At 39.8% G+C, this 72,089-nt stretch overlaps 3 protein-coding genes across 3 annotated transcripts in view; 1 reads left to right on the top strand and 2 right to left on the bottom strand.

Annotated features, from left to right (window-relative positions):
* Positions 1 to 22,512: 22,512 nt before the first annotated feature.
* Positions 22,513 to 24,020, top strand: LOC100673252 (putative olfactory receptor 1F12P). The gene has a single exon (XM_003422475.2). It carries the CDS (start codon positions 23,076 to 23,078, stop codon positions 24,018 to 24,020), a length of 945 nt encoding a protein of 314 aa, XP_003422523.1. The 5' UTR covers positions 22,513 to 23,075.
* A 7,299-nt stretch (positions 24,021 to 31,319) lies between these two features.
* ZSCAN25 (zinc finger and SCAN domain containing 25) lies at positions 31,320 to 55,433 on the bottom strand. The gene is made up of 6 exons (XM_010601821.3): positions 55,175 to 55,433; positions 52,072 to 52,487; positions 50,681 to 50,882; positions 49,966 to 50,057; positions 48,553 to 48,679; positions 31,320 to 43,001 (listed from the first exon to the last, which is right to left on the bottom strand). Exons 2-6 carry the CDS (start codon positions 52,456 to 52,458, stop codon positions 42,154 to 42,156), a joined length of 1,656 nt encoding a protein of 551 aa, XP_010600123.1. The 5' UTR covers positions 52,459 to 52,487; positions 55,175 to 55,433; the 3' UTR covers positions 31,320 to 42,153.
* Positions 55,434 to 63,144: 7,711 nt separating this feature from the next.
* TMEM225B (transmembrane protein 225B) overlaps positions 63,145 to 72,089 on the bottom strand; it is a 13,497-nt gene continuing 4,552 nt past the window's right edge. Inside the window, exon 4 of the mRNA XM_064294902.1 lies at positions 63,145 to 63,964. Within this exon, the coding sequence (XP_064150972.1) occupies positions 63,792 to 63,964 (173 nt within the window). The 3' untranslated portion in view covers positions 63,145 to 63,791. The remainder of the gene's footprint in view (positions 63,965 to 72,089) is intronic.

Raw genomic sequence — 72,089 nt, 5'->3', positions numbered from 1 at the left:
GGCCCCAGATAAATAAGGCATTACTGAAAAAGAAGAACAAAGTGGGAGGCCTTACTTTACCTGATTTTAGAACCTATTATACTGCCACAGTAGTCAAAACAGCCTGGTACTGGTACAACAACAGATACATGGACCAACTGAACAGAATTGAGAATCCAGACATAAATCCAACCACATATGAGCAGCTGATATTTGACAAAGGCCCCAAAACAGTTAAATAGGGAAAAGACAGTCTTTTTAACAAATGGTGCTGGCATAACTGGATATCCATCTGCAAAAAAATGAAACAAGCCCATACCTCACTCCATGCACAAAAACTAACTCAAAATGGACCAAAGATCTAAATATAAAATCTAAAACAATAAAGATCATGGAAGAAAAAATAGGGACAACGTTAGGAGCCCTAATACATGGCATAAACAGCATACAAAACACTATTAAGAACGCAGAAGAAAAACTAGATAACTGGGAGCTCCTAAAAATCAAACACTTATGCTCATCCAAAGACTTCACCAAAAGAGTAAAAAGACTACCTACAGACTGGGAAAAAGTTTTTAGCTATGACATTTCTGATCAGTGCCTGATCTCTAAAATCTACATGATACCGCAAAAACTCAACTGCAAAAAGACAAATAACCCAATTACAAAATGGGCAAAAGATATGAATAGACACAGCACTAAAGAAGACATTCAGTTAGCTAACAGATATATGAGGAAATGTTCACGATCATTAGCCATTAGAGAAATGCAGATCAAAACTACAATGAGATTTCATCTCACTCCAACAAGGCTGGCATTAATCCAAAAAACACAAAATAATAAATGTTGGAGAGGCTGTGGAGAAATTGGAACACTTCTACACTGCTGGTGGGAATGTCAAATGGTACAACCACTTTGGAAATCGATTTGGTGCTTCCTTAAACAGCTAGAAGTAGAACTACCATAAGATCCAGCAATCCCACTCCTTGGAATATATCCTAGAGAAATAAGAGCCTTTACACGAACAGATATATGCACACCCATGTTTATTGCAGCACTGTTTACAACAGCAAAAACGTGGAAGCAACCAAGGTGACCATCAATAGATGAAAGGATAAATGAATTATGGTATATTCACACAATGGAATACTACACATTGATAAAGAACAGCGAGGAATCTGTGAAACATTTCATAACATGGAGGAACTTGGAAGGCATTATGCTGAGTGAAATTAGTCAGTTGCAAAAGGACAAATATTGTATAAGGCCACTATTATAAGAACTTGAGAAACAGTTTAAACTGAGAAGAAAACATTCTTTTGTGGTTACGAGAGGAGGGAGGGAGGGAGGGTGGAAGAGGGGCATTCACTAATTAGATAGTAGATAAGAACTACTTTAGGTGAAGGGAAAGACAGCACACAATACAGGGGAGGTCAACACAGTTGGACTAAACCAAAAGCAAAGAAGTTTCCTGAATAAACTGAATGCTTCGAAGGCCAGCGTAGCAGGGGCAGGGTCTGGGGACCATGGTTTCAGGGGACATCTAAGTCAATTGGCATAATAAAATCTATTAAGAAAACATTCTGCATCCCACTTTGAAGAGTAGCGTCTGGGGTCTTAAACGCTAGCAAGCAGCCATCTACGATGCCTTAATTGGTCTCAACCCACCCAGATCAAAGGAGAATGAAGAACACCAAGGACACAGGTAATTACGAGCCCAAGAGACAGAAAGGGCCACATGAACCAGAGATTACATCATCCTGAGACCAGAAGAACTAGACGGTGCCCGGCTACAGCTGATGACTCCCCTGACAGGGAACACAACAGAGAACCCCTGAGGGAGCAGAAGAGCAGTGGGATGCAGACCCCAAATTCTCATAAAAAGACCAGACTTAATGGTCTGACTGAGACTGGAAGGACCCCAGTGATCATGGCCCCCAGACCTTCTGTTGCCCCAGGACAGGAACCATTCCCAAAGCCAACTCTTCAGACATGGTTTGGACTGGACAATGGGTTGGAGAGGGATGCTGGTGAGGAGTGAGCTTCTTGGATCAGGTGGACACTTGAGACTATGTTGGCATCTCCTGCCTGGAGGGGAGATGAGAGGGTGGAGGGGGTTAGAAGCTGGTGAAATGGACACAAAAAGAGAGAGTGGAGGGAGAGAGTAATTGGGAGTGTGTAGCAAGGTGTATATGGGTTTTTGTGTGAGAGACTGACTTGATTTGTAAACTTTCACTTGAAGCATAATAAAAATTATTTAAAAAAATAAGAAGAGAAATGCAAATGATACACTGAAATTATTTAACACAAAGGAGAAACAAAGAAACAAAAAAGACTGAAAAAGACAAGAGACATAAACAAATAGCAAAATTGCATGTCTAAATCCAGTCATATAATTACATTAAATGTAATCAATTAAAAGGTATACTTTGTCAGACTTCATATAAAAGCAAGGTCTGACTGTATAATGTCTATAAGAAACACAATTTAAACTAGAAGGCACAAATAGATTGAAAGCAAAAGGGTGAAATAGACGTACCATGCAAATTAACCATAAGAGAGCTGGAGTGGCTTTATTAATATAAGTCAAAACAGGCTTAAGATATATTACTAGAGACCAAGAGGGACATTTCATAATGACAAAAGGGTAAACATTTCAGGAAGTTGTAATAATTATAAATGCATATGCTTCTAACAATAAAATGCCAAGATAACAAAGCAAAAATGAACAGAATTGAAAGGAGAAATAAACAATTCAACAGTTATAAAAATCCATTGCCATCAAATTGGTTCCAACTCATAGAGACTCTATAGGACAAAGTAGAACTGCCTCATAGGGTTTCCAAGGAGCAGCTGGTGGATTTGAACTGCCAACCTTCTGGTTAACAGCCAAAGGCTTAACCACTGCACCACCGGGGCTCCATAGTAGGATAATATAATGCCTGGTCTCAGTAACTAATAGAACAAAAGGAAAGTCAGTAAGGATATAGAAAACTGGAACAATACTTTCAACCAACTTGACCTAAGTGACATTTACAGGACTTCCACACTATAGCAGAATACACGCTCTTTTCAAGCACACACAGAACATTCTCCAGGATAGACATATACTAGACCATAAAACAAGTCTGAACAAATATAAATGGATTGAAATAATTTAAAGTATGTGCTCTGACCAACCAGAATTAAATATGAAATCAACAACATGGGGGAATTTTGGGAATCTCCAACATCTGGAAATAAAACAGCACACTTTTATATAGCTCATAGGTCAAAGATGAAATTAAATGGAAAATTATAAAATATTTTGATCTGAATGAAAACAAAACAAAAATCAAAATTTATGACACTCAGCTAAAGCAGATCTTAGAGGGAGATTTATAGCTTTAAATTTCTACATTGGAAAAGAAGAAAGGTATCATATCAATACTCTAAGCTTCTACCTTAAGAAACTAGAAAAAGAAGAGTAAATTACATTCAAAGCAAGTAGAAGAAAGGAAATAATGAAGACCAGAGTACGAATCAATGAAATAAAAACAGAAAAGCAAAGGAGAAAATCAAAACCAAAAGCTGGTTCTTTAAAAAGCAAAATTAAGAATGAAATAGGTAAACATTTCATGTTCATGGATCAGAAAACTTAATATTGTTAAGACGGCGCACCAGTAAAAAACCAGTTGCTGTTTGAGTCAATTCCAACTCATGGCAGATACTGCCCAAACTGATTTATAGATTCAACTTAATCCCTACCGAAATCCCAGCGGACTTCTTTGCAGAAATGGGCAAATTGATCCTAAAATTCATATGGAATTGCAAGGGACCCCAAATAGCCAAAACAATACATATACCCCCCAAAATACATATACATACTATATATATACAAAACATATATATATACACACAATACATATGCATATATGTACTTCACTGGTTTTGCTTCTCTAGAGAACTCAGCCTAAGATAGTTACCATATGACCTAGCAATTCCACTCCTAGATTTATTTTATATAGAAATAAAAACATATGTCTGCACAACTTGTACATGAATATTCATAACAACATTATTCATAATAGACAAAAAGTAGAAACTACCTCAAGTCCATCAACTGATAAATGGGTAAATATAATGTGGTATATCCAAATAATGAAATATTATTTGACAATAAAATGAAATGACGTACTAATACATGCTACAACATGGATGAATCTTTTTTCTTCATATATGAAGTCCTTGATGTCATTCCACAACTCATCTGGCCTTCGTTCTTTAGTGTTCAATGAGTCAAATCTATTCTTGAGATGGTCTCTAAATTCATGTAGGATATACTCAAGGTCATACTTCGGCTCTCCTGGACTTGTTTTAATTTCCTTCAGCTTCAATTCGAACTTGCATAGGAGCAATTGATGGTCTGTTCTGCATTTGGCCCCTGGCCTTGTTCTGACTGATGATATTGAGCTTCTCCATCAACTCTTTCCACAGATGTAGTTGATTTGATTCCTGTGTATTTCATCTGGTGAGGCCCATGTGCATAGTCGCAGTTTATGTTGTTGAAAAAAGGTATTTGCGATGAAGAAGCCATTGGTCTTGCAAAATTCTATCACATGATCTCTGGACTGGTTTCTATCACCAAGGTTGTATTTTCCAACTAGGAATCCTTTTTTGTTTCCAACTTTTGCATTCCAAAAACACCAATAATTAACATTGCATCTTGATGGCATATTTGGTCAATTTCAGACTGCAGAAGTTGGTAAAAATCTTCAATGTCTTCATTTTTGGCCTTGGGGGTTAGTGTGTAAATTTGAATAATAGTCATATTATTGGTCTTCCTTGTAAGCATATGGGTATTATCCTATCACTGACAGCATTGTACTTCAGGATAAATCTTGTATTATTCTCTTCTGACGATGAATGTAACACCATTCCTCTTCAGTTTGTCATTCCTGGCATAGTAGATCATATGATTGTCTGATTCAACATGAACAATACCAATCCATTTCAGCTCACTAATGCCTAGGATTTCAATCTTTATGTGTTCCATTTCATTTTTGATGAACTCCAATGAGAACTTGGGAAAGGAGAAGAAAGAATGGAAGGAAGGGAGATGATGATGGAAGCATGACAGAATGATGAACGAATATAGAAAATGAATGGAAAGAGTGGACAATATCTACAAAATTACATTATGACCTGGTATTGTTTACAGTAGCTGGTAGTGCATATTAACATTGTCCTTAATTCATCTCTGTCTTTTTTTAAATTATGCTTTAGGTGAAAGTTTACAGCTCAAGTTAATTTCTCATACAAAAATTTATACACATATTGTTATGTGACATTAGTTGCAATCCCTACAATGTGAGAGCCCACTCCTTCTTTCCACCCCAGGTTTCTCGTGTCCATTCAACTAGTTCCTTTCCCTTCCTGCCTTCTCATCCTTTCTCCGGGCAGGAGCCACCCATTTGGTCTCATGTATCTGATTGAACTAGGAAGCACACTCTTCACATGTATTATTTTATGTTTTATAGTCCAGTCTAATCTTTGTCTGAAGAGTGGGCTTCAGAAATGGGGTTCCTCCAGTCTCAGTCAGACCATTAAGCCTGGTTGTTACGTGAATTTGAGTTCTGCTCTGCACTTTTCTCCGACTCCATCAGGGACTCTCAGTTGTGTTGCCTGTCAGGGCTGTCGTTGATGGTAGTGGGCACCATCTAGTTCTTCTGGCCTCAGCCTGATGGAGTCTCTGGTTTATGGGCCCTTTTGTCTCTTGGGCTAATGTTTTCCTTGTGTCTTTGGTGTTCTTCATTCTCCTTTGCTCCAAGTGGGTCAGGACCAATTGATGCATTTTAGAAGGCCACTAGTAAGCTTTTAAGACCCCAGACATCACTCACCAAAGTGGGATTCAGAATATTTTCTAAATAAACTTTGTTATGCCAAATGACCTAGACGTTGTCCAAAACCATGGTTCCCAGGCCCCAGCCCAACATGGATGAATCTTGAAAACATTTTTGTCACGTGAAAGAAGCCAGTCACAAAATATCACATACAGTATGATTCCATTTACATGAAGTGTCTAGAATAGGCAAATTTATAGAGACAGAAAGTGATTAGGGAAACATGGCTGAGAGACGCAGGGTGCCTTTATGGGGGGTGACGAGAATATTCTCAAATTGATTTTGGGAATGGATGCAAAACTCTGTGATACAGAATTAATATACAAACATCTATTGTATTTACATACACTAAAAATGAACAATCCAAAGATGAAATTAAGAATGCAATTTCTTCCATAATAAAATAAAAATGAATAAAATATTTAGGAATTAGCAAAGTTTAACAAAAGAAGTCCAAGACTGGTACACCAAAAACTACAAACTATTGCTGAAAAAAATTACAGATCTAAATAAATGGAGGGATATTTCATGTTCATAGTTTGGAAGAGTCAATATTGTTAAAATGCCAGTTTTCTCCAAATTGATTTATAGATTCAATACAATCCTTGTCAAGATTCCAGCAGGAATTTTCTAAAAATTAACAATCTGATTGTAAAATTAATATGGCAATGCAAAGGACCTAGAACAAATTGACTTGGTCTTACATCACCAATTTCAAAACTTAATATAAATCTACAGTAATCAAGACTGTGTGGTGCTGGCATAGGATAGACAAATAGATCAATGTATAGAATAGAATAAAAACAAAAACAAAAACAAAAAACCCACTGCCATTGAGTCGATTCTGACTCATAGCAACCCTATAGGACAGGGTAGAACTGTCCCGTAGTTTTCAAGAAGTGCCTGGCGGATTTGAACTGCTGACCTCTTGGTTAACAGCCGTAGCACTTAACCATTACGCCACCAGGGTTTCCTAGAATAGAAATTACAAAATAAACTCTTCAATTATGTTCAATTGATTTTCAACAAAGTTGCCAAGGTTAGACCCTCACCCCATAGCACACAAAAAAATGAACTCAAAATGAATCATGGAAGTAAATGTAAGAGCTAAAATTATAAAAATCTAGAAGAAAACAAGGGAAAATTTTCATGACCTTGGATTAGGCAAAGATGGTTTAGATAAGATACCAAAAGCACAATTGATTAAAGGAAAATTTGATAAATATGTTTCCTCAAAATTTAAAACTTTTGCTATCCATAAGACACCATTAATAAAATGAAAAGACAAGACACAAATTGTGAATAGTTATTGTAAATTGTATATCTGATGAAGGACTTGCTCCAGAAAATATAAAGATCACTTAAAACTCAATAATAGGACAAATAACCCTATTTTTTAAATGGGCACATACTTTGAAAAGATATTTCACTAAAGAATATGTGCAAACAGCTAATAGACACATGGAAAATTACAATATCATTAGTCATTGTTTGTTGTTGTTTTCTAGTTGGATCCGACTCATGAGGACCTTATGTATAACAGAGGGAAATGTTGAATCTTCATGACTATTGATATGCTTGAGTCCACAGTTATGGTTCTTGTGCCAATCTATTTCACTGAGAATTTCCTTCGTTTTCACCCATCCTCTTTGTTACTAAACATGACATCTTTTTCTAGTGATTGGTCTTTCCTAATAATGTACCCAAAGTTGCGTTTCTTCTAAGACTGATTTGTTCAGGGAGGTAAAAAAAAAAAAAAAAGGAAAAAAAGAGAGAAATAGAGGAAATTTTGTAACTTTAAATGCTAACAATAGAAAAGAAGACATGCTTTCAAGCTAAGCATTAGAATTATGAAATTTAAAAAATAGCAGCAGCATACCATTCCTATTCAATATCATACTGTAAGTCCTAGCCAGAGCAATAAGGCAAGAAAAGGAAATAGAAGGTATCCAAATTGGAAAGGACGAGGTAAAACTATTCTTGCTAGCAGATGACATGATCTTATACATACAAAATCTCAAAGAATCTACCAAAAAGCTTTTAGAACTAATAGAGGAATTTGGCAAATGTGCAGGATACAAGGTCAACACACAAAAATCAGTTGGATTTCTACATACCAGCAATGAGAAATCTGAAAAGGAGGTTATGAAAACAACTTCAGTTATGATAGCATCTACGAGAATAAAACATCTAGGAATAAATTTACCAAGGGATGTGGAAGACTTAAACAATGAAAATTATAGAACGCTGCTGAAAAAGACTAAAGAAGACCTAAATAGATGGAAAGACATTTCGTGCTCATAGATTGGAAGGTTTAATATAGTCAAGATGTCTATATTACTGAAAGTGATCTACAGAATCAATGCAATCCCAGTCAAAATTCCAACAGCATTCTTTACAGAAATGGAAATTCTCAAGAAACAAGAGAAAGACAAGAGACCCCGAATAGCCTAAGCAATTTTGAAGAAGAACATAGTAGGAGGACACACATTTCCTGAGTTCAAAACATATTACACGGCTACAGTAATCAAAACAGCCTGGTACAGTAATCAAAACAGACACATAGACCAATGCAATAGAACTGAGACTCCAGAAATAAATCCAAACATCTATGGTCAGTTAATTTTTGACAAGGGATCCAAACCCGTTCAATGAGGAAAGAACAGTCTCTTCAACAAATGATGCTGGCAAAGCTGAATTTTCACATGAAGAAAAATTAAACAAGATCCTTATTTCATGCCATCCACAAAAAAATAGTTGAAAATGGATCAAGGACCTAAATGTTAAATCTAAAACCAGAAAGTTCTTGGAAAAAACTATAGGAGCAAAACTACGGGATCTAATTTTTTTGATGATAGATTATCAAACACAACAACAAATGCACAGCAATAGAAAACTAAATAACTGGGACCTCGTACAAGTTAAATACTTACATTCATCAAAAAAATAAAGAGAGAAACTATTCTGGAAAAAAACTTTGGAAACAATATAACCAATAAAGGTCTAATATTTAAATATATAGAAAACTTCCACAATTTAACAACAAAAAGACAAATAGCCCAGTCAAAAACTGGGCAAAGGACATGAACAGACATTTCACCAAAGAGGATATTCAAATGGCCAACCCACAAATGGCCAACAGACACATGAAAAGATGCTTTATGTCATTAACCATCAGAGAAACACACTATGAGATACCATTAAAACCACAATGAGATACCATTACACTATAAAAGGCCAGAAAACACACCAGATGGTGATGTTTCCATGATAAGGACCATAGAACACACCACTTGCCAAAACAAGAGTGCATTGGCGAAAGAAGCACTACTGTCACTAAGAAGTCCTGTGTAGTGCTCCTCTGCAGATCAGGGCTGAAAATAGGAGACGCTGTTAAAGAATCAGGCTCACTGATAGCAACTGGGAATGATGGAATCTTAAAACAATAGAGACCAGGTAATGGTGTGTAACTCTAAAATACAAGGTGGGCACAATTCTTGTAATGAATAGCAATGGTGGATGGCAGTCAGGAGGCGCTAATCTGTAGACATTTACAAATTGTTGATAGAACATAGTGTCCATAGGGGCAAAATATATAGGCAACCAACAAGGGTGTTGCTTTATTCGTACCATGAGACATATCCTGGAAAATGACAGAAGACTAATGCAAAGTCTACAAAACAATAGTGTTAATCAAAGCCACCATGCCAGCTGTGGTATCTATACTAGGTATAGCCTCAGAAACTTAGTGGGCAGTTATTGACTTGGTGAGTGCATTATTTTCCATCCCATCAAAGAAGAAGATCAGATATAGTTTTCAATATACACTCATAGTTTTACCCCAGGGCTAGGCCATCTCTCCTGTCCTCAGGCATAATATAATTCAGAGAGACCTAGACCATCTAGACTTTCTGCAGAACATCTCATAATCCACTATATTTATAAAATAATGCTAAAATCAAACTAGATGAGCATAAATATATGAAAAAGTTGTTACCATGATTAGTCATCAGGGAAATGCAAATTTAAACTACAATGAGATATAGCCATTCACCACCATCTTCCCATCCCCTCCAGAATGGCTAAAATGAAACATAGAGACAATACCAGATATTGATGAGTATGTGGAACAACTGAAACAACTGGAATTTTCATACACTGCTGCTGGAAGAGTAAATCAGTACAACAATCACTTTGGAAAATTCTTTATTAGTATCTACTGAAGCTGAATATGTGCTCCTGTACATGTCAACAGGAATGCTAACACTGGCCACCAAAATACACACATAAGAATGTTCATAATAGCACTATTTTTAACTGGGCAAACTGGAAATTACGCAAATGTTCACCAATATATGTACAGACACGATAGTACCCTATACAACAATCTGAACACACTATTGCATGCAACAACATGAATGCATCTCATCAAAAAAATTGTTGAGCAAGAGAAGTTAAACACATATTTATAAATTTCAAAAACAGATCAACTTTATTTGTACTGTTAGAAGTTAAAATAGTGGTTACACTTGTGGGTAGTGACTGGAAGTAACATGAGGAGAGCCTAGGGGGACAGGGACAGGTGATGTTTCGTTTCTCATTCAGGGTGCTGGTTATATGAATGTGTTCACTTTGAGAAAATTTATCCTGCTGTACCCTTATGATTTGTTCTTTGAGTGTATGTCATACTGAAATAAAAAGGATTTTTAAGGCCCATATTATTTCTTAAAATATTGCAATTGAACAGGGGAGGGTCAGATGATAATGAAAAGTGTGACACTTCCTCTGTCTTTGACAAAATAAAAGACAAATAGGTCGAACTTTATAACCTGGAGAGTTTAATGTCTAATTCAGTAGCTCACCAAGAAAACAGACGTGAGGTCTAGTTTATTAGGTCATAAAGAAAGTTTCACTTAATACCACAAAATAAAGAAGAAAACAAATCTCTTGTAATCTAATAATCACTCTCGCCAATAAGTCTTGGGTCAGAGAGGAAACAAAGACAATAATCGGAAAGTTTTAGCAAAGAAGCCAGAAAAGAAAAAGAGAGAGATGGTAGGTAGGTAAGCAAACAGATTGAGTGGACCCAAACTTTCCTTAGCCTTCGCCCTAGTAGAAGATCAACAGTTAGCAGCTATAGCCAGACTCGGGGATTTGAATACATATAAACCAAGTACAATGATAAAATGTATTTGAACTACATTTTGGAAAATTACGAAGAGAAAAGTTTATGGAGGAATCCCAAAAAGTCAAATATTGGGAGAGACACTAGACAAATAACTAGGAAAAAATTAAAACACAGAGAAATGCAGAAGACATCTCACAGCAATCTGAAAAAGTAGTATCATTCTTAAGTGTATTCCCATCTTTCCCATGAGCAAAAACAAAATGTTCCATCATCATTACATTAATAATTAGACACAGGACTAGCACAGCTTGATTAAAAGAAGGAAAAAAAAAAAAAAAAAAACCAGGAAGCCCAAGTCCGCGTTGTTCCTGAAACCATTAGTGGAACAGAACTTAATTAGAGAGAAAAGAACTCACAGTCTGTTTATTCCTTGCTCCTGTCCATGCATCCAGGCGCAGAAGGCTTGGACTATTCCTAGTACAATATATGAAATCATAGGTATCTTACACATTGAACCTATAATTACATGAGTTCTATTTCTGCTAGTGGGAGAGAGATACCTACAGCTTCTCTGTGGGCATATTAGCAATGATCATCTTCAGGTTGGATACAGATGTATGACTCTGTAGGAGAACATTTTTTGCATAGCCTCTCAGCACTGTTCTCTTGCCAAAAACTGTATTCCTGAGGAACACCACTTGTCCTACATTGCTAGTAACAGCCATGGCAAGAAGGAGCGGGTCAAGAATAATAGTGTTTTATTGAGATCCCCCATCTCACTTATAACCTGACCATGCAGGAAGAGAAGAGCTGTGGAGACAGTTCTAATGTGAAGTTTTAATGTGAGGTGTGTGGGAGGAGTGGAGAGGAGAAGGGAAGTAGAATTGAAGAAAATATCACTCTCTCCAACTCTGAACAGAAATAAGCCAATGGGAAGAGACAGAATAAATGAGAGGGCCAAAGGAACAGTGTATGCAAGCAACACAGGAGCAAACTAATTCAGAGTGCATTGATTTAACCACCTGAAACATCCGTAGACATCTTTCATCATAATCATTGAAAGTAAAATAAATAGATTTTTTTAAGAAGAAAAGAAAAGGTGCTTACTGGGGAAAATACACATCTTTACTAGGACAGTACTGAAATTCTTTCCAAAAAATTCCGAATCTTGATGAAATGAATAAAGTGAGAAAAAATCACCAATAATCATGTCCCCATCTGTGTATACACTGGACTTCATTTCTGAAAAGCAAGAAGGACTACCTAAACCACACACCTAGAGTGGAAAGTGCAGGTCCAGAAAAAAGGAAAATCAAAGAGATCGTCACAGAAACGTCTCCACAAATTACAGCCAAAACCCTAAGTCTGTGGTAAGAGGAGGAACAGGCAGAACTGGGAGGAACTTAGCAGCCTCGGCGCTTTGCTGACAAATAATATTAGATGCCTAACTTTCCCTCTCCTGAGGAAACATGTGGAATGTATGTCTTGGGCCCATACCTAAGGCCAGGAAAACATGAATGCACAAAGAAAGTATACATACAAGACATTTAGAGTTCTCAGAGGGCACCCTCAGTGCCCTTGCTGTGGTTAGACAGGCATCATCAAATCCCCCCGAGCCAGTTAAGACTTGGAGACCATCTCTATGCTACAGCAGCACATCTGAGGCTCTGGGCTTAAGTGAAAAACACCAGAAGAAAAAATATGTTTGTGTATCACCCACTTTACCCCTAGGCCTTACAATCTCATCAGAGTCCCTAGTGAGCACCCCCAAGGACCATCCTAGGCTGAAGCAAAGGATCCTCCCAATTGTATCAATAAGCCAAGTCCACGCAATGATTGGCAGATGTGGCTTCATAGGATTTGAGTATAGCATGACAAACCCCCCAAAAATCTGTTGCCATCGAGTCGATTCCAACTCATAGCGACCCAATAGAACAGAGTAGAACTGCCTCATAGGGTTTCAAAGAAGCGGCTAGTGTATTCAAACTGGCAATCTTTTGGTTAGCAGCCGAGCTCTTCACCACTGTGCCACCAGGGCTCCATAACATGACAGTCATAAAACTTTAGTGTTTGGTGATCATGAATAATAGTCTCTCCAAAGACCGTATAGAAGGATCCCTGTTAGGGTGATGCAGTCCTCACATGCTCAGGACCAACCACAGTCATGGATTGTACCCTATAAGTTTCCCCCAAAAGGCCCCTAACCTTCTATGTCCTTTAGAATCGCCCACAGGACCATGTAAACTTGCTTGAAAAAACGGCATTCAGGCTCATTCCAGCAAATAGCCATTCATGTTCTTCTTGTAATTTAAGAGGTAAAGGTCAAAGCAGAGAGGAAAATAAAATTGTGTTTCTGTTTTGTACTAAATGATTCTTGCACTGAAAGTCCCATGTCTTGGGAAATCCTCAGACCCAGACAAATGAGGAAGGTTGGTCTCCCTAGTACTTACTCAACTTCAAGGCTTTGACATTATTTTACTTCTTTATGCTTTTTAAGGAAACATAGCCTGCACTCTGAGGCAAAAGAGGCCTTGGAATTTTAAGATGATAATGATTATGATAATGACCAAAGCTGTGTGATAGCAATGAGTGGAGACCATGGCTAGATGGTAAGGATGATGGTTATTTGGTGAGGATGGAAGGCTGAAGGGAGATGAGGAGGAAGAAGAAGAGGAAAATAGATGTATAGAGAATGAAGAGGAAGAAGAATGGAAGAAAAGGAAGAGGAAGATGAGGAAACGGAAAAGGAGGTAGAGTGAAAATGATGAGCTGTCTTTTATTGAGCCCTTTCCATGTAATAAAACTGAATTTGCATACTTGTATCATTTAAATTCTACTACTAACTCCACAAATACATGTTATTTTTCTCCTTGCTATAGAATAATAAACTAAGCTTCAATGAGGTTAAATAACTTGTCCATTACAAAATATTTGATACAATATTAAAACTCCATTAAACTTGGCAGTTGTTGTGTCCCATTGAGTGGACTTGTAGTGACCCTATAAGGACAAAATAGAACTGCCCAATACGGTTTCCTAGGCTGTAATCTTTATTGGAGCAGATTGCCGGATCTTTTCTCTCATGGAGCAGCTGATTGGTTCGAGCCGCCAGCCTTTCAGTTAGCAACCAAGCTGTTTAACCATTGTGCCACCAGTGCTCCTTCCAATTTGGTAGAACCCCATTAATCCAGAAGCAGCTTGGTTCCTGTAGAAGAAAGAACATGTTTAACTTGGCAGTAACCCATTAAACCCGTTGCCGTTGAGTTGATTTCAACTCATAGCGACCCTATAGGACACAGTAGAACTGCCCCATAGGGTTTCCAAGAAGCAGCTGGTGGATTTGAACTGCCAACCTTTTGGTTAATAGCCATAGCTCTTAACCACTTTACCACCAGGGCTCCTAACTTGGCAGTAGAACCCCATTAAACATATTCTTTCTTCTGCAGGAACCAAGCTTTTTCTGGATTTAAAGCTGAGTCCTGGATATTCTGGCCTGAATATTACTGTTTAGTGTCATGGTCCTCATTTTCTTGGTAGCAGTAATTGGGTTCTGTAGGAAATTCCTCTCATTTAGCATCCTAAGGCAGAAGATATTAGCTTGAAGCCCCCCATCTCTTCACTACCGCCCAAAATATCCTGTGAGAAGGTAACACCTAAGTACCTCCTAAGTCCTGGTGTGCGAAACAAAGGGCTTACATGGCTACAGATTGACTAAGACTAAATAGCACATGCCACTCCTAGATGCCCAGGTTACCAGGCCCTCTTCTCTTGCTAAGGACCTTCTAAAAAGGCAAAGCCACATGCAAATAAAATGAGGAGTTATTAGGGATGAGGCTACATATGGTCTTGTGAACGCCATCTTGGAAGAGAAAGGGGTTGGGTGGCGTTGGAAATTGTTCATGGACAGCATGATTATGGAGATCAGATGGTGAAGACGTGACTGGTAAATAAACACTTAAGTAATCTTGTGTGCCCAAAGTTATCACACCCATGGCACCAGCCTGCCTTTTCTTTCACTGATGTGGTCATTACCAACAAAAATAAATCAACTGTTTTTGAAACAAAATTGTTTCCCTTGTCTTGCTTGTCATTATGCCTACATAGTGAAGTAGAGGGAGCACAGATGGGGAGTCATTAGTTTCTTTAATGAAACGGTAGAGATAAAAAACAAGTCTTAGTTTGTGGGGGTTGCTTTTTTCTTTAATGTCCTTTTCTGTCACAATAGAATTTGACTCCCTATGTTAATCACCTCAAATTTGGGGTAAATTTTAACTGAAATATCAAAGTCTGGAAAGCATGAATCTAAAATATAGGACCAGAAAGTGGCTAAATGTCATTGAGATGCATGACACTGGAATTGAGATGAAAGAAAAACAGTGATGCTAATTCATTAAAACGGCCATGAACATGAACTCTGAAGTTGAGATACGATAGAATAAACAAAATGAATTCCCCAGACCAAAGATAAAAAGTAAGAAATTGTGAAAATTTCCCCTGAAGACAAAAATAACAAATTAAATCACTGAAGGCAATAACTTTCCAATGGAAACCCTAAGGAGATGATATGTCTGGAGCCCAGGAGAATTGGGCATAGCAGGCACATTTCTTTCTAACAATGCCAGTTGGAGATTGCGCCCTAGAGCCCAGGAGTAGCCCTGCAGATAATTCAAGTGTGAGCCCCACACATCTCTCCTTGGCCAGAGAACTGGGCCACCTCACTGACACTGCCTTCCCCCTAAAGATTTATTTCTAATCTGGTTTTCATGGGGCACATGGTTGTGTCTCTGGCTCTAGCCCGCTTGTGAGCTTGCTGCCCCTCCTTAAGTGAGGAGGAGCAACTCAGGAGGAGTCAGGTTCCCTGATTGGGGATAACAGAAATCAGATCAACTGGACAGGTCAGTGATGATGTAGGGGCAGGAGGAGGCACTGCTTCCTAAACCCCCAAAATGTATTAGCCCAGAGATACGTTCTCTTCCTCACTTCTCAGACAAAGACAAGCAGAACCTGAGACCTGTAAGGAACCTTAAAAACATTCCAGTGATCTAACCCCATCATTTTACACACTTGCCAAAATCACACAGGATTAGATTCTTGAACAACTTCTCTTAACTCCTGTCCTCATTCTATACTGTGGAGCCTTATCTAGAAATTCCAAAAATTCTAACTCCTATCCAGCAATTCTCCTCTTCAAAGGCTTATTCTGGGTAGAGGCATCTGAAATGTGTGTGCTGGTGTTGTGAAAGACTGAGAAGCACAGTAGGTAATTGCCTACAATGGTGTAATTTTCACATGTTGGTGAATGTAAGCAACGTACCAGGGGAAAAAAGAAAACTAAACCTCAGACTTTTCCTGTTAAACCTTAGTGGTGTAGTAGCTAAGAGCTACAGTTGCTAACCAAAAGGTCAGCAGTTTGAACCTACCAGATGCTCCTTGGAAACCCTATGGGGCAGTTCTACTCTGTCCTACAGGGTCATTATGAGTCAGAATCGACTCGACGGCAATGGGTTTGGGGTTTTGTTTTGCTTTGTTTTGTTTTCTCCAAATTAACATTTTCTTGGAGTTTATACAAACATTCTGCAATAGATGTCATCTCTATGTACATGCTATGTTGTGTTCTGGCTTTAAAATCTGTCTCAGAGAAAATATCCAGAAATTGACATATTCTTTCATCTTTAATATCTGTATAGTATTCCATTGCATAGGTACATCATGGTTTGCAATACTACTCTCCTACTGATTTAGACATTTGGCTGTTGCAAATTTTTTAAATTTAGGAATAATGTTGCAACAAACATTTGAACAAGTTGCCTTCTTTTTCCATCTGATTTGTTTCCTTCTGTATGGTTCCAAATGTAAAAATCCTACATTTATATATATCTATGTAATCTCTATAAGCCTCTATAGGTTATATAATAGTATCTAACTATAAATTTGGGGGTAGAATTAAAAAGCTAATATTTAAAGATTTTAAATACAATTCCTGGTAATATAGTGTATATTTAATAATTTATTATTAATGATAACATATTGATCTACTTACTCAGAAAGCAGGGTCATCAGAATATATTTAAATCTTTCAACTAGAATCTATTTGTGCCTTACAAACACTCTTTTATTTTATCCATCATAGTTTTCTTTGAACAAATATTTCATTTTCCAAGTTAAATTAAAATCCAAACATTTGATTTCATCAGCAGTGGGAATGAAATTACCTTTTTCATGGCTTTTCTTGTTGTTAGTTATTGTTGGTGTATCAAAAAGCCATTCAACAACTTTTGTGTGGTATTATACCCTGGAACTTTGCTCAGCTAGTTTTATTCTTAGCAATCACTCTATTTCTTTTAATAGTTTAGTTATAAAATAGATCTTTCACAAAAAGTTTTGTTTTCATTTCTTTTTTCTTGTCAGATAGCCATCACTAGTATTTCTAATTGAAGATTAAATAAGGAATGATAACAAAGAACAACCATCTTGTTTTTTTTCTCCCCCGGGAAAAACGAAAGTCTTTTCCAATAACTATAATACTGATTTGTCTCCATATAGTCATCTCTATTGAGGGGCGTTTGTCATATTTTTTAATACACCCCTATGAGTTGGAATCGACTCGATGGCACTGGGTTTCTAATGTTCTCAGAGTTTTAATCTATAAGGCGATGAGAAATTCATCTAGCCACCTTATCAAGATCCAATTACATTATTTTAATATTTTGCTTGGGTAAATTAGGTTAATGGATTTACTTGAGTTTAAGAGTTAATCCTTTTAAAATGTTGTTCTTAGTTTGCAGATATTTTATTTAGGGCATTTGCATCTACGTCTATAAATGAAATCAGTCTAAAATATTGTTTTCATTGTCTTTGTGAAATTTAGGATTCAAATCATCCTTGTCTCAAAAAAATGGATTAAGTAAGAATAATAGTAATAATAATAATCAATACTTATTGGGTGTTTACTGTGTGCAATGCACAGTTCTAAGCATGTTATTTGTTTCGTTTTGTTTCTTTAAAATCTAATCCTCACAACAACCCCTTTAAGTAAATATTATTATTATACCATTTTACAGATTATTAATATACCATCTTTTTCTATAGTTTAAAATCATTTATTACTGAATAAAATATTTTCTCTTAGAAAGTTAGAAAATTGTCTTTAATGGAGTAATATACCTTTTTAGAAGCTGTTAACTTTATATTTCTTCCTATTAATATTATATTCATGTTTTCTAATTCTTTTTGCATTTTTGGAGGGGATATTTTATGTATTCGTAAGTAGCCATCCATTTTTATTTGATGATAAAATATATTAGCATACAATTTAAAATAATACTCACATGCTAATCATTTTTAGTAGCTATTAGATGCATTTTCCAAATCCTGGCTTAATTTTTATTTTCTTTCTCAATGATTAGCTCAATTTTCTATCAACTTTTTTTTCCAAGAACAGACTGTCAAGTTTCTATTTAACCTAATTATTTTTCCTGTTTTGTTTGTTTATGTATTTAGTTTTATTACTGATATTTTGCCAACACCTTTTATTGTTATTTGTTTCCCTTTCTAAATCCTTTAAGCACAGATAATCATGGCTCAATGGTTGAAGAAAATGAAACATGAGTTTTCCAAAGTCAAAAACATAAATTTTTCTCTGTTCCTTGGGTTTTCACAGGATAGGTCCAGTGTTCAAGGTGACACAAACCCCAGAGGTGTAGAGATCACCAGAGAGAGGTTCGGAACCTCTGTTGAAGCAAGAAAACAAGGCCAGTCCACGTACTGGCTGCCTAAGGATCAGGAAGAGAAATTAGACGTAAACGAATAGGGGTGCGGAGTCCAGGTATGTGTGGGTTAGTGCAGTGTTTCCTATAGTGCGGAGCCTGTACCTCTGTTGGAGAGATGACATGAAGTGGTTTACAGACAGAAGATAAATACATCAAATCGCCTGGTGAGAAAGTTACTCCCTTCTAAGTTCTCTTTCGAGCCTTCTGATTACCTCTCAGAGAAATACCCAGACTGGTGCTCATATTCCCTAATTCCTCTCTAATACTTTTTAACCAGAAAAAATAGGTGTCAGACTCAAAATATTTTGTAAGGAACGGCTTCTAGCCAAAATTCAGTACGAAAAATACTGCTTTCTTATTTATCATGGTACTATAAATTTGCTTTTTAAATAAGTGAATTTCAACTAACAAAATAAGTTAGTAAAAGTACTAAGTAAATATGATGAAGTTTGGGAGATATTAGGTTGATAATGGGCTAAGGAGGACTAGCTCTAAAGTCTTGCTCAATTTCACAGACAGTCAGAAAAGGGAACATTAGGAGGTTATTCATTTGTTCAACAACAACACCGTTCTATAGTTCAGGTACAGTTCTATTGGGAATATAATTATACATAAAAACAAAGTTCCTGTTGTCATGAGTTTATATTCTAGAGAGACAGAACCATAAATAAGTGCTAAGAATAAAAATGGCGCAGGACCAGACAGTGTTTCTGTCTGTTGTACATGGGGCCACTATGAGTTGAAACTGACTCTACGGCACCTAACAACAACAAGAAGAATAAAAATAAAGATAATAAGATAAGGGAAAGACAGAAACACAGGTGCTACTTTAGATAGGTGGTTTGGGGGAATGCTGAACAGAGAAGACATCTGAGCAGAAATTTGAATGAAGCGAAGGACTGAGGGAAGAGAATTTGAGGCAAAGTGGATAACAGGTTTAAAAGTACCTCAGGGTGGGAATATGCTTGATGTGTCAAGGAACAGTGAGGAGGCCATTGTGGCTGGCCTACTGAAAGTGAGGGGGAAGTAGAAGATGAGATTATGGAGAGAGCAGAGCTCTGGATCATGCATGGCTTTTAGGATTTGGCAAGGACTTTGGGTTTTATTGTGAGTGATATGGGAAACCACTGGAGAATTTTGAACACAGAAGTAACATGGTCTGACTTACACTTCTTAATGCTAATTTGTCTGCTATGTGGAAAAAGATTGCTGGGGATTTAGGGGTAAAGATGTAAAACAGGAAGCCCAGTTGTTTTAAGAGACTATTGCATAGCCTGGATGGAATAATGGTTGTTTGTGCCCTGGAGGTAGCGATGGATATAGAGAGAAGTGATCTGATTGTGGATATATTTCACAGGTAGAGCTGACAGGGTTTGCTAATATAGTGGATATGGATAATAAGAGAAAGAGGAGTTGGATGATGCCAAGGTTTTGGCTTGAGAAATTGGAAGCATGAGACAGGGATAACTGAGGAAGCAGTAGGTTTGAGAAGGGAAAGATCAATAATGCAGTTTTGGGCAAGTTAAATTTGAGGTGTCTATTAGCCATCCTGTAGCCCTGGTGGCACAGTTGTTAAGAACTTTGCTGCTAACCAAAAGGTCAGCTCCTTGGAAAAACTTTGCTGCTAACCAAAAGGTCGGAGTAGAACTTGAGAAAGTTTTACTCTGTCCTATATGGTCTCTATGAGTCGGAATGGACTCCAAGGCAATGAGTTTGGGGGATTAGGCACCTGATGAGCCCTGGTGGCACAGTGGTTAAAGTGCTTGGCTGCTAACTGAAAGGCCAGCAGTTTGAACCCACCAGCCGCTCCATGGGAAAAAGATGTGGCAATCTGCTTCCGTAAAGAATTACAGCCTTGAATCAATTGATCTCAACCCATCTGGAGCAAAGGATAATGAAGAACACCAAAGACATACGTTAAAGATGAGCCCCAGGGACAGAAAGGGCCACATAAAGCAGAGACTGCATCAGCCTGAGACCGGAAGAACTAGATGGTGCCCAGCTACCACCAATGACTGCCTTGACAGGGAACATAACAGAGAATCCCTGATGGAGCAGGAGAACAATGGGATGCAGATCTCAAATTCTCGTAAAAAGATGAGACTTAATGGTCTTACTGAGGCTAGAGGGACCCTGGAGGTCAGGGTCCCCGGGGCGTTTATTAGCCCAAGACTGGAACCATTCCCAAAGCCAACTCTTTAGACAGGGATTGGACTGGACTATAAGACAATGATACTGGTGAGGAGTGAGCTTCTTGGCTCAAGTAGACACATGAGACTATGTGAGCAACTCCTGTCCGGAGATGAGTTGAGAAAGTAGAGGGGGCACAGGAGCTGGTTGAATGGACACAGGGAATACAGGGTGGAGAGGAGGAACGTGCTGTATCATTAGGGGGAGAGCAGCTATGAGTACATAGCAAGGTGTGTATAACTTTTTGTGTGAGAGACTGACTTGATTTGTAAACTTTCACCTAAGCACAATAAATGAAAAAAAAAAAAAGAAAGTCAAAGCAGTGAAATTGAAAGAACACTGCTGTGAAATCAGACTAACCTGGAATCAAATCCTGGTGTTTTTGGAAGAAATTATTTAACCTCTCTCAGTTTACATATCTGTAAAATAAGAGAAATTGTGCCTACCTTATATAGGTTGTTGTGGGCATTAAATTAAACGACATACAGTACGTGTTCCTAGTCTAAGAGATGTTTCTTTCCTATGTGAAGATTTTACATTCGACTAGAAGTTCTTGGGAATGAGAACGATGTCGGTTATTGTTTTCTTGCTCTCACATTACCCAGTAAAGAGCTCTTTTAATTAGGATTAATCAGATGAAGATCTCAACCATGATAAATATGTTTCTTTTCATTTGTACTTTTCAGTAAATATATTTCTATCTTTTTAGGCTCCTGCACAAAGATTCATACCTTTGGATCACAAGAATACTTGAATCTTCTAAAAATTTGATGAGTGAAAATTAACTTAAACAGAGCCATTTATCTTCTATACTAAATAATTGCTCTCAGCACAATCCAGGAACTCTTCTGGGAGTTGCTGCATAGCTGAAACCTCTATCCCTACTGTACCCTGCCCACCTGTGCTGGGAAGTTATTTCACTCTCAGCGGACCTTACCTCAACCAAATAAAGCCATGGCCAAAGTCAGCCTCCCAAGACTGTTCTCCGCTTTCCACCCTTGCCCAGTTCCCAGGCAGGCCCAGAACCTCACTCCCATAGCTTTCCTGGACTGATGGCCCATCCCCAATCAGCATGCTAACCCCAGTTCTTTCCCTCTCTACTTCCTCTTTATAAATTCACATTCTCATAGGACCCAAGCCCTAACTAATTAGGTCTTGTGAAGCAGTAAAAAAATAAATTACAGTGTATCTAATGAAAGTTCAGCTGAACTCTCACTGAACTATTCCGAGTTCCAATTTAGTGGGGTCTCTATGTTGCCCTGCTGCTGTCTCTGTTACTTTGGGTAGTGTGGCACCAGTTATTTCTCTTTGTTATCTCCAGGGGGCAACTCTTACCCTTCCCAGGTCACTCTCCAGAAACAAGTCCCTTCCTGGGTAAACCAAGACAGAAGAGCTGGCTGAGCTGTCCCAGTCAGCAGGCTCTTCTGTCCAGGCTTGCCCTGACCTACTCCATCCCACAGCATCATCACCAGGACCAAAGTGTCCCAGAGTCATCAACGAGTGGCAGCTAGAGCACTCTGAGCACTGGGCTCTCTGTGGGCAGGAAAACAAGAGAAGACAAGCTATCTGGAGGGGAAGAAGGTGTGTGGAGTACAAACAGTACCCAATGGTCCTACAATATATGCTGTTGTGATCCCAGAATTTTGTATAGAAATGGCCTGCAGCTGGCAGTATTATTGGAAGTGAAAGGAAGCTACATTTCTATAGCTCTTAATATTGAGACAATAACAGTAGCTGATATCAAAAACCTGGAGTATAATAGAAATTCAGGGGTCTAAAACATTCTAAGTAACTCCCTCTTGTTGGTACCAATGAGCACACGACCATTATATATCACAAGGTCTTTCCTTTGAGGGATAGAAGATGGGGCTTTGTGGGTTCAGAATTATTTAGGTGTTGAAATAGATAAAACCCTGATTTGGGGCTCTATTGTGGCCATAGGACTTACTGGATGAGGCTTTTCCTTTTATAGGCTGAGAGCCTTCTTTGGGATTTGTATAAAATGAACACAGAGATGTGACCAGATGTGAGTTCAGGGATTTTATGAGCAAAAGAGGGAGACATGTAAACCCCCACCCTCTCTATAGACTGTGACTGGTCTGGATCTCCCAGCAGGACAAATCAAACATGGAAAGAGGAAACCACACAAGTGTCTCTGAGTTTATCCTCTTAGGGCTGTCCAGCCAGCTGGAGAGGCAGGAGCTGATCTTTGGGCTCTTCTTTGTCATGTACCTGGTTGCAGCAGCAGGGAACTTGCTCATTATTCTGGCCGTTGGCTCAGACTCTCATCTCCACACGCCCATGTACTTCTTCCTCAGCAATCTCTCTCTGGTGGACTTCTGCTTCATCTCTGCCACAGTCCCCAAGATGCTTATGAACATCCAGATGCAGATTCAGTCCATTTCCTATGGTGGCTGCCTAGCCCAGATTTACTTTTGCATTTTACTTGCCAACATGGACAACTTCCTCCTGACAGCAATGGCTTATGACCGCTATGTGGCCATCTGCCACCCTCTGCACTACTCCATCATGATGAGCCTCCAAATCTGTGCCCTTATGCTGGGAAGCTCCTGGCTCATCGCCAACTTCCATTCCCTACTACACACCCTCCTCATGGCTCGGCTAGAGTTCTGTGCCAGCAATGTCACGCCTTACTTCTTTTGTGACCTCATTCCCTTGCTCCAGTTGTCCTGTTCCAACACCCAACTCAACCAGCTCATGATTCTGCTGGTGGGGGGCTTGATCATCCTCATTCCCTTCCTTGGAATTCTTGTCTCCTACATCCACATTGTGTCTGCTGTACTCAAGGTCCCATCTGCTCAGGGTAAACAAAAGGCCTTTTCTACCTGTGGCTCCCACCTCACTGTAGTCATTCTCTTCTATGGTACCATTACAGGGGTCTACCTCAGTCCCTCATCCTCTCACTCAGCTGAGAAGGATTCACCGGCTTCAGTGATGTACATGGTCGTGACACCCATGCTGAATCCTTTTATGTACTGCTTGAGGAACAAGGACATAAAGGGAGCTCTAAGGAAACTGCTCAGCCTGAAGGCTTTATTTTGCAGGCTGTGACACAGCAGAGCTCCCCCTAAGGGTCATTGTGCTTGGAAGGGAATGAACCTCTGGGACAGACTCTACATACAGAGGGTAGGAAGAATACAGACCACATTTTTCTAGATTGTCAACATGGTCAGGAAATTCCCTCATTTTTAAAGTAAAGGGAATTTGCAAGTCTGAAACTTCTGAAATTTTCAGTCTGCATAGAATACTACAATGTGGAATGAACTGTCCCCTAAAGACATAGAACCACATAAATGGATGCAAATCAGCTTTGTCTACGGCTTTTTTGGAAAGGGTTGAAAAGAATATACATTCCATGTAGGAAAGGTAAATTCATAGGAGCCTGTGACCTGTGCTTATAGCCTGTGCCAAGGAGATGCCCTCTAAGAGCCTCCACACACCCTCATGTTTCCTCAAATTCTTAACCCATCCCAATATGCATACCAATTCCCAAGTTGGCACACATTACTACTACCCAGATATTATCTCTGCTACACCCCACTTCCCCAACAACCATTCCCATATTCTGAGTTGAATTTATCTCTGGGATAGGCTTGATAGTCCTCCTTAAAGTTGCCCCACTCTTGACTTTAGAACCTGCTGGATAAATTTGAATAGCTATAGGTACTTGTATCACTATAGGAAATACCTACAGTGAATTTATCACCACTGACTCAGCTGAGCACCTAAGAAGGCCCCACATTTTCCCACTTTTGAGTCTCCCATTCCTTTAGGAAAGAAAGTTCTTCCATTCATGTGACAAAGAGAGAAGGGAGGCCAAACTTGGATTTGGTTCTCTGGGGATAAAGAATATGAAGGAAATGAACCATCATAAACCTTCTGAATGTGCTTCTCTATGAGTTGAATTGGAGAAGGAGACAAAGTATACAGGCCTCATAAAAAAGAGTTTATGGCTGGAAAAGTTATATTTGGTTCCCTCTCCAATAGGGTAATATCCTAGGCTGCCAGGGACATTTGCAAGTGGTATGGTAGAAGAAAGAGCATTACACAGAAAGTCATAACAACTGGATTCTAGCCCAAAAAACCAAACCCGTTGCCATCGAGTCAATTCCAACTCATAGTGACTCTATAGGAACAGGGTAGAATGCCCCATAGGGTTTCCAAGGAGCACCTGGTGGATTTGAACTGCCAACCTTTTGATTAGCAGCTGAACTCTTAACCACTACACCACCAGCATTTCCACTTCTAGCCCCCAAAACCAAAAACCAAACCCCATGCCATCGAGTCGGTTCCGACTCATAGCGACCCTATCGGACAGAGTAGAACTGCCCCATAGAGTTTCCAAGGAGCGCCTGGCGGATTCGAAATGCTCACCCTTTGATTAGCAGCCATAGCACTTAACCACTACACCACCAGGGTTTCCACTTCTAGCCCAGGCACCTCCAATTACTAATCATTTGACTCTAGTCGTTCTGAAACTCACTATTTTGCCAAACGCACCATGCTTCTCTGCCCCTTTCATGCTGTTCCAGCAGGCCTATCTTGCCCATTTCTATCAAAATCGTATTTGTCCATCAAGGCTCAGCTCAAATACCATGCCCTTCGTGAAGTTACCCTCAAGTCTCCCCAGCCAGAAAAGAAAAAGGTATTCCCTTCCCTCTGGAACTCCATATAACTCGAATTCTGTTAGTCTTTTTCATACTCTCCTTTGCATTATTCCAATACCCACCCCCCAAATTCTACCCCAAACAGGAATGTTGGGTCCTTTAAGCTTTATAAAAGATCTTTTCTTCTTAATTTCACAATTCCCAGAAGAATTTATCACAGTTCCTGGTATAAAATACTCAACAAAAATATGCTACTATAGATAATGATCAGTTCTTTTTCGTACAGTGACTCTGTGTATTCCTTCCACCTTTTGATGCTTCCGGCATCATTTGATATTTCCCCCATAGAATCCTTCAGTATTGCAACTTGAGGCTTGAATGTTTTCTTCAGTTCTTTCAACTTGAGAAATGCCAAGTGTGTTCTTTTCTTTTGGTTTTCTAACTTCAGGTCTTTGCAAATTTCATTGTAATGCTTTACTTTGTCTTCTCAAGCTGCCCTTTGAAATCTTCTGTTCAGCTCTTTTACTTCATTGTTTCTTCCCGTGAGTTTTAGCTACTCTATGTTCAAGAGCAAGTATCACAGTATCTTCTGACATCGATTTTGGTCTTTTCTTTCTTTCCAGTCTTTTTAATGACTTTTTGCTTTGTGTATGATGTCCTTGATGTCATCCCATAACTAGTCTGGTCTTCGATAATTAGTGTTCAATGTGTCGAATCTATCCTTGACATGGTATCTAAATTCAGGTGGGATATACTCAAGGTTGTATTTTCGTTGACTTGCTCTAATTTTCTTTAGCGTCAACTTGAACTTGCATATGAGCGACTGATGGTATGTTCCACAGTGAGCCCTGGCCTTGTTCTGACTGATGATATTGAACTTCCCCATCATCTATTTCCCCAGATGTAGTTGATTTGATTCCATGTATTCCATCTGGTGAGGTCCACATGTATAGCCACCGTATATGTTGTTGAAAAAGGTATTTGCAATGAAGAAGTGTTGGTCTCGCAAGATTCTATCATGCAATCTCCAGGGGCGTTTCTATCACCAAGGCCATATTTTCTAACTACTGATCCTTCTTCTTTGTTTCCAACTTTTGCATTCCAATCACCAGTGATTATTAATGCATCTTGACTGTATGTTTGATCAATTTCAGACTGCAGAAGTTGGCAAAAGTCTTCAATTTTCTCATCTCTGGCCTTGGTGGTTGGTGCATAAATTTGAATAATAGTCATATTAATTGATGCAGTGGTTAAGAACTAGGCTGCCAACCAAAAGGTTGGCAGTTCTAATTCACCAGCTGCTCCTTGGACACCCTATTGGGCAGTTCTAACCTGTCCTGTGGAGTTGACGGCAATGAGTTTTCCTTCTGGGCATATGGATATTACCCTATCACTGACAGCACTGTACTTCAGGATAGATTTTGAAATGATCTTTTTGATGATGAATGGGACTCCATTCCTCTTTAACTTGTCGTTTGTAGACCATGTGATTGTCCAATTCAAAATGTCCCATACCAGTCCATTTCAGTTCACTAATGCCTAGGATATCGATCTTCATATGTTCCCTTTCACTTTTGATGATTTCCAATTTTCCTAGATTCATACTTTGTACATTCTATGTTCCAATTATTAAGGGATGTTTGCAGCTGTTTCTTTTTATTTTGAGTCATGTCACATCAGCAAATGTAAGCCCGAAAGCCTTCCTCCATTCACATCATTAAAGTCGACTCTAGTTTGAGGAGGCAGCTCTTCCCCAGTCATATTTTAAGTGACTTCTAACCTAAGGGGATCATCTTTCTGCACTATATGAGGCAATGTTCCACTGCTATTCATAAGGTTTTCATTGGCCAATTTTTTTCAGAAGTAGACTGCCAGATCCTTCTTCCTAGTCTGTCTTAGTCTGGAAGCTCTGCTAAAACCTGTCCACCAGAGGTGACCCTGCTGGTATTTGAAATTCTGGTGGCATAGCTTCCAGCATCACAGCAATGTAGAAGCCACCACAGTATCACAAACTGACAGACAAGTGGTGGACATTCAACCATTTCAGGAGGTAGCATATGATCAAGAAACCGATGGTACTGAAGGAAGAAGCCCAAGATGCATTGAAGGCATTGGTGAAAAACAAGGCTGCAGGAATTGACAGAACACCAACTGAAATGTTTCAACAAACAGATGCAGCACTGGAGGTGCACACTCATCTATGCCCAGAAATTTGGAAGACAGCTCCCTGGCCAACCAACTGGAAGAGATCCATATTTGTACCAATTCCAAAAAGAGGTAATCCAACAGAATGCAGAGATTATCAAGCAATATCATTAATATCACACACAAGAAAAATTTTGCCGAAGATCATTCAAAAACTGTTGCAGCAGCACATCGACAGGGAACTGCCAGAAATTCAAGCCTGATTCAGAAGAGGTCGTGGAATGAGAGATATCATTGCTGATGTCAGATGGATCCTGGCTGAAAGCAGAGAATAACAGAAAGATGTTTACCTGTGTTTTATTGACTATGCAGACATTTGGCTGTGTGGATCATAACAAATTATGGGTAACATTGCAAAGAATGGGAATTCCAGAACACTAATTGTGCTCATGAGGAACCTGTACCTAGAGCAAGGTGCAGTCATTTTAACAGAACAAAGGGATACTGAGTGGTTTAATATCAGAAAAGGTGTGTGTCAGGGCTGTATACTTTTACCGTACTTATTCAATCTGTATGCTGAGCAAATAATCCCAGAAGCTGGAATATATGAAGAAGAACACGGCATCAGGATTGGAGGAAGACTCATTTACAACCTGTGATGTGCAGATTACACAACCTTGTTTGCTGAAATCGAAGAAGACTTGAAGCACTTACTTATGAAGATCAAATACTACAGCCTTCAGTGTGGATTACACCTCAACATAAAGAAAACAAAAATCCTCACAACTGAACCAATAAGCAACATCATAATAAATGGAGAAAATATTGAGGTCATCAAGGATTTTATTTTATTTGGATCCACAATCAACACCCATTGAAGTAGCAGTCAAGAAATCAAACGATATATATTACATTGGGCAAATCTGCTGCAAAAGACCTTTTCGAAGTGTTCAAAAGCAAAGATGTCACTTTGAGGACTAAGCCAGGCCTGACCTGACCCAAGCCATGGTATTTTCAATCACTTCATATGCATGCAAAAGCTGGACAATAAGTGAAGGAGACTGAAGAAGAATTGATGCTTTTGAATGATGGCTTTGGTGAAGAATATTGAATATACCATGGATTGGCAGAAAAATTAAAAAATCCGTCTTGGAAGAAGTACAGCCAGAATGCTCCTTAGAAACAAGGATGGTGAGACTTCGTCTCATGTACTTGGACATGTTATCAGAAGGGACCAGTCCCTGGAGAAGGACATCATGCTTGGTAAAGTAGAGAGTCAGTGAAAAAGAGGAAGATCCTAAACGAGATGGATTGACACAGGGGCTGCAGCAATGGGTTCGAGCATAACAAGGACCAGACAGTGTTTCGTTCTGTTGTACATAGTGTAGCCATGAGTTGGAACCAGCCTGACGGTACCTAACAACAAGAACATAGATGATCATGGTAATGATGATGGTGGTGGCGGTGGCAACAAGTGCTGGAGAAAGAACACTTATGGTCTTTATCCCCATGGTTTTGACTTAACCTATTACTTTTATATCGTCCCAACTCTGTCCAAGGGAAAAGAATTACTTAACCAGATGGGCATAGCCCAAGGAATTCATTGGCCCATATTTTATGAAAGGCAGTGTTACTGTGCCTTAGAATGTCAGCACCCATGGATGAAGCTCCCTTCCCTCTGGGGGGCCCCTAATTAGTCCTCTTCTACCCCATATGGCTGGTTCGAGCCACCAATTGTGGTCCAGTCACGTCTCTCTCTCCCAGTATGCCTAAAAATTCAGGTCTTCCATTTTCCAGAGCACGTTCTACCCATGAGCCGACAGATGGAGGTTTTGGGGTGTGGCCCAGATACAAATAAACTGGTAATTTCAGCCCCAGCCTGCTAGTGTTCCTTGTGCATATCATGAATTTCCTTAGGAGTCCTCAGGGGTTGGAATGATTGGCATGGCAGGATTCACGCTTTCCTGGGTCTCTGATCATAAAGCCACAATAATAGCAACAAAAAGAACTTCAACTGACCTTGCTCACTGGTGGGTTGTGAGGAAGCTTTCTCGCTTAGAGCTCTGTCTTCCAGAAAAGGGCTGGGAATAAAGTAATTCTACTCTTATAGCAAATACCTTTTCAAGATGGCTCTAGTCCTGGCCTGGAGGATTTTGATGAAGGGCATAGGGAGGCGGAATGTTCTCATTCTCAACCAGGACACAGCTCAACTATAAAATGTTCAGAAGGTTAGTCCCTCTTAAAGACTCAGAAGTTTAAACCCAATCTTGTGAATACACCAGAATTTTCATTTCTAGTTTTAAAATAAGTTGTTTAAAAATAAAGGAAAGAAATGTTTCCATTACCCACATTGAAAAAAATAGCATAATTAAGGACAACTTGTAGGGAAGTGGAAGTAACCTCAAGAATGAGGATAATAAATATCTCCTATAATAAATATCTCAAATACTTCTTCTGTTGACCTTGGATCCTTCTTTCATACCACAGAGCTACAGCTATATTCAATTAGCAAATACAATTTGAGTTTAAGTGCCTATTGTGTATCCCACACTGTTCTAGGCACTGGGACTATATCAGCAAACAAAAGAAAGTTTTTACTGTCATACGGCTGACATTCCAGAGTGTGGGAAAGGAGAACAGAAAAAAAGGGCAAATAAATTTATAATATGCAAAATAATGAAAGTGTTATAAAGAAAAATAAATCTGGGTAATGGAATAGAGACTAATAGGAAGTGCTACTGTGATTGAGTCATGTTTCAGTATGCATTGCTGCATATCAAATCATCTGAAACTTAGTAGCTTAGAACAACAGCAATCATTTGTTTTGTCTTTCACAGTTTTGGTGGTGACTGGGCTCAGCTAGGCAATTCTCCCTCAGGGTCTCTCATGTGGCTGTAGTCAAATGGGGACTGGAGGTGGGGTCATCTCAAAGAATTCCTTACTCACCTGTCTGATGGTTGATGCTGGCTGTTAGCTGGAACCACAGCTAGGGCTGTTGGTGGAATATCTATGTGTGGCCAGTCACCATGCCTTGGGCTTCCTCACAACATGGCTGCTGAGTTTCAAGGACAAATATCCATGTATGACCTAGCCTCAGAAGTAACACAGAATCACTGCCTTTTTTTTTTTTCTTAATAGATTTTCTTATGCCAATTGACTTAGATGTCCCCTGAAACCATGGTCCCCAAACCCCTGCCCCTGCTACGCTGGCCTTCGAAGCATTCAGTTTATTCAGGAAACTTCTTTGCTTTTGGTTTAGTCCAGTTGTGCTGACCTCGCCTGTATTGTGTGTTGTCTTTCCCGTCACCTAAAGTAAGAATCATTGCCTTTGAATTTTGTTAGAAGTGAGTCACTAAGGCCATCCAATATTCAAGAGGAGGGTAATTAAACTCCATCTCTTGATGGGAAAGGTGTCAAAGAATTTACAGGCATGTTTTAAAAACCACGGTAGGGAAGGTCTGTCCAAATGAAGAGAGGGAAAAAGTTGTGTAAATGTCTGGAGGAAGAGTGTTCTAGTCAAAGAGAACAAGAGAGAAGCTCTGAAGTGGGAGCATGCTTGGCATGTTCAAGGACAAACTGTTAGCTAAGTAAGAACTTTGGTTTTTATTCTGAGAAGGGAAGCCTTCGGAAAGTTCTGAAAAATGAGACAAACTATCTAATTTATATTTTTAAGAGATTATGTGGTTCTTATATAATGAAGAGACTATAGAGAAGACAACTGGAAGCAGGAAATTAATCTGGAGGCTACTAAAATAGTACAGGAGTGAAGATGGTGACTTGAAGTTGGCTGGAAATGTTGAAAGTGGTGAGAAGTTGCTAGATTCTGTATACATTTTGAAAATGGAGCCAATAGGACTTGCTGATGGTTTGGGTGTGGGATATAAGACAGAGGTAGGTTTTCTTGGGCTGAGCAACTGGAGGAATGGAGTGTCCATTCACTAAGATGAGCAAGAAATAGATTTAAATGATGAGAACAAAGAGTTTGGTTTTGTATGTGATAAGTTTGAGGTGCTTATTTCATATTCCAGTGGAATATCTTCAAGTAGGTAGTTGTATGCATGAGTTAGAATTCAAGAGAGGGGTTCACAACCCCCTGAAATATGGCTTCCGCCCCCCGAAACTGCTCTCACCAATGTCACTAATGACTACACATGTTGATAAAGCCAATGAATATTTTTCAACCTTTATCTTGTTTAACTTCCCTGCAGCATTTGACCCTTGGCCACTATATTTTTCAGAAAACATCTTCCTCCCCTATCTTCTATCACACCACATTCTGCAGATTTTTTTGTCCCTCACTCACTGGTCTTTCTCAGTCTCCTTGGCAGGCTCTTTCTCTTACCAGTCCTTAAATGGTAGTAAGGCTCTGTCACAGATCATCTCCTCTTTTTACCCTGGACATCCTCCTTAGGCAATCTTATTTATTTATAAGACTCCAAAGACCACTGGGATAAAAGAAATTGTAACCTTTAAATTTTTTATTCACCTCGGCTGAAAGTAAACAAGGCACAAGTGTAATTTTTAAGAGTTTTTGGGCAAAAAACATCCTAAGATATAAGTGTGATTTTTAAGGTTGTGTGTCAACTTGGCTTGGTTCTGATTCTCAGTGGCTCAGCAGTTATGATGTAGTTTGGCAGTCATATGGTGATGTGATCACTTCCTTGACAAAATTTGATATAATGTGATCACCTCCATGGTGGGATCTACTATGAGTAGCCAATCAGTTGAAAGGGAGTTTCCTTGAGGACGATCTGCATCAACATAAGTGGCCTTTCTGGCAAGGCTTCTGCTCACACTGGATTCTACAGCTGACTCCTGTTCATCTGACCTCCAGTTCTTGGGACTTGAGCTAGCAGCTTACCTGTCATCTCACCTGCCAATCAATCCTCGAAGCCTGTGAGCTAGAGCCCTGCTGTCTGACTCGCTGATCTTGGGTTCACCAGCCCGTGCAGCTACGTGAATCAGAAGCCTCCTGGTTGATCCACGTTCCAGCCTCTACAACCATGTGAGCCATTTCCTTAATATAAATCTCTCTATATATGTTTATACACTTTACTCTTTTTGCTTCTCTAGAGAATCCAGCCTAAGACATTAACATACCCTGAGCTTTAAAAATATGGCCCAGGTAAAATAAGGACACTTATATTCTGTGACATTAGAAGTACAGTAAGTAAAAGAACTGTTAAGACACCAGAAAGTTTGGGGAAACGGTGAGTTCTGTCTCTGTTGTGCTTCCTAAGAAGCAAAGAACTGCCTTATTGGCACAGGTGTTTCCTGGGCTTTTAAATACAATGTTCCTTGTTAATCTCCTTGGAAGGCAATCTTCAACGGTGCTGCATACGGATCGTGTTGACCTTTTAATCTACAGATCATGTTTTTTTGTAGGCAAAGTTTAGTGTTTCTCCTTGCAAGGAAAATAAAACATTAATTCTAGCAGATTCAAAGCTAAACACAATACAAACTCTACCTCTCCAATAGTTCTGGTCCTGCAATGAATTCAATGGAAAAATCCCAATAAAGAGGTGATAAAGCAGACTGCTGGAGCCCTTATGGCAAAAACAATGGTTCATCATCATACTACTTCCTGTTCCTGGACACGGAGGACACCCTCACTTCACACCCTCTCTTGCAATTGTCATGGGAGCATGTGACTGTGTCCGCCAATGGAATGTGAATGCAGTAATCTTAAAAACCACATGTTACAGAGAATGTAGCTATCAGATGGAAGCAGCCTAGACCCTGAGTGACCAGATGAGAGGTGCAGAAGAGCCAAACTAAGACATGAGTAAAAACCAAACCTTTATTGTATTAAGCCACTGAGATTTCAGGGTCTCTTACCTCAAGAATAGCCTACTCTAAACCAGAACAAAACCAAACCCAGTGCCGTCGAGTCGATTCTGACTCATAGCGACCCTACTCTAGCATAAATAAATCAGAACTAACACTAGCATACCAAAACTAAGGGGTAAGATGCCTATTAAAATCTCTACCAAAGGGACTTCGGCGGGGGGCGGGGGGCACTTCATGCCTTTGCTATTTATCTCTAGATTAGGGTTATACTAATTCATTTTTTTGCTGCTACACTAACTAAACTGTTGTTGTTGTTAGGTGCCGTTGGGTCAGTTCCAACTCATAGTGAACCTATGTACAACAGAAGGAAACACTGCCCGGTCATGTGCCATCCCCACAATCGTTGTTACGCTTGAGCCCATTGTTGCAGCCACTGTGTCAATTCATCTTGTTGAGGGTCTTCCTTTCTTTCACTGACTCTCTACCAAGCATGATGTCCTTCTCCAGGGAATGATTCCTCCTGATAACATATCAAAAGTATGTGAGACATTGTCTAGCCACTCTTGCTTCTAAGGAGCATTCTGGTTGTGCTTCTTCCAAAACAGATTTGTTCGTTCTTTTGGCAGTCTATGCTATATTCAATATTCTTCACAATACCACAATTCAAAGGTGTCAATTCTTCAGGCTTCCTTATTCATCATCCGGCATTCACATGCATATGAAGTGATTGAAAACACCATGGCTTGGATCAGGTGTACTGTCATGGACTGAATTGTGTCCCCCCAAAATATCGATCAACTTGGCTAGGTCATGATTCCCAGTATTGTATGATTGTCTACCATTTTGTCATCTGATGTGATTTCCCTGTGTTGTAAATCCTATCACTATGATGTTTATAAGACGGATTACCGGCAGTTATATTGGTGAGATCTACAAGATTAGATAGTGTCTTAAGCCAATCTCTTTTGAGATATAAAAGACAGAGGCAAGCAGAGAGACATGGGGACCTCATACCACCAAGAAAGCAGTGCTGGGAGCAGAGCATGTCCTTTGGACCTGGGGTTCCTGCGTGGAGAAGCTCCTAGCCCAGGGAAAGATTAATGGGAAGAAGCTTTCTCCAGAGCCGACAGAGAAAGGCTTCCCTTGGAGCTGACACCCTGAATTTGGACTTCTAGCTTACTAGATTGAGAAAATAAATTTCTCTTTGTTAAAGCCACCCACTTGTGATATTTTTGTTATCGCAGCACTTGATGACTAAAACACACGCCTGAGACTTCAAGGTGATCTATTTGCTTTTTAACACTTTAAAGATGTCTTTTGCAGTAGATTTGCCCAATGCAATGCATCATTTGATTTCTTGACTGCTGCTTTCATGGGCATTCATTGTGGGTCCAAGTAAAATGAAATCCTTGACAACATCAATCTTTTCTCCATTTATCATGATGTTGCTTATTGGTCCAGTGGTGAGGATTTTTGTTTTCTTTATGTTGAGGTGTAATCTATATTGAAGGCTATAGTCTTTGATCTTCATTAGTAAGTGCTTCAAGTCCTCTTCGATTTCAGCAAGCAAGGTTGTGTCATCTGCATATCGCAGGTTGTTAATGAGTCTTGCTCCAATCCTGATGCCGTGTTCTTCTTCATATATTCAAGCTTCTCAGATTATTTGGTCAGCATACGGATTGAATAAGCATGGTAAAAGGATACAGCCCTGACACACACCTTTTCTGAGTTTAAATCACGCAGCATCCCCTTCTTCTGTTAAGATGACTATGTCTTGGTCTACGTACAGGTTCCTCATGAGCACAATTAAATGTTCTGGAATTCCCATTCTTTGCAATATTATCCATAATTTGTTATTATCCGAACAGTCAAATACCTTTGCATAGTCAATAAAAGTAAATTAGGAGAGGAAAATGAAATGCAAGAATATAGTATATATTAAGAATCCAGTGTTAAGATATGGTTTCAGTGTTTTGTGTATGAATCGAGGTTATTCTGACTATGATACGGTCTAAACAAGTTGCAGTAGAGGAATTGATCTCCCCTTATAAATAAAAGTGGGTTAGGTGAGACAATGACATTTTAGGTATTGAACCTGAGAAAAGACACAGGGGAATGACAAGGTAAGGACAATTATTTTTGCCACCTCTACATGGGTTTTCTGGGGTTTTTTACATAATAAAAGACATATATCCCTTGTAATGGCCTCTCCCAGCACAAACAAGGTGATCCCTGAATCCACAAATGGTCCCATACTCTTCTGCTCCCAGTTTTCCCCTCTTCCTTTCTTTCAATGAATCATGATATTTCTTTAGTTGGGCACAAAAGAATTACACCTTAAGATTTTTTACTAAGATGCCAAGGTAAAATTTAAAAAACAAACAAAAAACCTCACTCAAAAGGAAGCAAAAGAGTTTTTTCCAGGCTATCTAGAATCCAATCCAGCCTTCTGCTGAACCCAGCTGCTGAACTGGGACTGATTCTCAGTCAGTCGCAGAAGCCATGCTCTTTTCTCAATTTTCCTATATTGTTTCAGTGGTCTCCCCATAATGTGGCTGTACCATAGTTGTTTTCAACCAGCTGTGCTTGGATATTTAGGCAGTTTCCAATGTTTTGCAGTTACAGATAATGCTGCAATGAATAACTTTGTGCATGTGTATTTCCATATTGTTAGAGGTGTATCTGCAGAGTAAATGCATACATTATTTTTTTTTTAATAAAGCTAAATTCCCTACCATATGAGGTTGTGCCAGTTCGCATTCCCATCAGGAAGGCTAAGAATTCCTGTTTCTCCACAACCTCACCAAAAACCAAAAAGAAAATCAAACCCATTGCCATCGAGCCAATTCCCACTCAAAGCAGGAGTGGGAGATAGGGCAGAGTAGAACTGCCCCATAGGGTTTCCAAGGAGTGCTGGTGGATTCAAACGACAGACCTTTTGGTTAGCAGCCAAACCACTGTGCCACCAGGCCCCACCACCTCACCAACAGAATGTGTTTTCATATTTTTGCTAATCTGATGGGTGAGAAATAATATCTCAGTGTAGTTTAATTTTGCATTTATTATGAGTGAAGTTGACCATCTTTTCATGTTTAAGGGCCATTTTTATATCATTTTGTGAATTCGAGTTTTGCCAAATTTTCTATTTTGGGTCTTTTTTGATCTTTTTTTGAAGTTCTTTGTATATTATGGATATCAGTCCTTCGTGTTATATGTTGCAAATATTTTCTCCCCGTCTGTCATTTGTCTTTGCTTGTGTTTTTTGGCAGGCAGTTTTTATTTTTTTTAACTTTATGAATTCATCCATCTTTTATTGCATCTAGATTTTGAATCATAGTTTAAAATCTTTTCCCTACACCCAGGTTATAGAGGAATTTATCCATGCTGTTTTCTAGTACTTGTATAGTTTCATTTTCTACACTTAGATTCCCTATCCATTTGGAGCTTATTCTTGCATGTGGTGTGAGGAATGGATCTTTTACTTTCTTCCAAGTGGCTATCCAGTTATCCCAATACCATATTTAAAAAAAAAAAAAAAAAAAATCCCTGCTGTAGTGATTTGAGATGCAATCTTCATTAGATGCTAGATTTCTATATGTAGTTGGGTCTATTTCTGAACTTTTTATTCTATTCCATTGGTCTATTTAACATGTTAGTATCAGTTTTAACTAATTGATTTTTTTCATCTCTTATTTCCCATTCCTTCCACAGGCACCTTAGTCCAGGCAGCAGAGACACTTATAAATGAAGACTGGAAAAATCTCATGAGAAGGCTGGCTCTCAAAGACAACCTACTTATTCATTCTATTTTCCCTGTTCATATAACATGCTGGGCCCTTTTACTAAAGTTAATAAAATTTCCAAATGATATAGATTGAGTTTTCCTCAAATTTTCACAAATAGTATGATACTCAAATAGCTCCTGGAGGTGGGAGTACAGGATACAAAGACTTCTACCATCTCTCTTCTCCCAATCTCTAAAAGCTAATTTACCACCTTCTCAATAGACTGCAAATAGGAGGGGAAAACACATGAAGCAAGCTCTTGGGTTTGCTGCCCATTCTTAATCTCTGGCCACTCAGATGGTAGAGCTGTGGCTTGTACATGTGGAGTGATGGCAGCCCTCACACTGGAGCCTATTTGCTGCTCCAGGAGAACTGAATTGTTTTTATGTGCCTCTGCATCCTCAAGGCGCAATGCTTGCATTACCCATTCTCTTAGCAGTTTAAATTCCCAGCAGCAACACAGGAAAAATATCACCTGCTCTTTCCACTTCAAATTTTTATTGAAGATTACTGGGGATGAGTCACACAAGATGATCTCCAGAAGTGTATGCTTCATTGAGATAATGAAAAAAGAGGCAAGACAAAAATAAACTGTAGGAAACCCAAGTGAATTTTTGGCTTGGAGAATTTCTGATAATTCTGTATAATTGGAATTGGTAGCTCAACAGCTAGAGATACCTACCAACTACCCAGGGTCAGCAGAAAGTAATTTGCTGTAGTGTTTTTTTTTTTTTTTTCCTAAGGCACCTTCACAAGAGCCTTCTAGAAGAAAGCTAGTAGAAAGCCAGACCTCTCATTCATTTAAATACGTGTCTACTGTGTGCCCTGAAGGCCTTACTAAGGAGAAAAATAAAGGCTGTAACTGGCTGTACTGAGCTTAAGTGGTCCCCCACTTAAGCACATGCATTTACTAGGCAAGATGAATCTAGCCCTCCAGCAAAAGTTCATTGTGCTGTAGAGGCTTTGTGGCAGGTACCTGAAGAGGGACTTGTGCAGTGGTTCCAAAAGCAATGGGGTTGCCTACATAGGAGCCACCTAAGATGTTTGTTATAGATGTCCAGCCTCCTATCCTCAGATTCTAATTGTTCCTGGCCCTGTTTGAAAATCCTACATTTAACATAAGTGTTCTCTAGTAAAACCTCTTTTTCAGAAAGTTATTGTTGTTTAGGTGCCATCCAGTCAGTTCCAACTTAGTGATCCTGTGTACAACAGAACAAAACACTGCCCAGTCCTGTGCCATGCCCACGATTGTTATGCTTGTGCCCATTGTTGCAGTCACTGTGTCAATCCATCTCGTTGAGGGTCTTTCTCTTTTTTGTTGACTCCTCTACCAAGCAAGATGTGCTTCTCCAAGGACTGATCTCTCCTGACAACATGCCCAAAAGTATTTAAGACGTAGCCTCACCATCCTTGTTTCAGAAAGTTAGGCTGAGGCTTTAACCTTAACACAAAAAAGCTCCAGTCCTTGAAATTCCAGTGCTTTCAAAAGCTAAACCATCGACCTAACTCACTTCAGATATTACACTCATTGCAAAAGAACAGTGGTCAGTGGTTCTCAGCCAGGGTTGATTTTGTTCCCCAGGGGACATGTGACAGTGTCTGGAAACATCTTTGGTTGTCACACAGGGGGTAGTTACTGTTACCTAGTGGGTAGAAGCCGGGGATGCTGTCAAACATCCTACAGTGCACAGCCAGGACAGGACCCAATAGTAAAATTATCTGGACAAAATGTCAATAGTGCCAAAGTTGAGAAACCCTAGCAGAGTTAAAAGAACAAGGAGACAGTAGAGAAACAAGTTCCTGTCAGTTGTCTCAGAAGTGGATAAAGTCAACCTTGTGTTCCAGAGTGACACAGAATATGAATCTGGTTATACCTCTACACCTAACTCTGAGATTTTAGATAACACAGAGGGTAGAGAAACGTAGGAATGTAAACAGCAAAATGTAGAATCTGAGAAACTCTACAAGACAAATAATCCAGTTTTTCAATGAGTAAATTTCAAAGAAAAAAAAAAAGGATGGAAACTATAGATTATGAGACTTAGAAGACAAAGCATCAAATTACAATGCATGAATCTTATTTGGATTCTAAATTTTAAAAACTTTTTTTTTAACATTAGTTGGATATCCTGGAAATTAACTTTTTAAGGTAAGATATAGTATTGTGGCTATGTTTATTTATTTATTTTTTAAAGAGTCCTTACCTTTTCGAGGTATACATTGAAATATTTATTAATGAATAAATAATACCTGGGATTTTCTTCAAAATACTTCGGTGAAAGAGGCAAAGGTTTGGTGGGGGTCGAGACGAAACAAGACCGGCCAGAGTTTTAGTAGCTAATAACGAATACATGAGGATTCATTTACACACGTCTGACATTTTCTACTAAAAAAAAAATTTTTGAAAAATACAGAAAACAATCAAATATTTGTTGACATTTTAATAGCGATCAAAAATAGGCCACTACAATTCCATAGAAAAAATTCTCTCTTAAGGCTTGGGAAATTGCCAGTAAGTTTTGATCTCAAAGGAGATAAAGGAAGAGGCCAAGTGGGAAAGAGAGCAAGGCCTTAATTTACTCTCACTGGGGCTTCTGTCAAGAAATTCCAATTGGCTGAAAACTCAGAGGTTTGTTTGGCTAAATATATGACCAAAGAGAGTCTACTATTAAACTTGGGAAGATAGACAGACCACTGATGAGCAACTCCCAGCCCATGATGACCCCATGAATGCTGCCTAGCTTTGGAGTATAGACCTCCTCAGAGGCCAAACTCAGGCCAAGAAAGCCCCCAAGTCCTACAGACCAGGAGCCAGAGGCTTAGGAAAAGCAACCCACTGGGTCTGGCCGGCAAGTGGCTATAAGCCTTGTTTGGCCCGTATGGGAAGTAGGGGAAAAAAGAGCTGATATTGTATATGGGCCTTAGCACTGGTGAGGAGTGGCAGTACCCTTGGGTGGATGTCTCAGATATACTCAGCCTAGTGGGGGCAGCTGATGAACCAGGGGGGTCATTAGCTAAATCAAAATTAAATGCCATGGCTACTGCCAAGAAATGGGTGATAAAAACCAAACATTTCAAAATGGATTGAGTAATACAACTGTGTTAAAGTCATGACTGTTTATCTTATTTACAATGGAAAATGGAAAAATATCTCAGTAAAAGAATACAATATTAAGAGGCACCATGAGACAAACCACATCTTGCAATTGTAGTACACTGTCAAGAAAAGATAAAATATCACTCAGCAGCCGGTGTTCAAAGGCTCAGCACAAGAAGAACACTGCAATGCAGCCCATGAGTCACGCAGTTTCCGAAATTTTAAACAGGAAAGGAAACCCTTTAGGGATCGTAAAATAACATAAGGAGGCTCAAACACAGTTACGAGTACTTCACCTTCTCATTTTTTAGGAAACATATTTTTCAAACGCCTACATACATTTGTATTTTTCCTGAATTGGCACTTAGGCAAAACAGGCTGCTACCGCCTCACCCTCTCCAGCGTCTCAGAGCATAAGTCTCTAGGTGCGCCAAACAGAGACTATTCAGTAACAAGAGGTACGTGGCAAACGTGTTTCAGGGAAGAAGCCGACAGAACCAAGAACACAGGCTCAAATCCCAGTGGATTTACGGGATTGTCCACGGGTTTCATCTTAAGGGGTTCTGAAGATCAAGTACATTCACTAAAATGTAAAAGCGCCACAAGGTCAGGGATTTTTTTCCCTCTACTTTGTTCACTGATGTATCATGAACACCCTGAAGAGTGCCTGGCCCATAGTAGGGCCTCGACATATATTTGTGTAATAAATCAAGGATACCAAGAAAAGCATTTTATACACCATAAAGCGTCATCAAATATAGGGTATTAATACCAATTCATCTTTCAGACTCACTCAATTAGATCTTTTTAAAGAACTGAATGTTTCAAAAAATACTCATGTTTATCCAGTGATCAATAGCAAAATATTAATTTCCTAATAGCTGATGTGTTGATAGTTATTATAGTACAAGAAATATTGGAATAGGGTAATTTTACAGATGAGGGTAGAATGTTACAGTCAGAGACAAAGAGGGCAAAAAACAAAGTTAAGTGTGATTGTTCGAGAAAAGATCCCAACTGTTAAGGGAAAGATCCACACACAAGCAGAGGACTTGCAGTCAGGGCAGAACGAGTGAGTCTGAGAAGTCTATTCCCTCACACAGCACTCACTACGGCGTAATTTAGAATACTTTGTGTTGTTAACAGTCTCATGTTTATTTCCACTGCTCATCACAAGCTCCAAGAGAACACATCTCATCTGTCTCATTCACCACGGTATTCCCAGTGCCAGGAACATATCAGGTGTCCAATAAATACCCATTAAATGACAAAAAGAGTCGGGGGAGGGAGGGAGAGAGTTTGAGCTAGTGATCTTACAGGCAGGATACCACCCTCAGAAAAATCGAGACTCAAGCTGCTGACATGTGTTAGAATGTTACCTTTACCATCAGACTTCTCCAGGTGACTGAGAAGCACATCCCATTGAAGGAGAAAAACTTCAGCCTGAGCTGAAACTCAGGAAACGGTCTCCTCAAAATAGGGTACGAAAAGCTGTTAGCACCACCTGAGTAAGAGGGATGAGAAGCTGCGCTCTCCAGCTCAACACAAACCAGGCCTTGCCCCTTTCCCGTGTTTGAGAATGGGTGGGAAGAAAATGGGTCAAAGCACCTTTCTGCATCCCATCACTCCCTCCAAATGCCCTTCAGTGAGGAAAGGTGAATGACATCCCTCCAATGAGGTTTCCTTCCACTTGGTGGTTCTGGAAGGTCCTGCCTTCTCCAGTGCCTTCCCACAGCGAGAGGAAAAAGGATACGGACACTTCAGCAGGGGGCCTTCGCTGCCCCCGAGGCTTCCTGGCGGTGCTGCGTTTTCTGGTGTCGGTTGAGGATGGATCTCTGGTTGAAGCTTCTCCCGCAGGCAGAACAGTGGTAGGGCTTCTCTCCTGTGTGGATCCTCTGGTGTCTGACCAGCCGCTCCCCTTTACTGAAACGTTTCCCACACACCTGGCACCCATATGGCTTCTCCCCTGTGTGGGCTCGCCGGTGCACTGCCAGGTTGGCATTCCTACTGAAGCTCTTGCCACACTCACAGGTATAGGGCTTTTCCCCAGTGTGAGTTCTCCGATGCACCTGAAGATGCTGTCTGCGACTAAAGCTTTTCCAGCAGTCGGTGCACTTGTAGGGTTTCTCTCCGGTGTGACTTCTCTGGTGGACCTCAAGATGGTGCCTCTGGCTGAAGGTTTTCCAACACTCGCTACAGACATAAGGTCTCTTTCCTAAGTGGGTTCTCTGGTGCTTCATAAGGTACTCTCTCAGAGTAAAGCCCTTCCCACACTCAACACAGCCATATGACTTCTCCTCTTCATGGGTTCGCTGGTGTCTGACAAGATTTGAGCTCCGACTGAAGCCTTTCCCACACTCGGGGCACTGAAAAGGCTTCCAGAAGGCGCTGTGAGTCTTGAGGTCATCAGGCTGGGGTATGACACCATGCTGGGGAGCAGGGAGTCCTGAAGTGTGTCCCACAGAGCTACTGGGCTCCTGGTCACAGGTCCTTCCAAGTTCAGGGCTCTGGAGAACAGCTTCCCCAAACCTCTCTGACGTCAATCCAGCAAGTGGCCCTTTAAGGTCTTCCTGCTGGGTTTTGGCCTCCTTTTCCTTATTCCCAATGCCTACAGGAAAAAAGGGCACACTAATTGAGTCTGTAATAGCTACGAAAGTAAATCTATGTTACAACTTTGCTTCTAGGACAGCCCCATTAAACAGTTCCTTCTCTTTTCTCCTTTGATCAGCCTTAATAATTTTCACTATCATTGACCTTAGACTTTCCTCTACTTCCTTCCATCTCCACGACTTTTTAACAGAATAGTTTACCAAGTTTTAATGCCTTCCCATGTAACTTTCTACTAATTCAGACTTATATTGTCTTCAAAATAGAACTTAGTTATTTCTTCCAAGAAACACCCTCTGGTTATTCTCCTACCCTGGGGGTCTCTTCAGCACTCATGGACTCAACGAGCACTTATTTACAGGCATCCTTATTGTAAGTGCTAAGTTACACTCACCTAGATGTTTTGCCTTCTCCAGCTAATTATAATCTATTTCAGCAGCGGTAAACTACTTGCCACACCTCATATTCTCCAAACACTTTCTTATCTCTGTCCCTGCTCTCACTGCTCCCTCTGCCTAACTCACTGATTAATCTGGGTGTGCTGGGAGCTTAGCACAGGGTCTGGCTCAGGGCAGATGCTTATTAACTGCTGGATAGATGAATAAACCCAGTTTTGTCACGGAAGTTCTTGCACCATATGGCCTCTACGTTAGCATATTTATTAGGTCTAAAATGACCATGAATGCCATGAAAATGGCCCAACTCAACCCTTTGGTCCTCACTATGATCTAAAGTAACAGAATAATTGTTTTTAGGACACAGGGAAGAAAGGAAGAAGAAAGAGGAAGAAACATACTGGTAAGCAAAGAGGCCAGGAGGAAAAAAAAAGAGAGAAAGAAATGACAGGTAGTACTTAAAACTGGAAAAAGTCCTTTCAGGCAAGGCTGTTAAAACATAAAAAGAAAACTGGCATTATATGCCTCCTGATTTGATAAAACATGAAGTAAATGAAGCTATCACCCATGATGTATTCTTCTGTTTTGTAAACTTTTCATAAAAGTAAAAATGTACAGAACAATTTATGGAACTCAAAGTTTCATAATGAACACAGTTACGTAACCAGCATCCAGTTCAAGGAACAGAATATGACCAGCACCTGGAAGTCCCTCTCCCGTCTCCTCCTGGTCACTACACCCTAGCCCAAAGGCTAACGAACTCTCCTGACTTTTATCACGGTCAAGTACTATTGCCTGTTCTTGAGTTTCATGTAGATGATTCACGTTGTTTCTGGCTGCTTCTGCTCAACATTACATCCGTGAGATTCATCCATATTGTGGTGTATAGCTGTAGTCTGTCCTTTTTCATTGATATATAAGGATACACCACAATCTATTTATTAATCTGTCTCACGTTCATTTGGGTAGTATCCAGTTTTAGGGTGTTAGGAATAGTAAATTTTAAACTAAACAAAATTCATGAACCTTAACTGTACCCTGGGGACTGAGTAGAACTGCCTCATAGGGTTTCGTAGGGTGTAATCTTCATGGGTGCAGATCGCCAGGTCTCTTCTCCTAGGGAGCAACTGGTAGGTTCAAACTGCTGACCTTTCGGTTAGCAGTCGAGCACTTAACCATTATGCCACCAGGGCTCCTTCAAATATGTGATAGATATTGTGTATTACGGGATTTATGTTTATTTTCTTTGGTAGAATTATGATGCTGTTGTTATGTTGAGAATCTCATTGTTAGGAGATGCATAACTGAAATATTTAGGGGTGAAAGATCAAGATGTCTCCATCTCTCAAATTGTTTAGAAAATATACATGTTAATGGATAAATATGGCAAAAATGTTAACTGTTGAATCCAGATAAAAGTATAAGTGTGTTCACTGTACTAGTCTTTTAAATTTTCTGTATGTTTGAAAATTTTTATAATAAATGTTCAATATACAAAGTTGGGGGGAAAACAAAATGAAATACTATCTAGTTACAACCCAAGAGAAAGATGCATTAGTGGAAAGAAAATAGGCATAGGAGCCAGAGGTCTCATTTTGAATGCTCAATTAGCAACTTAATATTTGTGTGATCACAGAAAACTCATTTAACCTCTGTCACGGACTGAACTGTGTCTCCCCAAAATATCTGTGAACTTGGTTAGGCCATGATTTCCAGTATTGTTTGACTGTCCACCATGTGATTTTCTTATGTGTTGTAAATCCTACCTCTATGACGTTAATGAGGCAGGATTAGAGGCAGTTATGTTAAGAAGGCAGGACTCAATCTACAAGATTAGGTTGTGTCTTAAGTCAATCTCTTTTGAGATATAAAAGAGGAAGAAAGCAGAGAGACAGGGAAACCTCATACCACCAAGAAACAAGAGCCAGAAGAAGAGCGCATCCTTTGGACCCCGGGTCCCTGTGTTAAGAAGCTCCCAGACCAGAGGAAGATTGATGACAAGGGCCCTTTTCCAGAGCCAACAGAGAGAGAAAGCCTTCCCCTGGAACTGATGCTCTGAATTTGGATTTCTAGCCCACCAGACTGTGAGAGAATAAACTTCTGTTTGTTAAAGCCATCCACTTGTGGTATTCCTGTTATAGCCACACTAGATGACCAAGACAACCTCTCTGGGCCTTAGTTTTTCATATTCAAGATGGATTATACAGTGATCAAGGTTGCTGTATACACAAAGCAGCCATGCACTGGCAGGTGATACTATCTTAGCCCCCTGGCTAAGTACCTGATCTCCAACTACTTTCAACGGCTCTCCACTTGGATCTCCTTTATTTTCCTCTCCCTTAGGAAAACATTCCCTTCCCTTTCTGTGAGTAGCTCCACTGATTTTCCAGTCTCCTAGCCAGAATCTTAGACTCCTGTTTGTTTCTTCTCTTTCCTCTCCTCTGACCAATCTCTGACCAAATTTCTAGAAAAACATTTCAGTAAGCCCCCTTCTTCACTGCCATCGCCCCGGTTCCTACTCTTGCCCGCATGCCTACATGACTCTGGCACACTTCCAGTCAGTCTTTCAAACCTCCAGGCCAAACTGTACCTGCTATCAATCCAGTGTGCCTGAACTCATGCCTTCATGTTACTCTGTGCTGAAAAGAGACAGCCCACAGTTCATGCCTGGCCTCACTCTACTTATCCCAACCTCCTCCTTATTGCTTCTGAATATTTATCTTTCACATCAGTGCCCTCACTGTCCCATAAACACACCAGCTGATTCCTACACTCATGATTTTGCACACATTACTCTTTGTCTCCATTTTTCCAAATCATCTTCCAAATTCTTGCCCAAGTTCTATGCCTACATCAATCTGAGCCTTTTCCAACTAGTCTAGTTCGTCCTACCCATCATTCTTACTGCAGCTGCAATCAAGACCACAAGTTTAGTAGTTATTTTCTAATGAGAATGAAACAGGAACTGGAAGGGATCTGAGAAACCATCTAGTCCAACACTTCCTCCAGCCTCCAGTTCTCTTTACTAATGAGGAACTCAGGCTCAATCCTCACAGCTATTGATGGATGAGCTGGGATGAGGTGGGAATGAATCTCAGAATACTTGAAGGTTGGGACAGCTAAAGAATACACCTGGGAAACTGACCTTCATGCCACTCAGTCTCGGCATAAACATTTAGGAATGTGTTTAAATTATCTTGAAACAATGACCTGGTGAGAGAGCGTACATGGAGCCACAGTCTCTAGAACAGTCAGAAATGGCCAGGAGGGTGTAAAAACCCCTCTGAGAATGGGAGGACAGAATCCTCATGCCACAGAGTAGCATTCCTGGCAGAGGTACATCCCTGAGGGAGACTGAGGAACGGGCACACAGGTAGCCTTGTCCATGGCATACTCTAAGAGCTCTTGCTCTGTAGAGCAATCTCAGAGGATTTTCACATCCTTTGCCACTAATGACATTTTACATCTCTATGTAAGATATGTTGTCAGGAGGGATCAGTCCCTGGAGAAGGACATCATGCTTGGTAAAATACAGGGTCAGCGGAAAAGAGGAAGACCCTCAAGAGATGGACTGACACAGTGGCTGCAACAATGAGCTCAAGCATAACGACGACTGTTAACATGGCACAGGACTGGGCAGTATTTTCTTCTGTTGTACAGAGGGTTGCTATGAGTCAGAACTGACTCAACGGCACCTAACAACAACAACATGTAAGATACGCTGGCATCTTTCAGTCACTCACATCACTGTCATAGTGTGACAACCTTGCACCCTGAACCCAGGTCTCCTGCCCCCCAGTCTCCCTGCTCCTTACACTATTTCAGAATAATCATTATTATATGCACTTGGACCCTTCACCTTAACTGTAAGATCCTTAGAAGCAAGCACCTTTGTCCTTCCTCTTCATGGTGATTACTCGAGTGTTGGCCACATACTAAACGCCAAATAAATACTTTCGGATGAATGAATGCTGACTAACTTGTAAAGGAATCATTATTAATAACATTAATACTAAATAAAAACATCTAACACTGTCATATTTTCCAAATGTTTAGCTGTTTTATCTCATTCAATCTTCGTAACTCCACGAGCAGTGTCCTATGATGTACTCGTTTTACAACTGAGGAAACAAAGACTTACAAAGGTAAAACGAGTTGCCCAAGGTCACAGTAAGCGGCGGAGCCAGGACACTCTCAAGTCCTGAAGGAAGTACAGTCCCTCATCCCTCAATACATTTCAAGTTGAAAAAAGGTGAGGTAGAGATCAGTACAGAATTACAAAAAAGTTACAAAAGGAAAAAGGAGAAAATCAGAGGGGAACAAAAGAAAGGGTCGTTCCCAGTCACATTTTAGTTCCTCTTCCCAACGTTGTCACCATTCAAGTCACTCTTCGCTGTGGCAGTCACCAATGCCCTACAGTGCCCTCCACTGGCTTTCGCTTCTGTGCCCTCACCCTGCATTTCTCTTGGCTCACTCTTCCCTCCTACTCTTTTCTCTTGCTCCCGCTGCTACTATGAGCTCCTATCATGCGCATGACAGCACCACCCTCTCAGGCTCCAACCCTGATCAAACCTGGCAACCACCTGAGGCAGGCAGAGCCTAGGCTCTGTTTCCTCAGTGACAATGGCCACACCAACCTCTCCTATTCTGATATCCTAGTGCCCCCTCCACACACACACTGCCTATTCTGATGGCTTCATGTACATTAGTCCTGCCCTCTTCCCTGTGCCGACTGAAAGCTACTAACATGGTACCTGCCTGTAGCGGGCACTCAGTAAGTATCTGCTGAATGAATGACATCAGATGATATAACTTTTACAGCTTTTCTCTTGCTCTCAAGCTCTCTGTAACCTTCAATCATGGACACAGAGGAGGTGTTCAGGGAATCCTAATGACCGACCTGTCTCGTTATATAGCCAGAATAACTGCCTCATGTTTTCTTGCTCCTTTGTCCAGTTCCTCTCTTGACATAGAGATGCATTTAGCCATCTCCTTACACCCCTTCGCCTGTGATTCCTCCTCTGTACCCATTTACTCCACTGGCTGTGAAGTCTCCTTTTGTCAGAACCAGGTTTTGAAGTCATCGAGCTAGGGCAAGAACTCTGACCTGTACCTCTTAAAACTCGTTTCTCATCTGTGGGGTGGAAACAGTCTTACCTGAAGATGAGACCCCACAGTCCTCCGGTTCTACATATTCACCAAAGCAGTCTATCTGGGCCGGGGTCACATGCCTCCAGTCCTCTTCAGGGAAGGCCAGAGCCATATCTTTAAAAGGCCCCAACCCCTGAAACAACAGGATATTGCTATGGATAAAGAAATAATTCCTAAACAGGTCCAGTCTAACAGCAGGAGAGAACACACATGACAGCACTCTAGAGAAGAGAAGAAGGTCTTCTCCGTGGTCTTGAAAGCAGAACTGTCCACCTCTCAGCATTTAATGTAAAAAGTCATCCACTTGTTTAAGTCATGGTATTTTTGAGTTTCTGCTGCAGCAGCTTAGCTTGTACCCCACCTACATAGCAACCAATTTCCACTTTCGATCACCCCAACTCAACCCTCAAGTTTGACAGAGCCAGAAAGGTGCTATGTATCCCCTCACCTATATCTGACTTCCACTCTGGGTAAGTACATAATCATTTCGGAAAGCCCTGTCTTAAGAACAATGCCATGTTAATTTTAATGCATTCTCATTCATAACACAATGGAGAGCTATTATGGGAGAAAGGAGTATCTGACCACATTAAAAAATGCTTGATGTAATTCTCCATCTCCTCCAACCATGTACTTGGAAAACAGGAACAGAAAATGATACTGGTATCAAATCTTGCCCCCATATTGCTTTAGCTCACTTATTTTTTTCTGCTAAAGTACACCTTTTCTCCGCCAAGGAACTCTTCAACACTCATTTCCTTCAGAAAGGATACTGAATGGCCGTCAATGGGCACAACTCTCAGGTTATCCCAGAGATAATCTCCATCTCCTTGGTAACACGGTCAGTACCTCACAGGAGAGATTTAAACTGTGGCAAGAATGCCCCACCCATGCTTTGGTTGCCTCCATTTGCGGCAGGTTAACAAGTGCTGGCAAGGACAAAACTCCTGGTAGGGCCAGAGTACAGGCCAGAGAGACTACTCAGCTCAAGGGCCCTGGGAGCCCCCAACCCTGTCAGCTATACCCTTGCTGACACGGGGAGGGAATGGGAGGGAAACAGAGGGGGAACAGTAGCAGAAGCCATCTACAAAGCGCATCCACAAAGGGTTACTTATCTCCTAGCCAATCACCACAGCCTACGGGATTTATATCAACACTATGTTCCTCGTTACAATTATAAGAGTAACACCAATGAGTTAAATTGTGATTTAGGGTCCAGACCACAATTTAATTGCTCAATGCAAATTAACAACTGGGGATGATAAAGTGGAGAAAACGAAGATGTCGTGCCCATCAGAATGAGAAAGGCAGAATAACTCCACTACGCAGATGGAATTTTGTTGTACACAGAAACTTGGGAAAGGTGAACCTCATTCAAAGCACCATGATAACCTCTGGAAGGGCAGAGTCGCAGCTTACCTGGGATCCAGTTGTGAGGAACCCAGCTGCCATCTCTTGGTCTCTGGTGTTCACTGAGGGGAGGCCAGGGCCAGCCTGAAGAAGAGGTAGAGCTGAGCAGAGGAAAAATGCATGAGAAAGATAAGTGCTGTTTTACACTTAGTTCATTCACTGGTATCCCCTGCATGACACACAGAACCTTAGGAACCATAAGGAGACTCCAGACAGCAATCACTTTGGTTGCACACTTTCCCATAGACAGGGGTTTCGGTATACCTCACCTTATTCTCAGGTGGGAAGACGGTCCCAACACAATAACATCTGACCCTTCTAGGCTATTCATGCTCCTCAGTCTTATTCTGGGAGTGACCTCTTTGAGATTCCGTAACAAAGTTACATTATTACTCTTAGGGATATGGTTTATCTGCCCACTTAAAAAAATACCCATATATGTATCAGCTGCGTACTTCCTGTTGGTTTCTAGAAGGGCTGTGAGGGAAAGGAGAAGATATGAAATAAGAGAACATAATCTCAGATATCCCCTCCAGGAATCAGGGTCAAGATACAGAATACAATTTCACTTTATCTGTTTCCTACTGATGTTGGGAAAGTGACCAGGAAAACCCAGAATCACGCCTTGCAAATAACTTATCAACTGCTGGGTTTCTAAAGTGGAGAGGGGAGGGGGCAAAGCACAGTCTTCCGTGTCCGCACTTCCTTACTGCGTGCAACTTACCCTGCTCCTGGAAGGTCTGCGTCCCATCTCCAGGGTCCTGATTGAGTTGCTCCTCAGTGCTTTGACCTAGGCCTGCAACTCCTTCCCCATGGGGCAATCCCCACTCAGGCTTGACCTCCACTGGCCCCAGGTGGACACCTGGTTCCCAAGGGCCTCTGCAGAGTGCTGTCTCATCCTGTTCTCCCTGTACGTGGCATGGAACCTAAGAACAGTTGCCAACACCTATTAGAATGAGGCCTGGGTTAAGTCTGTGATGAAGGGAGTTGAATTAAAACCTAAAGAGAGGGCCAAGGAAAGAACCCATTCCAGCTGCAGCAGAAAGAAAGGAAAAGTTGGCTCAGCTATTCCCCAGGACATCAGCGGGGAGGTATTCAAGAAAAGGAAGCTAAACTCTCTTTATCAGGGTATGAGCAGCTTTTATCTGCCCGTGCCATTTTATAAGGGTCCCTTCTGCCTTCTTTGATACTGATCAAATTTCACCAAGAATAACCTCACAGACAGCCCAAATATCGCCCTTTTGAGAACTTTATCACAATGCACACACTGCTAGGGGGGAAAAAGTCCCAGTTACAGAAGCTGAAGGTAAAAGATACAAAGCCAGATTGTCTGCCGTGAACCAGCTAGGGAAGAAATGTTGCTCTAAAAACAGCAGGAAAATCAGGAGAACTCTCCCACAGAGACACACACACATAAACAAGGACTTTCTGGTCCACTTTTAAGCTCCTTAGTTGGGAATTAAAAAAAAAAAAAACTCCCTTAGGATTATATAGGAAGTCAGGGTACTGCAGTAGAAAAAGTAAGGATAAACTAAAAACAACTGTTACTTGCAAGCAAGGCAGTAACATTTAGTCCTCTCTCTTCTTTCCCAGTACAGGCTCAGCCAGACTCCAGGAAACATCTGTGCTGCAAAGTAACTTGGCATAATCAGAACAGTGCCATCAAATTGCTTTGTGAGTCAAATAAGCCATAGAAGCTGACTTCCCAGACATGGAAACACCATGAATATTCACAGTAAGAATATTCACCATGTGGAACTCCCTACGCTCCCATATGTATGTCTGCCCAAAGAGAAATGAGTCTATGAGGGGTCTTGAAAGCAATCACAACTGCATTCCTTAGGCCTGAGGCTCACGATGGAAATATGCATGAATCCCTGCCTGGAGACCAAAAAAGAGGCTAAATACCCTTCCACACCCTCTCCACCTTCCCTGGGAAAGGCTTTTCTCACTGAAAACTCTATCGCCCTCCAAAAAAGTTCTTCAGAGAGCCTGGGAGCAGAGGAGAGAGATACTGTTTTACCCACTCCCACGGTTTCCTCAAACCTTTCAATTCTTTAAAACTCCCCTTCCCACATCAACAAGACAAAAACCTGATACCCCCTTCTCACCCACCGCCTTGGCCTCCAGTGTCCTCTCTGTCATGTCTTCCATCATGGCCACCAAGGCCTTGCTGCTCTCAGGGCAGTGTTCCCGAATCCAGGCATAGAACTCCCGGGGCAGGATAGTCAAGAACTGTTCCAGCACCAGCAGCTCCAGGATCTGCTCCTTCGTGTGCAGCTCGGGCCTCAGCCACTGGTGACAGAGCTCCTGGAGCTCCCTGAGTGCTTCTTGGGGTCCAGCAGCCTCCTGGTAGCGAAACTGCCGAAACCTCAGACGGAAAGTCTCAGGACTCGAGTCCTCCCTGCCCTTGCCCCATGGCAACTCTTTCTCCAGCTTCACCACTGGAACGCTCATTTGCAGCTGAGGCTCTTCCGCCATCCCTGGGCGCTCTTTAAGCATCTTTACACACCTTCTCAGAAGATGAGGGTCTGTTGGGAAAACCAGACAATGACAACAGCACAAATGACCCTTTTGAGGACATGAGACACATGAAAGGTCAGTCCAACCCAGTTGCCTCTACATCAATGAATATTCTGTTGGAGAACATAGCAATTACCTTCTACGAGTCAACTGTTACAAAATGAACATTTATCTGAAAAGTCACAGTAATTCATTCAGCAGGTATTTGCTAAGCATTTATTTGGTGAAAGATCATAAATAAATGTATAGAATTTAGCTTATACTCACAAATAATTTAGGGTCTCACTGACAAATAACAATTAGAGAATAATACAAGATGTTTTATAATTAGGCTGGAGCCCTGGTGGCACTGTAGTTAAGAGCTCAGCTGCTAACCAAAAAAAGTTTGGCAGTTCCCATCTACCAACTGCTTCCTGGAAACCCAATAGGGCAGTTCTACTCTGTCCTATAGGGTCTCTGTGAGTTGGAATTGACTAAATGGCAACAGGTTTGGTTTTTTTTAATAAGTAGGTTAGTCACCAAAATTAAAGAAATTGTTCCAAAATTAAAGGAAATATACATATATATATGCCAGACACTCAGAAACCAGAAATACAAGGCAAAGCAGACATTGTGGCTGCCCTCTTGAAGCTTATGTTTTAGTGTAGCAGACAGAAAAAACAAATGCAAGCAAATAAATAAAATTATAGATTGTGTCTTAATCATCTAGTGCAGCTATAACAGAAATACCACAAATGGATGGCTTTAACAAAGAGAAGTTTATTTCTGCACAGTAAAGCAGGCTACAAGTTCAAATTCAGGGCATCAGCTCCAGGGGAAGGCTTTTTCTCTCTGTCTGCCTTCTCATCAATCACCTCCACACTAGAAGTTACTCCATGCAGGGACCTCAGGTCCAAAGGACAAGCTCTGCTCCTAGCACCGCTTTCATGGTGGTATGAGGTCCCGTCTCTCTGCTCACTACTCTCTTATATCTCAAGAGATTGCCTCAAAACACAATCCCATCTAGTAGATTGAGTCCTGCCTCACTAGCACAACTGCTGCCCATCCTCCTTCATTAACATCATAGAAGCAGGATTTACAACCTACAGGAAAATCACACAATACCGGGAATCATGGCCCAGCCAAATTGATACAGACATATATTGGAGGACACAATTCAATCTACAACAGATGAGTTCTAGAAGGGAAACAAATAGGGTGCTCTGATAATGGGTATGGCAGACTTGAAGAAGGCTTTTCTGAAGAAATGCTATTTAGGCTGAGACCTGAAGGATGAGAATGAGCTACCCATTCAAGGAACATTCCAGGCAAAAGTTTTAAGGCTAGAAATTACCTGGCACATCTGGGAACAAGTCAAAGTCCATTGTGGCTCCAAAGAGCATGTAAGAGGCAGAGCTACAGAAGAAATGGGAGAAGCAGGCAGAAACCAGATTACCCAGGACCTGGCTAGAGTAAGAATTATGGACTTTAGTCTTATTACACTGGGAAGCTACAAGTTTTACAAAGGTCATTCTGTGTGTGAATAGGTAACAGATTAGAGGGAGCAAGAAGTGAAGCAGCACTTACAGTGGTCCAAGAAGAAAATGATAGAGGCTTATGTTAGAGTGGTGGCAAAGAAACAAAGTGAGGGCATATTTTAGGGGTAGAAAAGAGACAAGCTAGTGGCCTGGATGTGATGGCGTGCTCAACCTAAAGAAAACCGTGGAGCAACATACATAATAACATAATTGCCCAGTGCCGTCGAAGTCGATTACAACTCATAGCCACCCTGTAGGTCAGAGTGGAACTGCCCCACAGAGTTTCCAAGGAGTGCCTGGTGGATTCAAACTGCTGACCCTTTGGTTAGCAGCCATAGCACTTAACCACTACACCACCAGGGTGTCCCAAAAACATAATTACAACATTATCATAATTGATCAAAAGATTTAGAACTTCATAGGCCTTTCTAATTAGAAAGCATGTGAACACGTACTCTCATTAATACAATTCTATACGGTGAGTACTACTCCCCTTACTTTTCAGATAAAGAAATTGAAGTGTAAGAGGTCCTTTAATTGGCCACGGTCTGCCTCCCAAAATATAAAGTATAGATAAGAAGCATGGTTAGTCCAGTGAAAGAAGAGAGGCTTGTAGCAGGCCAGAGGACCAATACAATTTAACTTCAGTGGGGGAGGAGGGTGTAGGCTGGGAAAGGGATCTGGAATCGGAAATGGAAGGAACCCGTTTGTTAGAAAAAAGAGGACGATCACCCTGATTGAAGGTGAGAATCAACAATTTACAGTAGGCACAGCCAAAGCTTGTTTAATATTCTACTGCGTGTGCATTTATTTACCCTTCTTAACCCTATTTTACATTTTCAATCTGATCATCTTCTGTGCTACATCAGTCTGAGATTTATTTCATGGCGTTGTCTCCATACTTAATTACACTACTGCATTTACCGCACTACAGTGAAAATGTTTAACAGCGTGTTCCATCTACCAGGTTCGCTGAAGGCATCTAAGGTCCTCATTCATCTTTTTCTCTCTGGTACGTGACAAACAGAAGGTGCTCCATAGTTGTTGTTTAAATGAGTATCCTATACCTGGCTCTAAAATAACGACTTTCGCTTTTCAAAGACTTCCGGTGGGGTTCAAGATTTCCTTGGGTTCCTGTTAAGCCAACATTGACCGGGCGGAATAAACATCGCTCCTACCTGAACCTACTGCGGCGCAGCCCCTTGATGTCCGACACGTAGGGCCTCTGTGCCGTGGGCGGCAGCTCCGCGGAGACGAGCCGCCTGCAGCTGGGGTTGGGCACAGGGAGATGTGCTCTTTCCCAGACCCGCCGCCGCCCACCACAGCCGGTCCCTGACGCCCTCTCCACCTCCGCTCCGTCACCCGCCGCAGCCGCAACGCAGCTCCCACCTACGGTCCCGCAACCATATCAGGATCGCCAGTACCTTCCGCGGACCGGAAGTGAGCCGAGGACGCTGTCAGACAGGTTTGAGATGAAAAGCCCCTTCCGGTTCCTCTCTAGGAATATCGGAGGTCGGTGCGTCTCTATGGTCGCTCATCCCAGTTAGCGGTCAGCACTCCCAGTGCAGAAACAGCGGGCTTGGAGCCGCATCTTTGCTGCGCGCGACCGAATGCAGCTACTTCCCCTGTGGCTAACTGCTCTCCTCGAAGCTATAGGCCGCTAGGTTAATTTCTGCTTATGTGCCTTTGCACCTGCATTCCGTCTGTAGGAAGGACTCGGACACTGTAACCTACCTCAAGGCGTCCAGTCGTGCCCCAGGTGCATTATACGAGGCGTAGAAACAAAGGATGATTGGAAGGCAAGCACTGAGCTTTATGGGTTCACATGGGAGGGGCCTGGACCCCAGGTAGAGTGTGCGGTATTGAGGAGGGGGAGTTCAAAGAAGGCTTCCGGGAGGACCTGGCGTTTGAGCTCAGTTTGGAAGGGTGGATTAAAAAAAAAAAGAACTAGGGAACAGTATCTCCAGTAGAAGGAGGACTACGAGCCCAGGGAGTACGATGGAATTGATGGCATGATCACACAATCAGAGCCACTGAGTAGCCAGCTAAATTGGAGTTCTCGGATGCTAGCCTGAAGGCAATGAATGGGAAGCCACTGAAAGTCTAAAGGCGGGAAGCTGTTGCTGAGAACCCTTCGAGAAAGACTAGGGAAAAGAAGGGAGGGAAGTGAGGAAATGAGAAGACTGACATTCCAGGTTAAGTGAGGTTAAATAATGCAACCCAGGAAAGAAATAATGAGAGAGCTGGAGCAGTCAGTGAGACTAGAGATGGTAAGGAATATGAAACCTGTCTGGGGGTAAAATTGGCAAGGTTTGAGGATGAATTGCACCTGGAGGATGAAAGAAGGGATGAAGTAAAAGTGTCCAAGGAACACATGGGAGCTATTTCATAACCTTTAAATGAGAAACTTCTAATTATGACTAAAATCCAGAAACCATAAAAGAAAGATGGGTAAATTTTACTGTATACATTTTTTTTTTTTAACTTCTACGTGGGAAAAAATATAAGCAAAATCGAAAGATCACAGTCTGGGAAAAAATATTTGTAATTCACATCACAAACGGTTAATTTCCCTACTAGATAGTGTCTAGAAATTGTGAAGAAAAAGGCCAACAACCCAGTAGAAAAAATAAGTTCAGAGGAAAAGAAATACAAATGACTATTAGACATGAAAATATGCTCAATTCACTCAGAATGAGAAATGTAAAATAAAATAGTATTGGGATATCATTTCTTACCTATCCAATTTCCAAAAACTATTCCAAAAGTTTGACATAGACTCTCGGTAAGACCGTAGGGGAAACAAGAACTCTTGTATATTGCTGGTACCGAAAAAACCAAAACCAAACCCACTGCAGTCCAGTCGATTCCAACTCGTAGCAACCCTATAGAACAGAATAGAACTACCCGTTAGAGTTTCCAAGGAGCGCCTGGCAGATTCAAACTGCCGACCTCTTGGTTAGCAGCCATAGCACTCAACCACTATGCCACCAGGTTTTCCATATTGCTGGTAGGATTGCAAAGTTGTTGTAACCTTTATAGATATTTGATAATATTTATCAAAATTACAAAAGCATTTACTCTTTGACCCAGCAAATACATTTATGGGACTTTATTGTACAGATATGTATATACAGCGTTGTTCACTGCAGCATCGTTTGTGTTGTCAAACCCCCAACACACCTCTTAATCAGGTTCCACCACCCATACTTTGAAGGTGCTCTTTCAAAGGTATGAATTTCCATACCAGTTGTCAAAATCAAAGACATTTTTTGGTCCTTATCGTGCTTGTCTTTCCATTGCCTTGGCACTGTTCACATTCTTTCCAAACTTTTCTTCTTTGGCTTTCATGAAATCTCTTTGCTCACATCGTATTACTCTTACTATTCCTTACTGGTCAGGAAAAGTCAAGAAAGGAAATTTGGTTATTTGTAAACTGTGTTTCCTTTGGAATCCCAAAAAAAAAAAAAAATTACCCAGAGAAGCACAAATCAAACTAAAGACAAGATGTGTTGGCCCCTACCTCTGTCCAGTCTGGGAAGTCTGGGTGAAGGAATGTCTGTCAGATATTTGCTGTGCTTTCTGGTGCTCAAATTATTTTATATTATAAATTACATTATCAACCAATTTTGCAAAGACTGTCAGTTACCCTCCTTGTTCACCAATATCACTCCTATACGAGAAGGATGAGACTGAATCAGGGCCTAGAGAAACTGTCTGATTGATTGTAATGGTTAATGTTATATGCCACCTTGACTAGGCTGTGATTCTCAGTGGCTTGGTAAACGAAAAAACCAAACCTATTGCCGTCGAGTCGATTCCAACTCATAGCGACCCTATAGGACAGAGTAGAACTGCCCCATAGAGTTTCCAAGGAGCGCCTGGCAGATTTGAACTGCCGGCCTCTTGGTTAGTAGCCATAGCACTTAACCACTACACCACCGGGGTTTCCGGTGGCTTGGTAGACACTGTGTAATTATTTTCCATTTTGTGATCTTATGGGAGCCGACAATCAGTTGGAAGGGGAGTTTCCTTGGGGGTGTGACCTGCATCCAGTATATAAATGGATGTTCTGGCAAAGCTTGCTCTCTCTTTCTTTCTCAACCCTGCATCTTCTTGAATGACCCCTGGTTCTTGGCACATGAAACAGAAGCCTATTGCCTGACCTGTAGATTTTGGATTCGCCAACTCCCACAACACTAGGAGCCAAGAGGGACATCAAGCCTATCACCTGGTCTGTAGATTTTGGGTTTGTCATCCCCTGCAACCATGAGAGCCAGCAGAGGTCTTCAGCCTATCATCTGACCCACAGATTTGGGACTTGCCAACCCCCACAATTGCGTAAGCCATATTCTTACAGTGAATTTCTCTATATGTATCTAATATATGCGTCACTGGTTTTGCTCCTCTGGAGAACCCAGACTAAGACATTGGCCCAGAGAATTTGTCCTGGAAAACTGAATTATACCTAGCTATCACAAAGCCTGGAGTTCATGGGTGGCACAAAATGTTAAGTGTTCTACTACTAGCCAAAAGGTCGGTGCTTTGAACCCACCCAGAAATGTCTCAGAAGACAGACCTGGAGATCTGCTTCTGAAAGGTCGCAGCCTTGAAAATCCTATGCAGCAGTTCTACTCTGCACAGAAGGGGTTACCATGAGTCAGAGTCAACTCGACAGCAACTACCAACAACAACATATCAAAACCCATTCTTCAGTTCTCTATGAGTAGAGAGGAAGGAGAAAATACAGGGATGAGGGGATTCTGGGAGAGGGTACAAGGAGACTGAATCAGATCACAGGTACATAGAGACTTTTCCTCATTCTTTTTTTAAAGCTGGTATGGATGTAATATAGTTTATTTAACATGTTCCCTATTGATGGACATTTGAGTTGCTTCTAATCATTTATAGTAATTGATATACTGTAGCAATTAATAACTCCATACCTATAAAAATTTTTAAATATTTGTGCAGGTGGATAAATTCTAAATTGAAAATATTGTATTAAAGCATTAATGCATCTGTAGTTTCGGTACATATTACTAGATTCCCCTCAGTAGGGGTTATGCCATTTTGCCCTTCCATCCACAACATATGAGAGTGCCTTTTTCCCCAGAGCTTATCCAGCAGAAGGGGTTGCATCAAACTTTTGACTTTTTCAAATGTCATAGAGAGAAATGGCATCTCAGTATAGTTTCCTCCATTGTTCAACTATTTGCATTTCTTCTAACTTATTTAACATATTTGTGATACTTGAAGTTCATGTCTTCTAACCACAATATTAGATCATCTTTGCATCTGCTTCTATTGGTTGTTTTTTCTTGTTAGTCACATTTTCCTCTCTTTTTGCATGTCTAGTAATTTTGCATCGTATGCCAATATTTGTTTATAAAAGAAGTAAAGAGGTTTCAGGCTCCAATGATGTTATCTTTTACAAGAGTAAGCTCCCCTTTGCCTTTGTTAGGTAAATATGGTGAGGGGATGATCACTTAATCGAATTTGGATTGATCTGGGTTGAGGCTAGGTTGCCGTTCTTGCTAAGACTCAGTCACCTCTGGTTCTTCCTGTTTTTCTGGCATGTCCCTCTGGGATCTTTGACTGAGAGCTGCCGGATCTCTATTTCCTCAGTTCTAAAAGAGTATGGGAGATTATATCTGCTTTTCAGATGTTTTGAGCTTTGCTCTTTAGCCTTCACCCCATGCAGCTTCCAAATTTGGAAAATGTCTTGAGGAGTAGACCAGCCATGTGTTTAAGGAAGGCATCATTCTTCCAGTGGGACTTAAAAATATCAGACTATAGGGGATTTCTGTATGCCTTCTAAAAGCTTCCAGGACAGGCCAGAATTCATCAACAGCCATGCATTTAAAGGGCACTTGGAATTTCCAAAGAGTTGCACTAGCCCTCATACAACCACAAAAAGTTTCACTGGTTTTTCTTTTGCCCAGAAGAATCTGGTGGGCCAAACTTGGATCTTCAGATTGTATTGAAATTGGCAAAAGTACCCAGGGGAAAAAACAGCCAGTGACAGACTGCTTACCCTGGGAGGGGTCTCTTCCTCTCCAGAATGATAATTCATTTAGCCCTCTCTGCTTGCACGTATTTCCAGCATCTTTAAAGGTATAATCTTTCCTTTTTTTAGTTGCTATAGTTTATAGGAGGAGCAGTGCTGTAATATGATCTGGTGCATCCTATTCAGAACCAGAACTAGCTCAATATAGTTTGAATTTGCATTTCTCATATTATAAGTTAAATTTAGGATCTTTTCATATTTTAGGGGCCAGTTCTATTTATTTTTCAGTAAAAAAATCTATTCCTGCATTTTTTTCATGTTTCTGTTGGGTGATTTGTCTTTTTCTTCTCAATTTCTTGAAGCACTTTATATTTTAGGAAGACTAGTCCTTTGTGATATGGGTGAAAAAAATGGGTAGCATATATTATTTCTAGCTTCTTTGGCCTTTTGGTTTTGCTTATGTTGGTTTTTTGTTTGGTTTGCCAAGTACATTGAAATTCTTTTTTATGGAGTCACATTTATTGATTTTTTTTCTTTCTGAATTTTTAGTGATAGTTAAAACCTTTTTCACACTTATCACAGTAAGTGAGACACACCGTGGTGGCTTATTCATAGATAGCAGTTTTGGCAGAAGCATTGTGGGCAGAGAAGGCAAATCCATATCCAGAGTAAGTGTCTATTTCAGTAAGAACAAAGCACTTCCCCTGTTGACCATTCTGAATAAATTTTCCCAAGTAAATGTTTCCTTTTCAATAGGTAAATAAGGATTTTTTTTCAGAAAATTTTTCTTGATTTATAGTTTTAAGTATATGTTTTATTCTCGTATTTCAGTTTTCCTCCTTAGGAACTCCAGTTTTACACATGTTGGATCACCTTTGTCTTTTATAGCATTCACTTTCTCTCTAATCCTTGCATTTTTTTATTTACTTTTTCCTTTTTTTATTCTTAACCATTATATCCCTTACTTTTCTTTTTATGATATCTATTCTCTCTGGTGTTTCTTGTAATTTAGTCTTCATTTCTGTTTTTTTTCCCCTCTAATTCTTTCCTGAGTTCTGTCAATTTCCATTTAATATCTTCACGTTATCTTGCCCCTGTCTTTTGTTATCAGTCGATTTCTTCTCTGAATTTCTGTAAGTCTTCTTTATGAGATTTTTTGTTTCTTCATAGCTGTAAATGCTTCATTAAGTTTTTAAATTTATCTTGGAATCTCAGATTAAAATTTTCCTCTATTTTGTAAAAACACTTTTCTGGTGAGTTTTCTTCCTATCTAGAAACATTTTGCTGCTGTTTCTGCTTTTTCTTATAGTGCTTTTGTATTGATGTTACTTTTTTATCCTTTTATCTGAATGACTTTGATTTTCCTGGAGCAGATATTTGCAGGAGAAAGAAGGGGTAGAGTTTGGGATGCATCCTCAGTTTCCCAGTGCAAGGGCTCCTTTTTCTGTCTTAGGCTGGGTTCTCTAGAGAAGCAAAACCAGTAAAGCATATAAATATATACAGAGAGATTTATATCAAGGAAATGGCTCATGTGGTTGTAGAGGCTGGAAGATCCCAAGTCCATGGGTCAAGATAGAGGCTTCTCCTGATTCACCTAGTCAAAGAGGCTGGCAAATCCAATATCAGCAGGTCGGAGAGCAGGGCTCTTGCACACAGGCTTCCAAGTTCAATTATTCCCAAGATCAGCAGGCATGACTGCAGGTAAGCAGCTAGCTTAAGTCCCAAGAGCCAGAGGTCAGATGAGCAGGAGCCAGCTGCAGGATCCAGAGTGAGCAAAAGCTCCCGAGCCTTGTCAGAATGTCCACTTATATTGATGCAGGCCACACACCCAAGGAAACTCCCTTTCAACTGATTGGCTACTCACAGCAGATCACACCATGGAAGTGATCACCTTATATCACATCTCATCATGGAAATGATCACATCATATTACTGCCAAACCACTGAGAATCATGGCCCAGCCAAGCTGACACACAAACTTAAATATCATATATCACTACATAGATTAATAGTTTCTTTGATATATAGTTCCCTGTATAACAAGGATTCTGCTGATTCTCATATCCTAACTTGGTTTAGAAGGGCTTATACTTTTTTTTTTATAGTACTACTCACTTACTTCATTCCATTTATAAGTCATTGCTATCAAAGGATATTTCCATCTGCCTTCCAAGGTGATTGCCTCTCTTTTACAAGTGTTGCTTTCTTATGTTGCCCCTTTTATGGGCTCCAATACACTTTCCATGCCTTCCCTGACTCCCCGACACTCGTGCCCAACCATGTTTGTTCTCAATCTTGTTCATACCCATTCTTTCTCAAGATGAGTCCTTCTCAAACTTCTGAGGTTTAATATTTACTAATGATTTTTTAAAAATCCACCACCACTAAAACCCCTCTATATTCTCTGATACATCTCACTATTTCCACCATACCAACCTCCCAGTTGTGGCTTCCCATACTGGTTTTGCTGGTTTGGGGTCCTTTTGGCCACAATTACATATTTGGAATTTGCAGATTTTCTTTGATTCTAGTTTCACTGATGATTATAGTCCCTGTATGTTTTTTTAGGAAGAAAAGTGAACGGAAAGCCTTTGAACTAGGCTGTCACCATATCCCTATAAGAAACTTCCAGGATATCTTATAGAGAGAAATGTAATAGGAAACTAAAAAAAAAAAAAACTAACTAAAAAACCTAGTGACTGTTAGTTTTTCAGGTGTATATGTCTTAGCTCCCCAGTATGAGTGTGAGCATCTGTACAGCCGCAGGATCTGATTCTGATACCTTTGTGTACCTCAGTGGTGCACTATAGAAGGTCAACCTTTAGTGAACGTTATTTAATAGTGACAACAGAGCCCACTTGACTCCAGCCACGTCCATTGCATCCCCCGTACTTGTATTTGAAGATGCACTTCTTAAGTTCTAAGAGCTCTTTCCACATATGTGTTCTTTAGAGAGGGAAGGGGGAGCTATTGTCACTTGGTGTCTTTGGTAGAAGGTGGACATGTGGCCAGTAGACAGCTTGGATCACAGTTCTAGCCTCCACGCTGCCCCACAACATTTATACTTCTCAGTTACACCCATCCTAGCTCCGAGGCTGAGTGCTCCACAGACTATAAGTACCATCAGGACTGTGAAGGGGAGCATTTTAGAGGTACACTCTAAGAGGCCCCTTTCCCTGATGTAAAAAAGAAATGCCATATGCTGATTGGCTAACTTGCCTATGCTTTCCTCAGAGGCATAGACTCACCGGGCTCAGCCTTCCAGACCTAGGACCTCAATTTTGGGAGTTTTTCACCTTTAACCACTACCAGTACTTCCCTGCAATACATACTTACCAAAAGATTTCTGCACTGAATCACAATTTTGTCTGGAGATACTACTTTTTTTTTTTTTAATTTCACTAATTCAAAAACCTTCTGTGGTGGTTATATCCTGTTCAGTTTTTGTTTTAAAAAGGCCCACTTCACCTGATCATCTCAGAATATTCCTCCCTCTCCTCAGGCTGGCTTTTTGAGGTATGGATGTAACAGAGAAGCCCTTCTTTTATTGAAAACAACTGCAAAAAAATTCACCGAGAAAGCTCAGAAGAGTTCAAAGAAATTTTAACACATTTCAAATATGAGCAAGACAGAAGCACTGTAAGTATGAGGGAGTGGAGGGTTGACTTGGCACTGTAGAAGCTCATTAAAGGTAGCAGAGACTAGAGAAGAATGAGGAGCTAGATGAATATACACATGTGTGCTCACAGAACTTGGAGAAGGGTAAACAGGCAGTATATCTTGGGCTAGATAACTGTTTCTTCCTTCAGCAGTGTCTCCTTTTGTACTGAGCTCAGTTCTCCTCCAAAACTTTCCAGTTTCTCCATGCGTGGGATTCCTTGGGTCTCCTCAGTATTCTGGGAAATGGGCAACAAATGGCGGCTAAGGCAGGTTGCTTCTTCAAAGAGGCAAATTATACCTAGGTAACAGCAAACGTTTGGGTCAGTTCAGAGAAAGTGAGTGTTGAATTCCATGCCCTAGAAGTCGGACAGACCTTCCAGTAAAGCAACTCCTTTGGTTCTGTACCTACCCTTCCTAGTACTTCCCTCCAATCTAAAATATCACAGAGCTAGAAGAGGAAACAAAATGCTTCAAAGAACAAGGAATACAAGAAGATGAATAAAAGCACAGAAGCACTGCCAGTGCTGAAAGACACTTTAGCAATTTTTGACAATAAGTGAGAAAAAACAAGGCTCAGAGAGAGAGTCAAACATAAAACTCAGGCCTCTTAATGCTAACTGAAGATCCTTAGTCAAGCAAGAGGAAGGAAAAAAAGAATCCATATTCATAAGAACAAGTAAGAATATCCTGAGTGAATAATAAATGCTGTATTAAGGTTAAGACTAAGATAAAGGACAGTTTCTATTTTCAGCATTATGGCAGACTCAATATTATCCCACTCAAAACAGGGAAATGCTAAATAGAATACTTCCCTAAAAACTTATTTTAAATGTATCGCTGAGCTGGCATGAAAATAATATATTCTTAGATGCCAAAACCAAAATGAAAACAGGAATGTAGAAAGCTGAGGAAGCACATAACTAGCTTTTACCCTGGATATATACTCCCAAACCTTGTGACTCTGAGTTTCCATTCTACTCGTCATTTGGGAAAAGGGTACAGGAGAAAAAAGCCCACAGCCTGTTAAGATGGGGAATCGAAAAAGAGTTTGCAGCATAAATTTGGAATCTCACAGTTGCCTGGATTGGCTGAGAATTCATAAACAAGCTATTTGTCACGTAGGTCTGCAGACAAATTCACAATATCTATGTATTTTTTTTTGTAATGGTTGTACACCAGGCATGAGGAAGGAGAAAATGCAGATTCTTTTGGAGAAAAACAAGAATTTCCATAAATAAAGTTCCAAGGAAAATGATGTCACAGTCAAGAAACACAAAACATACCAGGAAATAAGACATCTCAAGAGCAAGAGCCTTGAGAAACAGCAGACAACAGGAGCAAATAATTCAGTTTTCAAATTTGTAAGACACAGAATGTAAAATAAGTATGTTTAACATTATAATAAAAATATGTTTATAGAATAGATTGAAAATATAAGGAACAAAAGCTTGTAGAAAAGTATAATAACATTTGGATAAGAGAATACAACTTCTAGATAAAAAATAAATAAAAATTTAATGTTTTAGCTTAAATAGCAGATCGGATACAGCTAAAAAGTGAATGAACGAAATAGAAGATACATCTAAATAACTTATTCAGAATGCAGCCCAGAAAGACAAAGAGATGGAATAATATGAAAAAAAAAAAAGACATGCAGAATCGAATAACAAGGTCTAACAGATACCTTTTTGATGTTCTACAGAAAAAAAGTTTAAAAAATGGAGATACTATAAAACTTTCCTAGAAATGCTCAAAGATACCAATCCTCAAATTCAATTCACATAATAAGTCACTATTACAAATATCCATAATCTGCAAAATGCTAAAGAAAGCCAGAGGGGAAAAGAAAGATTGCTTAAAAAGAGTAGCATTTGCACTGACACCCAGCTTCTCAACAGCAACAATGGAAGTGGCAAAACAATGAAATAATATCTTGAATACTGAGAGAAAAACTGTCATCCTAAAAATGTATGTTTGGCAAAACTAACTTTAATAAACAAAAATGAAAGAAAGTCAATTTCAGACAAACAAAATATAAATGTATCTCCAATGGACCCTCACTAATAAACACTGTAAAGGATATATTTGGATGTGTTTAAGGCAGAAAGATAACGATCTTAGATAGAGGGTCTGAGAAGGTATAGGGAGCAAACCAATTGGTAAATATGTGGGTAAACTTAAAATGAAAATGATGATGACGCCAAATGTTTGGGGTTTAAAAAAAAAAAAAGAAGAAACTAAAATATTGGACAGTAAATTGGGAGGAGGATCCTTATATTGTTTGAGAAGAGAATATATTGATTAGCTTTCAACTTTGTAGAGTAAGCATATTAAAAAGTCGAAAGTAAACTACTATTAGAATAAAAATAGTATAACTTTTGAACTAAAAGAGGAGGGAAGGAAAATGAATGAGAATTACATAAAACTAAATCCAAAGAAAGCCGAGAGAAGAAGAGAGAGCAGAAAAAAAAAAAAGAAAGCACAAATTAAGGTGGTGAAATGAATTTAAATACATCAGTGTCCACAATAAATGTAAATTAAATACTCCTGTTAAAGTCTAAGATTGTAAGACTGGGGGGAAGGGATGAAGTTATAAGCTATTATAAGGAATATATGCAAAACATGAAGACAAAGTTTTCAGGTAAAATACAAAAAATTATATTAGGCAAATACTAACCTAAAAAAAAAGTAGAGCCCTAGTGGCATAGAGGTTAAGAGCTCGGCTGCTAACCAAAAGGTCAGCAGTTTGAATCCACCAGCCACTCCTTGGAAACCCTATGGGGCAGTTCTACTCTATCCAGTAGAGTCACTGTGAGTCAGAGTTACCTCGATGGCAACAGGTTTGGTTTTTTGGTTTTTATAGTAATATCAAATACAATGGACTTTAAGACAGAAAGCATTATTAGAAATAAAAGCGGTTACTACATAATAATAAAAAGTTTAATTCACTAATAAAATATAATTCTAAATCAAGAGGATACAGAAGATTTAAACAATGTAATAGTAAACCTGATAAATGTTTATAAGTAAGAAGCGTATTCAAAATAAAACATTTATGAAAATAGACCTCAAGCTAGGCTATAAATCGAGTCCCAATAAATTTGAAAATATTAGGATTATACAGATCATGCTCTCTCACAAAACTCGAATTTAGAATCACTAACACGAAGATACCACAAAAATCCTATGTTTGGGAGTTTAAAAGCATACTTTAAAGTAATTCATGGATTAAAGAAGAAATCATAAAGGAAACTAGAAAATGTTTGGAACAAACAATAACAAAATATACCTCAAAACAGGAGATGCAGATAAAGTAATTCCTAGAGGAAATTAAAGTTTTAAATGAATATTTAGAAAAGAAACAATGAGCTTAGATCCTGATTTAAGAAGTTAGAGAAGAAATAGGATAAATTTAAAGAAAGTAAAAGGAAGGAAATATTAAAAAATAGAGCAGAAATTAATGAAATCTGAAACAATCATAAAATAGGAGGGTTTAACAAAGCTAAAAGATACAAAAGCTGAACAGTAAAAAAGGAAGGCAGAAGAAGATGCATTCAAATTGTGATCTTGGAAAGAATACTGAATATACTGTGGACTGCCAAAAGAATGGACAAATCAGTCTTAGAAAAAATACAACTAGAATGCTCCATAGAAGTGAGGATAGCAAGACTTTGGCATGCTCACTTTGGACACACATCAGGAAAGACCAATCACTAGAAAAGGACATCATGTTTGGTAAAGCAGAGGGTCAGCGAAAATGAAGGAAACTCTCAATGAGATGGGTTGACACAATAGCCACAATGGACTCAAACACACCAATGATCATTAAGATGGCACAGAACCAGGCAAAGTCTCATTCTGTTATATATAAGATTACCTTTAGTTAGAGCTGACTTGATAGCAACTAACAACCACAACAAAGTTAAAAGCTGGTTGTTTCAAAAGACTAAAAAAAAAAAAAATGACAAACTTTTGACAAAATAAAAAAGAGAAGGCACAAATATAAAATATTAAGTATGAACGTTACACAACTATACAGATGCAGCACAAGCTAAATAGAAGACATTTTAAGTAACTTTATGTCAATAACAGTTAAAATTTAGGTAAGAAGTATAAATTCATAGGAAAATATACCTTACCAAAGCTGACTTGAGAAGAAATAAAATACTCGAGTAGTCGTATAAGCGTAAAGTCAATGATTAATGAGCTAAAAATAGTCCTACAGAGAAACAATATGCTCCTTTCACAAGTGAGTTAATGTAAGGAACAAAATAATTCTAAACATAAATTCAGAGATTACAAAAAGAGAGAAAACACACGCAACTCATTTTAAGCTTGAACAAGGACAGTACGAGAAAGGAAATATAAAGACCAGTCTCACTCATAAACATGGATTAAAAAATCCTAGAGAAAATATTAGGAAGAAAGTAAAATAACATTTTTAAAAAAGGTAATATATAAAGGACAAGTTGCAGTTGTTTCAGAAATGTAAATGTGGTTTTTATTTAGAAATTCAATATTATCTGCCAATTACCAATTTAAAGGAGAAAAACCATCTCAACACATACAAAAAGAAAAAGCATTCAATAAAACTTAACATCCATTCATGATTAAAAAGAAAACAAAAATATTTGCAAACTGGGAATAGAAGATAACTTCCTTAATCTGATAAAGATTATCTATCAAAAACATATCCAAATATCATAATTTATGCTGAAACATCAAAAATATTCCCTTTACTATCACCAGTTAAATTAACTTTGTACAAGAGATACAAGTATCTAGAAGAAAAAAAAGGATAAAACAATAAAACTTTTTTTGGAAAAAATCATTAAAAACCTAAAGAAGTGGGCAGGAAATACCATGTTCGAGGATAGAAAGATTCAATTTTTTTTTTTTTAAATCAGTTCGCCCTAAATTGTAATTCCAGTGTAATCCCAAACAAATCCTAAGAGAAATTTTGTGAAATGGCACAAATGTGGTTTTTATTTAGAAATTCAATATTATCTGCCAATTACCAATTTTAAAATTTATATGTAAATTTTATATGCTTCTAAAATTTATATGTAAGAACAAAAAGATCAAGAATAATTAAGACAAAAAAGAAAAGAATAGTTAAGACATTTTTGAAGAACAAGCAGGAGGATTTTTCCTACTAGATATCAAGATGTATACTATCTAGATATTATAAAGCTACAGTGACTATGGAAGTGAGGTTTTGGCACTAGGACAGAGAGAGACCAGTGGAATATGGAATTTTGACTGATGACAGAAATGGCACTGCAGATCAGTGCAGAGAGAATAGACTAATCAGTAAATGGTACTATGACAACTGGATATTCATTTGAAAAACAAAAATGAACGTGGATCTCTACCTTACACCATAAATCAATTCAAGATAGATTAAAGATTTAAATATGAAAGACAAAACTATAAAACCTTAGAATATAAGAAAATATCTTTAAGACCTCAAGAAGAAAAGATTTCTTCAATACAACACAAAAGATAAAAGCCATTCAAAGGAAAATATCCATAAATTTAACCACAGTAAAATTAAGAATTTCTGTTCATCAAAAGATCCATACAATGAGGAAAAAGCCAGGCTATAAGCTTGGAAAAGATATTTGCAACAACTATACTGATAAAGGATTAGTACCTAAACAATATATAAAAAATTCCTCCAAATCAATTTTTCAGAGAAAAAAATGGGCAAAATATTAAACAGGAATTTGTTAGTAGAGAAACACAAATGGCCAATAAACATATAAAGAGATGTTCAGCCTGATTACTAATGAGAAAAACACAAATTAATAACACAAGATATCATCTCAAACTGATTAAATTGGCAAAGGTTAAAAAGCATGAAACTCAAGTATTAGTGAAGGAGAGGGGACGACAGGAGTTCTTTTGCCATGCCAGTAGAAGTTTAAATTGTTACAGTCTCTTGGGCAACCTATTTGGCACCGTCTAGAAAATGAATATTATTCAAACTTAAGCATCAACCACTCATGCCAAAGATGAGGAAATTGAAGATTTTTACCAATTTCTACAGTCTGAAACTCATCAAACATGCAATCAAGATGCATTAGAATGTGAAAGTTGGAAATAAGAAGGATCAGTAGTTGGAAAATATGGCCTCGATGGCAGAAATGACGCGAGAGATCATAGGATAGAATTTTGCAAGACCAACAACTTATTCATTGAAAATACCTATTTTCAACAACATAAATGGTGACTCTACATGTGGACCTCACCAGACAGAAACAGGAATCAAATCGACTACATCTGTGGAAAGAAACAATGGAAAAGCTCAGTAGCACCAGTCAGAACAAAGCCAGGGGCCGACTGAGGAACAGACCATCAATTGCTCATATGCAAGTTCAAGTTGAAGCTGAAGAAAATAAAACAAGTCCACAAGAGCCAAAGTACAACCTTGAGTGTAACCCAGTAAAACTCAGTGCCATCGAGTCGATTCTGACTCATAGCTACCCTATAGTATCCCACCTGAACTTAGAGACTATCTCAAGAATGAATTTGACACATTGAACACTAATGACCAAAGACCAGACAAGTTGTGGGATGACATGAATGACGTCATACCTGAAGAAAGCAAAAGGTCATGAAAAAGACAGGAAAGAAAGAAAAGACTGAAACGGATGTCAAAAGAGACTCTGAAACTTGCTCTTGAATGTTGAGTAGCTAAAGCTCATGGAAGAAATGATGAAGTAAAAGAGCTGAACAGAATATTTCAAAGGGTGGCTTGAGACAATAAAGTTAAGTATTATAATGACATGTGCAAAGACCTGAAGTTAGAAAACCAAAAGAGAAGAACAGGCTCAGCATTTCTCAAGCTGAAAGAACTGAAGAAAAAATTCAAGCCTTGAGTTACAATTTTGAAGGGTTCTATGGGCAAAATATTGAATGATGCAAGAAGCATCTAAAGAAGATGAAAGAAATACACAGTTACTGTACCAAAAAGAATTGGTTGATGTTCAACCATTTCAGGAGGTAGCATATGATCAAGAACCAATGGTACTGAAAGAAGTCCAAGCTGCACTGAAGGTATTGGTGAAAAACAAAGCTCCAGGAATTGACCGAATACCAGTTGAGATGTTTCAACAAACGGATGCAGCATGGAAGTGCTCACTCATCTGTACCAAGAAATTTGGAAGACAGCCACCTGGCCAACAACTGGAAGAGATCCATATTTGTACCCATTCCAAAGAAAGGTGACCCAAAAGAATGCCGAAATTATCAAACAATATCATTACTATCACATGCAAGTAAAATTTTGCTGAAGAGAATTAAAAAACAGTTGTAGCAGTACATTAACAGGGAACTGCCAGAAATTCAAGCCTAATTCGGAAGAGGACAAGGAACAAGGGATATCATTGCTGATGTCAGACGGATCTTGGCTGAAAGCAGAGAATATCAGAAAGATGTTTACCTACGTTTTATTGGCTATGCGAGGGCATTTGACTGTATGAATCATAACAAATCATTGAAAAAATTGCCAAAAAAATGGGAATTTCAGAACACTTAATTGTGCTTATGAGGAACCTGTACACAGACCAAGAGGCAGTAGTTCGAACAGAACAAGGGACTACTGTGTAGTTTAAAATCAGGAAAGGTGTGTGTCAGGGTTTCATCCTTTCACTATTACTTATTCAATCTGTATGCTGAGCAAATAATCCGAGAACCTGGACTATATTAAGAAGAACACGGCATCAGGATTGGAGGAAGACTCATTAACAACCTCTGATATTCCGATGACACAACCTTGCTTGCTGAAAGTGAAGAGGAGTTGAAGCACTTACTGTTGAAGATCAAAGAACTACAGCCTTCCGTATGTATTACACCTCAACACAAAGAAAACAAACAAACAAAAAATCCTCACAACTGGAACAATAGGCAACATTATGATAAACAGAGAAAATATTGAAGCTGTCAAGGATTTCATTTTACTTGGATTCCAATCACGCCCATGGAAGCAGCAGTCAAAAACTCAAACAACGTATTGCATTGGGCAAATCTGCTGCAAAAGACCTCTTTAAAGTGTTCAAAAGCAAAGATGTCACTTTGAGGACTAAGGTGCCGCAGACCCAAGCCATGATATTTTCAGTTGCCTTGTATGCATGTGAAAACTAGACAATGAATAACGAAGACTGAAAAAGAATTGATGCCTTTGAATTATTGTGTTGGTAGAGTATCGAATATACCATGGGCTGCCAGAAGAATGAACGTGTCTGTCTTGGAAGTACCCCAGAGTGCTCTTTGAAAGCGAGGGTGCCGAGACTTTGTCTCAGGTACTTTGAACATGTTATCAGGAGGGACCAGTCTCTGGAAAAGGCCATCATGCTTGGTAAGGTAGAAGGTCAGCGAAAAAGATGAAGACCATCCACAATATGGATTGACACAGTGGC

This window comes from Loxodonta africana, chromosome 12 (assembly GCF_030014295.1).
Source record: "Loxodonta africana isolate mLoxAfr1 chromosome 12, mLoxAfr1.hap2, whole genome shotgun sequence".
Lineage (NCBI taxonomy): Eukaryota > Metazoa > Chordata > Mammalia > Proboscidea > Elephantidae > Loxodonta > Loxodonta africana.
Note: the sequence above shows the minus strand (reverse complement) of the source record. Positions and strands in the feature narration are given on the sequence as shown.

Bases quoted from the DNA above. Each gene is read 5' to 3' on its own strand.
- ZSCAN25 (XM_010601821.3), bottom strand. From the start codon at position 52,458: ATGCTTAAAGAGCGCCCAGGGATGGCGGAAGAGCCTCAGCTGCAAATG. The intron at 50,883-52,071 runs GTGGGTGAGAAG...AACTGTTCTTAG, and splicing joins GGACACTGGAGGCCAAGGCG to GTTCCATGCCACGTACAGGG. The intron at 43,002-48,552 runs GTAAGACTGTTT...TTTTTCCTGTAG, and splicing joins CTGTGGGGTCTCATCTTCAG to GCATTGGGAATAAGGAAAAG.
- LOC100673252 (XM_003422475.2), top strand. From the start codon at position 23,076: ATGGAAAGAGGAAACCACACAAGTGTCTCTGAGTTTATCCTCTTAGGG.